Raw genomic sequence first — 72,089 nt, forward strand, 5'->3', positions numbered from 1 at the left:
GATTCACCACGGGGTTCGATGACGACCCCCGAGTATGAATGGTGGTGGGGTAAGAGAGTCAACGACAACATCCCTAGGTCGAATCAAGGGAACACTCAACCGATAGAGGAACATTTACGAGTCATCCTATCCGAGTTAGAGATTATTAAGCAAGACTTTGAGAAAAGGAACTCAGAGTTGGGGAAGAAGATAGAGCAGCTAGAAGAAGAGAAAATGAAGTTGGGATTAGACGTTAATATCCACAAGCTAGAGGCCGAGAAATTTAGGAAGGGAAAGAATAAGGCCGAGGAAAATTTAGATAGTCTGAAAACCGATTACAAGAAGCTGCGTATGTCGATAAGAACCACCAGTTTAGGTAAAACATCGGAGCAATGGCATCAAGAGATTAAAGAGGAAAAGACTAGAGTCGACCATTGGGAGAAAAGGTTTCAAGATGCCCAAGTACGAGAGGACACTCTAAATTGGAAAGAGTTTGTTAGAAAGCCAAAACGAAAAGGAGAAGTTACGAGCTCGGGTGGCTGAATTGGAAAGATCACTACATCAACATCGTAGCCGTAATCCCGTAATTGAACTGAAGACTAGTCTGAGCAGGATCGAAGAGTTGAAAAGGAAAGTAAAGGAACTCGAGACTGTGCTACAAGATAGCAAAATTTGAGTGGAACTTCTTGAGGCAAACAACGACCATTGCAGGGAACAACTTCACCGCTCTCAAGACCAGATTAGAGATAGAGACTATGTCATGGGCGAAGCTGTGGCTCAAGTTCGGGAGGTAGCCAATCACTTGCAAACCTTGGCAGTTCAGGCTGGTGTATTGAGCTTAAAGTACGAGTCGGAATCAGATCGAGGCTGAAGCTTAGCTTGGCTTCTTAGGAAGGTTAAGGCTTTGGGTATTAGGCCAAAGTCATATATGTAATCATCCGTTCTATGTAAATAATTTTTTTCTTTTAGTAAAGTTCTTCTAATGAAATTGAATCAGAATCAACGTCTCTTTTTACATTCATTCATTTGCATTACATTTCATCACATGCATTAAATTTCACGAAAAGACCCTGATTAAACAAAATTATTTCAGTTAATCTGAAAACCAGCAAGAATCGACCAACCAAACACAGCTACAATACCCGTCGTAAAACCAAAACAATGGATCAAAGATTAAAAAGATTAGAACAAATGCAAAGGGATATGCAAGAGAAATTACAAGCACAGATGCAAAAGCAATTAGCAAGAATCCAACACGACATGAGGGAACAAATGCAAGAATCCCAGAATAACATGATAAGTCAGTTGGCACAGTTGCTGGGAAAGGAACATGAAAAAGGGAAGAGCACTGCGATCAATTCAGGGAACGATAATGAAGATCCTATCTATCCTCCAGGCTTTACTCCGGTAAACACTCAATCATAACCGGAGGTGCACCCACGAATGGTACCTGTCACTATTAGGCCCCAGTAATACCAGGTCGGTACCTCGACATAGATGAATGTTCCTATAGGTTTGGGCTTTAATCTTGGGGATAATCCAGCTAATCCATTTGTCCCGGACCTTGATGATATGGCAGAAATGGAGAAAGGAAAAGTAGACCTGACGAAACAACTCGATGACCGATGTAAATAGTTTGAAGAGAAATTTAAAGCAATGGAGACTACTGATTACCGTAGTGGGATTAATGTTAAGGACTTAAGCTTGGTCCCAGATCTGGTGCTCCCACCAAAATTTAAAACCCCAGAGTTTGAAAAGCACAACGGGACTAGCTGCCCTGAAGCTCACATAACGATGTTCTGTCGAAGGATGACAGGATATGTTAACAATGATTAGCTGTTAATTCACGATTTCCAAGACAGTCTGATCGGGTCAGTGGCCAAGTGGTATAACTAGCTAAGTCGTGCCCAAATTGGTTCTTGGAAGGATTTGGCTCAAGCTTTTATGAGACAATGCGGTCACGTGACAGACATAGCACCCGACAGAATTACATTACAAAATATGGAAAAGAAGCCAAGTGAGAGCTTTAGGTAGTTGCCTAACGATGGAGGGAGATAGCGATGCAAGTCCAACCACCTTTCTTGGAGAAGTAAACAACCATGATTTTTATCAATACCCTGAAGATCCCATTTATTAACTATATGTTGGGAAGCACTACTAAGAGCTTCTCGGACATAGTAATGTCTGGGGAGATGATAGAAAATACGGTAAGATGTGGGAAAATTAAAGCGAGGGAAAGTGCCAAGAGATCGGCTCCAAGAAGGAAAGAAAACGAGGTGAACAATGCGAGCGTATACAATAAAGGTCATTCTAAGCCTGTCACAGTGAGCCAGCCGAGGGCAGTAACTACTAACCATCAGGGCTCCGCAAGACAAGACTCCAACCCGAGGCCTAACACAGAAAGAGTTCAGTTTACGCCAATCCCAATGACGTATAGAGAGCTTTACCAGAATCTGTTCGATGCACATATAGTGTCCCCATTTTACCTAAAACCCATGCAACCTCTATTTCGCAAGTGGTATGACGCAAACGCACAATGCAAATACCATGCAGGAATCTCGGGACACACGATTGAGAACTGCACTGCTTTCAAAAAATTAGTTGAAAGGTTCATAAAGATGGGCACCTAATATGGCAGGGAATCTGTTGCCCAATCTTTTAGACAAAGTGGTAAACGTGATAATTAAAAAAGGAGGGAAGAGAGCCAAGATGGACGTAGCAAAGGTGAAGACTCTGTTGAGATGGGTTTGGAAGAAAATGGTGGAAGAAGGTTTAGTTACACAAGATTAAGGGGAAAAGCCCGAAGGAGCAAAGTACTACTGCGAATTCCACAATGAGGAGGGGCATGAGATCCAAAAGTACAATGAATTCAGGGCACTGGTACAGAGATTGATAGAAAATAAAGAGATTTGATTCTTTGAGTATACTGAGAGCCTGGAAGGAGAAAATGTATGTGCTTCAGAAGGAGGGTCAACCAACAAAGTCACCGGGGGCAATCGCCTAGTGGTAATCATATCACGACCAAGAATCAGTGAAGTGGGAGTACCAACTGCGCCAAAGGTCATAATCCAAAAACCCGTTACTTTCCCTTATAAAGATAGCAAGAGTGTGCCTTGGAACTATGACTGTAACGTGACAATCTCGGGAAAGGAGAACCCGGTTGGCACTTCAGAGGAAGGTCAAGATGAAAGTTTCTATTCACGAAGTAGAAGGCGTTATACCCTGAATACAAAAGCAGAATCAGTTAAAGGAAAATCCGTGGTTGTTGAGTAAAGAAGGGAAAAGGCAACCAGATCGGAATCACCTGTCAATGAGCTTGTGACTGAAAAAGAGGCTAAGGAATTCTTAAAATTCCTAAAGCACAGCGAGTACAGCGTTGTTGAATAGTTGCACAAACAGCCAGCTTATATATCGGTACTAGCCTTTCTTTTAAGCTCAGAGACACATCGTAGTGCATTGATGAAAGTGTTAAATGAAACATATGTTTCGGATTATATCTCTGTCAACAAACTCGATCATCTGGTCAATAACATCAGCGCTGATAATTTTATTTTCTTTAATGATGATAAAATACTACCGGGAGGTATGGGATCTACAAAGGCCCTGCATATCACCATTCGTTGCAAAGGACACACGTTGCCAGGGGTACTGATTAGTAATGGATCAGCGTTGAATGTCCTACACTTATCCACGCTAAATAGACTGCCAGTGGATAGCTCTCACATGAAGACATGTCAAAACATAGTAAGAGCATTTGACGGCACTGAAAGAAAAGTGATGGGAAGAATCGAGATACCTCTCTTGATTGACCCAAATACATACGAGGTGGACTTCTTTGTAATGAATATCAAGCCTTCTTATAATTGCCTGTTGGGGAGGCCGTAGATTCACTCAGTGGGGGCAGTGCCGTCGTCACTACACCAAAAGTTGAATTTGGTAACTGAGGATAGGTTGGTAACGATAAACGCGGAGGAAGACTTCATTGCATCCGTTACCAGTAACGCACCATACGTGGGTACGGATGATGAGGCGATAGAGTGTTCCTTTCGATCACTAGAATTTGTCAATGCTATATTCATTTTCAAAGGGAATAAGATCCCAATTCCTAAAATATCCAAAACTACGAGGATGGGCCTGCAATTGACGGTCGGTAAAGGAGCCCTTCCAGGAAAAGGACTTGGAAGATGCCTCCAAGGAAGGATCGAGGTACCAATGCTAAGGGAAAAACGAGACCACCTTGGCTTAGGATTTAAGCCAGATGCGAAGCAAAAAAAGAAAGAGCTGGAGAAAAGGCAAGGGATGAGAAGAGCGCGTCTGCGAGGTGAGGAGGTCAAATGGGAACCGATGACCTTTCCTTTTTTATCTAGGACATTCGTGTCAGGAGGGACTATTTACTCCAAAGGAAGATCGACAAGGAAAGAGTCTGCCATATTCGAAGGGAAAACTGAAGAGAATTTATCTGGAATTCGCCCTTACATCCCTGGAAGTGTTTTGAGTAATTGGACCGCGGAGGAGATCCCTGTAACTTTTAGGATTAACTCAGAGCAATGTTCAAACCAAACTTATTGCTCTAAGCCTAGGGGCAATAAGAATCCTTTTATGAAATAGGCATATGTCCAAATATCGTTATTTCAATAAAAAAAATGCATTTTTGTGTATCATCTTGAGCAAATATTCTTTTATTCTTTCTACTTCATTCATAATCATACCACACAAATCAAATATTCTTAGATTCTTTTGTTCTTTGGATTTCTTTCTTCATCCATAACAGGTCTCTAGATATCAATGATATGAGCAACGTTGCCACTGACTCAGAGACTCCTTTCGAGCAAGATTTGTGTATAGAGGACACTGAGGATTTTGAAGATGACTGAAATTGTAACCTATCTCCTGATTTGTTAAAGATGGTAGAACAAGAGGAGAAACAAATCCTACCTCACAAAGAGTCGGAGGAAATTGTTAGCTTAGGAGAAGGAAAAGAGGTGAAGATTGGAGCTAGTATCACTGCAAAAACAAAGCGAGACCTCATCGAGTTACTCCGAGAAATCAAAGATGTCTTCGCATGGTCATATCAAGACATGCCCGGTTTGAACACTGACATCGTGGTACATCGACTCCCCATAAAAGAATAATGCAGGCCGGTTCAACAGAAACTTCAGAGGATGAGACCTGATGTTTTGTTGAAGATAAAGGAAGAGGTCAAGAAGCAATTCGACGTCGGTTTCTTACAAGTGGTCAAGTACTCAGAATGGGTAGCCAACATAGTCCCAGTTCCTAAGAAAGATGGGAAGGTTCGAATGTGCGTGGGCTATCAGGATTTGAACAAAGCCAGCCCAAAAGACAATTTCCCATTGCCTCACATTGATACACTAGTAGATAGCACGACAGGTTACTCGCTTTTCTCCTTCATGGACAGCTTCTCGGGATACTACCAGATAAAAATGCATCCTGAAGACATGGAAAAGATGACATTTGTAACCATATGGGGAACGTTTTGTTATAAGGTGATGCCATTCGAACTGAAAAACGCAGGAGCAACATATTAGAGAGCCATGGTAACTTTGTTCTATGACATGATACACAAGGAGATTGAAGTTTACGTTGACGACATGATTACAAAATCTAGAACAGAAAAGGAGCATGTGTAAGTCCTGAGGAAATTATTTTTAAGGTTGAGGAAGTTCCAGCTAAAGCTTAATCCCGCAAAGTGTACCTTTGGGGCCCGGTTAGGAAAACTGTTGGGATTCGTAGTCAGTGAAAAGGGGATTGAGATTGACCCAGATAAAGTCAGGGCCATACAAGAATTACCTCCGCCATGCACTCAAAAAGAAGTTTGAGGTTTCCTAGGAAGACTGAATTACATCACTCGGTTTATCTCACAACTAACGGAAAAATGTGACCCGATATTCCGTCTTCTTAGGAAGCATAATCCAGGTGTTTGGGATGAGGAGTTCCAGAAAAATTTTGACAAAGTCAAGCATTATTTGTCCAATGCCCCAGTACTGATGCCACCTTACCTAGATAAACCACTGATACTGTACTTGGTAGTGTTCGAAAACTCCATGGGATGTATGCTAAGCCAAAATGACGAGTCAGGAAGAAAAGAAAAAGCGATATACTATCTCAGTAATAAATTCACGAAAAGTGAGACGAGATATTCATCAATCGATAAGTTGTGTTGTGTTTTGATTTAGACAACCCGAATACTGAGACAATACATGTTATACCACATGACATGGCTCATATCAAAACTAGACCCTCTGAAGTACATGATGGAGTTAAATTCTTTGAACGGAAGGATGGCTCGTTGGCAAATTTTGCTTTCTGAGTTTTATATAGTTTACGTAAACCAAAAGGCTGTAAAGGGGAGTGCAATAGCAGATTTTTTGGCCAGTAGAGCTCTAGAAGATTATGAGCCGTTGAGCTTTGATTTCCCGAATGAGAATATAATGTATATTGCGACCATGGAAGAGGACTCTTAAGAAGGCCATCCTTGGAAGTTGAATTTTGACGGAGCTTCAAATACTGTGGGTAACGAAATCGGGGCAGTTTTAGTGTCCCCAAACGAAGATCATTATCCTTTCACCAGTAAATTGGATTTTGACTGCACAAATAATATGGCGAAATACGAGGCATGCATCATGAGCATCCGTGCAGCAATAGAATGCAAGATCAAGGTATTAGAAGTATACGAAGATTCTGTATTAATGATCTATCAGCTTAAAGGTGAATGGGAGACAAGAGACCCCAAGTTGATAAATTACCAAAGGCTGGTTCTTGAGTTAATAGAGGATTTTGATGATATCACTTTCTGCTACCTCCCGAGAGATGTAAATCAGATGGCTGATGCTTTAGCAACCTTAGCTTTTATGATTAAAGTGAACAAGCAAGAGGATATGAAGCCCATCCAAATGAGTATTTATGAGGCTTCGGCTCATTGCTGCAACATCGAAGAAGAAGAAGAAAAAGATGATCGTCCTTGGTATCAAGATATTTTGCGATATGTGAGGAATCGTGAATACCTAGACCAAGCGATCGAAAATGATAAGAGGACATTAAGAAGGTTGGCCAGTGACTATATCTTGGATGGAGAGATCCTATATAAAAGAAGGAAGGATCAGGTACTCCTAAGATGTGTGGACGCTGTTGAAGCTAAGTAAATCTTGGAAGAGGTTCATGAGGGTGTTTGCAGAACGCACGCTAATGGTTTTACAATGGCCAGACAGATCATGAGATTCGGATATTATTGGTCTACTATGGAAGGAGATTGTATTAACTATGCCAAGAAGTGCCATAAATGCTAAATTTATGGAGATAAAATTCATGTACCTCCTTTACCCCTTCATGTTATGACTTCTCCATTGCAAACCCTTCATGTTATGACTTCTCCATGGCCTTTCTCCATGTGGGGCATGGATGTCATAGGACCGATCTCGCCGAAAGCATCTAATGGACATCGATTGATCTTTGTGGTTATAGATTACTTCACCAAGTGGGTAGAGGCTACTTCTCACGCCAACGTTACCAAGTCAGCAGTCAGCAAGTTCTTAAAGAAAAAAATCATATGTCGATATGGGATGCCTGAAAGGATCATATCAAACAATGTACTGAACTTGAACAGCAGCACGATAGTGGAAGTCTGTAGCCAATTCAAGATCAAACATCATAACTCGTCACCTATCGCCCAAAGATGAATGGTGCAGTAGAAGCGGCCAATAAGAACATCAAGAAGATCATAGGAAAAATGACCGAGACCTATAAAGATTGGCACGAGAAATTACCATTTGCCCTTTATGCCTACCGGACGTCAGTCAGAACCTCTACCGGGGTGACGCCTTTCTCTTTAGTTTATGGAATAGAGGCGGTTCTACCTATTGAGTTCGAGATTCCCTCTCTACGTTTGCTGTTAGAACTAAAGTTAGATGAGGCAGAATGGGTCCAGTCTCGATATGATCAGCTGAACTTAATTGAAGAAAAGAGACTAAAGGCTATCCTTCATGGTCAAATGTACCAAAAGAGAATGATGCAGGCTTATAATAAGAAGGTTTGCCCTAGAGAATTTCATGAGGGAGACCTTGTTTTGAAAAAGATTCTCCCCATACAAAAGGACTTCAGAGGGAAATGTATGCCAAATTGGGAGGGACCTTATATGGTAAAAAAGGCTTTCTGTGGAGGAGCCCTGATTTTGGCTGAGATGGATGGTAAAAACCTGCCTAATCCCGTGAATTTGGATTCGGTCAAGAGGTACTTTACCTAAAAGAAAAACGGAGAGGCCAAGGCGAAAACCCGTAAAAGGGCGCTTTGAGACCAAAGAGGTTGAATTGAAAACCCAAGAATGAGCAATTCAAATTTTGATCGAAGATAGGGCATGCGGTAGTCTTGTCTTCTCTGAATTAACAAGAAGTAGGATGCTACATATTAGGGCATCAACAAAGTACCCTTGGTCATCCAAACACATACCAAGTTTCAAAAGTTCCTCGAGAGGATTTGTGCAATGAAGCTCATACTGCGATATCTGGAGCACTTATTCTTATCTCATTCATTTTGTATTTTTTGGCAGAATGTGCTATCTTGATTAATTTGTTAGTTTTCATTTTGTATCTTAGCAAATTTGCTATCTCGATTACCCTATTCATTTTGAGCTTTGCTCTCAATAAAATTCCATTTTATCTAATGCGGTCGTTTTTCGTTGAAATGATGATTAATGGACTAATAATATTCAAAAAAAGAGCTCTGCATATTACTCTGAAATGCTTCAAAATGATACAAGGACCTGAAACGGGATTAATTAGTTTGAATCACCCTGCATTCAAAGGTTAGAAACGTTGGGGAAAGAATAGCCCAAATTATGATTATTTCTTTAGGTTTTCTTCCAAAGATACCAGTTGAAGAAAAAGATAGAGTAATACGTCAATGATAAAGCCTCGATGCATGATAAGTGATATCAAATTAAGCATTAAAAAAATGACATTTTTGTATTCATGCAAACATCATTCATACACATTTAGTTAGGAGTATTTGACTCATTCTGATCATGACATCCTAATCATTTGGCATAAATAGGCCCATGAAATAGATTCAATAGGTCATGTTCTCCAAAGAATGGTGTAACAGACCAAAAGAAATCAAAATCCTACATCCCTAAAGATACAGTGGGACGGATTGAAATCACCATGACGAATCTTGTCTCCCTGAAGTTACAGTGGAACAGATTGAAGTGGCGAATCTTGTCTCCCTAAAGTTGTAGTGGAGCAGATTGAAGTCACGAATCTTATCTCTCTGAAGTTACAGTAGAGCAGATCAAAGCTACAGATTACAGAGTCTTATCTCCCTGAATTTGCAGTAGAGCAAACTCAATATAGCAAATCTTATCTCTCTGAAGTTACAGTAGAGCAGATTAAAGCTATAAATCCTATACCTCTGAAGTTGTAGTAGGTTGGATCAAGTTACCATGGTGAATCTCATCTCCCTGAAGTTACAGTGGAGCAGATTAAAGTCACAGAGTCTTATCTCCCAGAAGTTGCAGTGGAGCAGACTCAATATAGCAAATCTTACCTCTCTGAAGTTGCAGTAGATTAGATTAAAGCTATAAATCCAATACCTCTGGAGTTGCAGTAGGTTGGATCAAGTTACCATGGCGAATCTCATCTCCCTGAAGTTACAGTGGAGCAGATTAAAGTCATAAGTCTTATTTCCCTAAAGTTGTAGTGAAGCAGACTCAATATAGCAAATCTTATCTCTTTGAAGTTGCAGTAGAGCAAATTAAAGCTATAAATCCTATACCTCTGAAGTTGCAGTAGGTTGGATCAAGTTACCGTGGCAAATCTCATCTCCCTAAAGTTACAGTGGAGCAAATTAAAGTCACAAGTCTTATCTCCCTGAAGTTACAGTGGAGCAGACTCAATATAGCAAATCTTATCTCTCTGAAGTTGCAGTAGAGCAGATTAAAGCTATAAATCCTATACCTTTGAAGATGCAGTAGGTCAGATCAAATCTATCATGGCGAATCTTATCTCCCTAAAGTTTTAGTGGACTAGAACGATGCTACCAAAGAAGTTAAGATTCGGTGAGACTAGGCAAAATTGGCCATTATGGAGTCTTTACTCTATTCTCGTTACATGACAATGAGCAAAGAGAGGCAGCTATAATGACCAATTTTTGGCCTAGGAAAATAAACAAAAAATAAAATCCAAATAACCAAAAAAAAGTCCATTTTACAAACCAAATCAGCCCAATAATACAATACCCGAACCCATACAAACCAAACCAGCCCAAATTTTAAAACCAAATACAAACTCAAACTACCCAGGCCCATTTCTAACCCTAACCCAACAACACTTTCAGAAAACAAAGAACCCTAGCATTGCAGCCGTTGCTCAACCCCCCCTACGCGCGCCACCACCGCTATCGCTGGCCACCACGCATGTCTGACACCTACAAAGAAGGATTCACACGCAAACAAAAGGAAACAATGAACAAGAGGACAAAAACGATAGCAAACAAAAGAAAAAAAACAACGAAGAAACAGACAAAGAATAGAAATAGAACGAGTATGTATTCGGCTATAAAAGCCATTATCGTTCCCTTTGTATTTTTTTACTCGAATTAAGCAATCAAAATAGCAAAAAACCAAAAAAGCTTGATTTTATTTCCATTTTCGTTTTAAGTTTTGAGTTCATTTATTCTATTTTTTTATTATTTTTTTATACGAAAATAGACAAAAGTAAAAAGAAGGAAAGGGAACTTACCGATTTATTCCGTGGTCGCGCCATTAGAGCCTCATTCTCTGTCGTCGGACTTGAGTCCAAAAGGGGGAGAGGGGTCTTCTCTTCTCGATCCTTTTGGGGCTAATAAAGGGAGGGGCCTTTAGGCGCGTTTAAACAGGGGCTAAAGGGCCCATTATAGCACCTCCGACCACCGCTTATGGCAGCCAGTGCGGAGGTGAACCATATCCTCAGTGACCAGAGGAAAAGGGGAAGGGAGAGAGAGCAAAGAAGCTCTCTGTTTTTTTAAAAAAAAAACTGAGGCTGAAAATGAATTTTGTAAAAAATTTGGGTTTAAATACAACCCATGGAACGGCGCCGTTTTTGGGTGTGTGTCCAGGTGCCAAAACGGTACCGTTTTGGACCACTCGTACGCGACTCGACCCGCCACTAAGGGGATCCGCGTGTTTCATCCTTTGGGGTTTATTTTGCGCGTGGTCCCTCCACTTTTGGGGTGCACCGCAATCGGACCCTTGTTTGTTTCTTTTAATTTTTTAGATTTTAGCCACACAATTTCATTTTTGATACACCTTAGTCCTTTGAAATGTTGCGCATAGAGGGCTGGGAATATTTTCCTAATCAGTCCCTCGTTCTTTTATGCGCGCTTCACTTTGGTCCTTAATGCCTTTTTTTATTTATAATTTTACCTCTAAATTTCTATTTAATTTCAGCCTAGTCCTAGTCTATTAATTAATTAATTTATTTATTTATTCAGTTTTTTGGGACTATTTTTATTATTTATTTTAAGTTTGTAGTCTTACATTATTCATTTTAAAAATCATTTTATTATTATGTATATTAAGTTTTTTTACATTTTTGAATCATCATTCATTTTAAATTTTATATATATTGTTTACTTTAAACTATTATGCATATCTATTTTAAGGTTTTATATATATTACTCGGTTTAAATTATTTTATATGTTATTTACTTCAAATTTCTTTTACATTATTATTTTTAAACTATTATATAGATTTTTATATATTATGTATTCTAAATTTCTTTTTATATTATTTAGTTTAAACTTTTATATGTCATTTTAAATTGTTTTTTTAAATTAGTTATTTTAGATTGTCTATATATTATTTTATTCTAAATTGCTTTGTATATTGTTTTTACTTACTTAAAATTGCTTTCGTAATACCTATTTTAAACTTGTTTTTTTTTTATGTATTATTTGTTTAGAATTGTCTTATTATTTATTCTAAATCGTTTATATTATTTATTTAATTTCTTTATTATTAATGATTAGTATTTAAATAATGTATGTTGTGTAATTGTCGCCATTGTGTATTTCAATTCGCCCATTTCATATTTTTGCATTATTGTTATTCATTCGTATAATGTTGTGTTCATGTATCCCTGCTCTAGGCTCATTACTATATTTCTATTTCATATCATCGCCTCATGAATTAAACCTCGTTACGTTTGTCCAATAAATCATTTAATTTTAATCCAAACAAATAACGCACGTCGTTTAAATATTGTACTCGCTATTATTCAAAAGCAAAAATTTCAAAATAAGGCAATGTTTCGCGTTTTGGAACGTCGAGGAATTGTGTCCTAACTTACGGGGTTTCGATTTTCTCGTTGATTCAAAATAGCCAAATACCCTTTTGAGTTTCAAAATACCCGAAATTCCAATTAAAATTAAAGACGACTTTGCGCTCAGGAGTTCATGGTATTATGTCCTAACTTACGGGATGTGATACTCCGATATCTCGAGATAAGGAAATCTTTAACAATCGTTTTGAGCTAGTTCAAGCATTTTTAAGATCAATGTTAATAAAAAAGGATCGTATTTCAAATCCATTCCCGATTTCATAACTTTCGACATTAAGACACTAACTAATCAATTCGGTGCCAATTTTTGGGCGTGTCGGGGGTGCTAATCCTTCCTCGCACGTAACTGACTCCCGAATCCTTTTCTCTCGATTTTCGTAGACCAAAAACATCGTTTTAGTAAACTAAAATGTTTTATTAAAACAAAGGTGATCCGATCGCACCTAATAAAGATCGGTGGTGACTCTTGCTTTAATTTTCACTTTCAAACAAAGTCGATTCCCGTTTTCAAACAAAATGGTTTCGACAGTTGTCATATAGGTCACTATAACAGGTTATAAAGGTGCATGTTTGGTTGAGATTGGTTGGTATGGTCATTTTGAAAGCCTTAGGTAGAAGGATTGTTGGACGTATCTTGGTTTTAGGGATACCTTTATTAGGATAAGCCATGTCATCCACGCTCACTACACCAAATTGTTGATACAAAGTACAAAATGTAGTAGGATACAATGATTCACACAAAGGTAAAATGAAGTGTGAAGAGTTGATCTAGCTATGAATGGTAGGGAAGAATTTTGGTATGTTAGAAAAGTCTTACCCTTGATAGAGAAGAAATGGGTATTATAGTAGATGTTTGGCTACCATCCATCTCCCACGTGCCAAAGGGGTCCTGTCTAAGTAGGCAAATTAGAAAGCAAGGTATGCCTTTAGCCAAGTGACGATTGGATTGATGGGTTTGGTGACTAGATGGCAAGTGGGCTAGAGTGGACTTAATGGAGTTCCATGTGTTATCCATGCATAAAAGAGACATGACCACTTGACTTGGCAAGGTCAAATGGTGAGACTCCATTTGTTGTGTACACTATAAGTTGATGAGGTCTTGGTTGTTGAAATTAAACCGATTGATTAGATTGGGAACCAACCAATATTTTAGTTCAGGGTAAAGGGAAATTTTGGTTGACTCGCAAATTGATATAAACCACAGTCAAATCGCAAACAGTATAAACAAGTTATACTATTTTTAGACCAAAATTTTGAACAAATAGTTTTTTTTTTCATTCCAAATCCCTTGAAGAAGTTGTTGTCTTTACTAACCTAAAATTTGCACATCCCCTTTTTTTTGTTTGTCCTTTTTTGCTAAAATACCCAAATTATTCTTGGAGTATAGGGTAGTTAAATTTGAAGCAATAACAACCATAAATCAAAAGTACAAAGGAGATAGAGATAAACTGAATCATTAGAATCCTTTAAATTGTGAAGAAATGGTCTTTTTGAGAGTTTAAATTAAAAGGAAAAAAATGTGTAAAGAAAAAGAGAAAGATGAAAGATTATGGGGGAAAAAAAGAGGGAAAAGAATGATGAAAGAAGAAAAAAGAGCAAGCATTAATGGAAACTTAGAAAGTGATAAAATAATAATTATGTTTTTTTTATTATGAGCCTATCAATAGTTGGATTTATTACTTTTTTATAAATAAAAAGTTCAAAACTTATTTTAAGTTTGTCTTTTCTTTAAAGTGTTTGTTTAATAATTATTATTTTATATTATTAAATGAATTGAATCGAGAATTGATAATTTGATTGATTTAATTATCGGTTCGGTTTCAAAAAATATTGTTAAGTTTATAATCGTAATGGAATATCAAATATAAGGCAAGCTAAAGTTAAGTACCACGAAACTGAAAAATAAGTGTTGAAAAATTAAATATTAAAAATTTAATTACTGAATTTAAGTTATAAAATTATTTGATATATTACTCAAAATTAATTATGAAATATAATTAGATTGTTAGATAAATATAGATTTAATTTTTAAAAAAATACATTCTACATTTTATCCTTAATTTTAAAATATTTCACTTTATTCTAAATAAAAATAAAGTTTTAAATGTAAATTTTTATATAATCATATAATATTAAAATAAATTAAAATTGAATAAATTAAAAATATTCTTATAAATAACGCTTATCTACTTATTATTTTTACATTTTTATAAAAAATTCTATGAGATTATTTTTATTTTAAATTATTAAACATGTATAAAAAATTAATCATTCAAACATATTAATTTTTAATTAATTTAATTTTCTCAATAATTTATCAAACCGTGCCTAAGAAAGAAAATTTGTATTCCAAAACCGACAGAAATTGTATTCTATTTTGAATATGGAAGGCAAAAAGACTTGGAAGACGGTTGATAAGATATTGGGAAGAAAAAGTATTGAATTATGTATAATAATATAACTTCTTGGCGCGTCAACTCCGTTAGATTTGAAAGGCATCTTTTACTTTATATATTGCCACAAATATCACTTGAGTGAGTGGTTGAATAAATTTAGTATTTGTCCCTTCTATGAAGTATAACTATTAATCACACTTTAGGCTTCTCATCAATAATTTAATGTACCATAATTTATATTAGATTCTATAAGATAAGTGAGAGAAAATATTATCAAAATTTATCTTTATCAACAAGAGTATGTGTAATGGTAAGGTACATTATATTTTTAAGGGAGAGACGTATGTTTGATCCTTAGAGACAACATTGTTAGGAAGGGCAACCATGAACTTCAAACATAGACCGTAAAACAAGTAATATTATTAGAAGATACTTTTGACTTTTATGTCTTAAATAAAACCAGTAAAAAAGCTACATGAAGTGAAATTTGAACTTATACTACTAACATTTGTAAAACTTCGTTTTAATTTTTTTTTGTACATTTTAAAACTATAACACAAACTTTTTTCCCACATCCTTTGTAACTATACTTATATTAAGCTCATGACTAACTTGGTGTCATGAGTCAACTGAGCACCAACACCAACTCAGTTGAAAAATTACTAGAGTATCCTCTTAAATACTAAATAATAAATACTAATATAAGAATATTTTTGTCTTTTCATGAACATATTTTATAGGGAATTTAAACTTGAGATAGATGAATTATAAGCTTTTAAATTTATTCTTCACAACCAATGCCCCCTTAATTTTAATATCATATTTTTATGAACATATTTTTTACATAATGTTTTTCTACTCACGTAGTAAGTGTCTTTGTTGGAAAATAATTATGAGTGATGCATGATAATTGTATCTCTTAGTTTAATAGTGTATTTTACCATACAGTTGTATCTTTTGAAAAAATGTATATCTTGGTTTAATATTGAATTTTTTCATTCATTGCCTCTATTCACTCATGTCTATTAATTTTCAACAAATCTCTTCCTTCATTTCCTCTCCTCTATATAAAGCCAAGTTAGGAGATTTCAAAAACATATCATCAAAACTATCAATATCAAAAATTCCTTCTAAATTCATTTCTCTTGATAATAGAGAAATGCAAGATTGTGTTCGATTGTTCACTGTTGTTGTGCTACTATTGTGATCATTTGTCGTTTTATCCTGGGAGACAAACGTCCAACGTTACTCAAAGCACCGAAGAGAGGACGAATCTGTCTTAAGGAAACTACTTATACAAGCCTCGACAAAAATCTTTTTCTAATTTTTAACTTTGTCCGATTACAGGTATTATGTTGTGTTACTGCTACTGCATTGTATTACATTATCATTGTTACTGACATATTAATATTACATATGATATCAGATTTTCTTACATTCTTAAGACATATTAATTGTTGTAGTTTTATCTAAGGCGTACATATTACCATCAAAACTTATTTAAGATTGGTTTATACTTTTTTTCGGATTTTAATTTATTTATAAATTCTGATTCTTTATTCCTATTATAGAAATGTCTCATATGTCAAACAACTCATCCAATTCAAAGACTAAGGTGATTGTCGTTGCTCAGGTTAAGGCTCAGGCTGCAAGCCAAACGTTACCTATGACTATGAGTCACAATGAAAAGGCTGCGAAATTCACTGGAGAGAATTTTAAAACATGGCAACAGAAAATGTTATTCTATTTGACCATGTTGAATATGATAAAATTTCTGAAGGATGATCTTCCTATTTTTAGAGAGGATAATGAAGATGCTATTACCGTCTTCAACATTGCCAAAGCATGGAACACCTCTGATTTCCTAGGTCATAACTATATTTTGAATAGTTTATCTGATGAACTTTATGAAATATACAGTATCAAGAAAATGACTAAGGAATTTTGTGAATCATTGGACTGTAAATACAAAACTGAAGATTCTGGTGCTAAGAAATTCTTAGTTGCCAAGTTCTTAAACTTTGTAATGGTTGATTCTAAAGCTGTTGTAAATCAGGTGCAAGAATTCCAACTGATCATTCATGGTATTCTCGCAGAAGGGATGGAGATAAGTGAATCCTTTCAGGTGGCAGCCATTATTGAAAAACTTCCCCCCGCTTGGAATGACTTTAAGAACTATCTTAAGCATAAGAGAAAGAAAATGATAGTGGAAGATATGATTGTCAAACCTCAAATTGAAGAAGACAATCGAGGTGCCACTAAAAGGCTAAACAGAGCAACCAATCTTAAATTTTCCAAGGCAAACGTAGTGGAAGTCAATAAGGACTCCAAAAAAAGAAAACATTCTCAGACTGGGTCTAAACTAGGACCAAAAGACGATGTTTTCAAGAAGCCAGAATTCCAAGAAAAATATTTTAATTGCAATAAGATGGGACACAAGTCATCTGATTGTAGGCTTCCAAAGAGGGTCAGAATAAACGAGGCCAACGCTGTGGAAAATATTTCTAAGGAAGTATTTGATCTTGACCTTTGTGCTGTGATTTCTGAAGTCAACTTAGTTGATTCAAATCCAAGAGAATGGTGGCTTGATATTAGTGCCACACGTTATATCTGCTGTAATAAGTACTCCTTTGTTGAGTTGGTTCCTTGTGAGAAAGGGGAGAAACTTTATATGGGCAATGCTGCAACTTCCAATATTGAGGGGAAAAGCACTGTGATTTTGAAATTGACCTCTGGCAAAGAGTTGAAACTTCAAAATGTGTTGTATGTGCCTGACATACGTAAGAATCTTGTCTCTAGGACCCTCCTAAATATGCATGGATTTAGGATGATATTTGAATCCCAGAAGTTAGTTTTGTCAAAAGGGGGAACATTTATGGGAAGGGGATATGTATTAAATGATATGTGGAAACTCAATGCTATCTCTGTAAAAGCTAATACTATAAATAAGAATAATGCTTCTTTTTTTTTGTTTATATGCTTGATTTATTTGATTTATGGCATGGTCGGCTTGGACATGTTAATTCTAATACTTTACGTAGATTAATTAACTTAGAGTACATTCTTTCAGTTCATATTAATTATAATCATAAATGTGAAACGTGTGTTGAGGAAAAACTAACAAGGTCTTCATTTCAATCTGTTGAAAAAAATACTGAATCATTTGATCTAATACATAGTGATATTTGTAACTTAAAAGTTTATTCAAACTAGAGGAGGGAATAAATATTTTATTACTTTTATTGATGATAGCACAAAATATTGTTATGTATATTTGCTTAAAAGCAAAGATGAAGCTAAAGAGAAATTTGTTCTCTATAAGTAGGAAGTTGAAACCCAACTTAATAAAAGAATTAAGAGGGTGAGAAGTGACCATGGTGGTGAATATGTTAATCCATTTGGTAAATTTTGTGCACAAGATGGTATTATTCACGAAGTGACACCACTATACTCTTCTCAATCCAATGGTGAAAGTATTGACCAAGTGGAATATGCAAGAATCATAGGCAGTCTAATGTACCTTATGAGTTGCACTAGACCTGATATTACTTTCACTGTAAGCAGTTTAAGCATATTCACAAGCAATCTAGGGGAGAACCACTGGAAAGCGATTGTGAGGGTACTGAGATGTCTCAGATATACTCGGAACTATGGATTACATTATTCTAGAGATCTTGCTGTGTTAAAAGGATTCTATGATGCCAGTTGGATATCTGATATTCAGGATACCAAATGCACAAGTGATTATATTTTCACATTGGGAAGAGGAGCTGTGTCATGAAAATCATCAAGGCAAACAATTATAACCAGATTCATAATGGAATCTGAATTTGTAGCTCTAGGCAAGTTTGAAGAAGAGGCAGAATGGCTATGAAACTTTTTAGAGGATAGTCCTAAGTGGCCAAAGCCTGTGCCCAAAACATGCATATATTGTGATAATCAAGCAACAATTGGTAGAGCACAAAACATAATGTATAATGATAAGTCGAGACATATGCATCGTCAACACAATACTGTTAGACAATTGATCTCAATTGGAGTTATCTCTATTGATTTTGTAAGATCAAAAGATAACACTAAGGATCCACTAACCAAAGGGTTAAATCGAGATTAAGTTGATAAAACATCGAAAGGAATGAGACTAAAGCTCGTGAATATTTAAGGTGTTATGATAACATGTTAATTTGCATGAATTTTTATGTTTAATTCGGTTAATTTTTGAATTGATCCCTATTGAATTAATATTTTTATGTTTTAATCTTGTTAGGGATACAATTGGGATGCTAAGAGCCAAAAACAAGTAGGAAAAGGATCAAATTGAAACACAATCAATAAAATGAGGCAGAATAAAAAATGTAGAAAAAGCCAAGGACTCATCAGATTCTTTTGACTTTGTAAAAGCCAAAAATAGAAAAAAATCTTATTTTATTTTTATTTAATTTTAATTTTATGTTGAAGTGGTTAAAGCCAAAATTTGTAAATACGATGTATATAAATAGGGCTTTAATGTACTTAAGAAAGACACATTTAGTTCTACATCTTTGATTTTCATTTGGAACTTAATAGAAATTATTCTTCTTTTCTTCCAATTTGGGCATGAGCATTCTGTTGCTTCCATTTCCATTTCTTTGTTCTTTTAAAATTCATTTAATTGCCTTCCAAGTCCTTCCCTTTCCCAATTTCCTCCATTATCATCAAATCACCTTCCATAACCTACAAGCATGATTAAATCCATGCTTCACTAAATTCTATTTTAGCTTTAGGCCGATTTTCTTTCCGGTCGAGAATCGTGAGATATATATCCACACTAAAAATCCTTCCAATCGATATTCACATTTTTCCTAAGTATCAGGATTGACAACTTATCCCTTAAAGTTAACTCAATTTCAAGTCAAAAAGCGCACGTTGAGTTGGAGTCGTGTTTGCTAACTGTTGGAGAAACGAGTCGGCTATGCTATATTCGGATCTCCAAGAACAAATCAAGAAAAAAGTCATTAGGTTTAAACGACCCATATGGTTGAGGCCGTTAATTCGAGTTGGGTTCTTCAGAGTGCAAGGCTACCGAAATCTTGAATCGGGAACACGTGTATCTCAGTTAGATAATCGGTAAGGGTTGGTTTGTAGATCGTACTAAGACCAACTACGAGAGGAAGAATTGGTGGTTAATGTAACACTCCTTACCCGAGACTGTTTCCAGAATCGAGCACGAGGCATTACTAAACTTAATCTATCACTTAAATAGGTTTAAATTATTTATTTAAGCTTTTCGGAATGTGCTGCCATTCTGCGTCGTAGTCGCCTAAAAATTCATATTTTGAGTTTCGAAACTCGAAATTAAGATCCGTAAATTTTTCCTGAAACTAGACTCATATATCTATCTACTAATTTTTTTCTAGAATTTTTGACTTGGCCAATTAGTACAGTTTATTAGTTAAAGTTTCCCCTGTTTCAAAACTCAACTACACTGACCTCTTCTTACTACGAGCCATGTTTCTTCCTGTACAAAATTCATATGACTAAACCATTTGTTTCTATAAAAACTAGATTCAATAAGGATTCTAACCATATAAATTACACCTTCTAATTAGTTTTTTACAATTTATGGTGAATTTCCAAAGTTGAAACAGGGGATCCAGAAATCACTCTGACCCTGTTTCACTAAAACTCAGATATCTCATAAAATATAATACCTTTACCTGTTTTGCTTATTCCATAAGAAAATATACATAATAAGCTTTAATTTCATATATTATTCATCTTCAAACTATGTTTCTACAATTTTAGTGAATTTTCAAAGTTACATCATTTCTGTTACTTGAATCTGTTTTTAGGTTACTTTCACATTTTCATAATTTTCATGTGATAATCATCAATCAATCATACATATTAATAAATATGTATATCATCGGCTATTTTATTAGCTAATCACTAGCAAGTATTTACACATCATTCATTGCTCATATTATACCAAAAGTAGCTAAGTTTCTATACATGCCATACACAAAACAAAACATCTAATTATACCGAGTTATTTCTTTGATAGTGTGATCGGCCTCCGACGTTTCCTTCGATCCCCGAGTGACTAGATAAGTACTATAAGAAGAAGAAAATAAAGAGATTAAGCACTAGGCTTAGTAAGCTTACAAGCAAATAAATCACAACATTCAACATAATGGATAATTATGCATAATATCATCTAACATCATAAATTTCTTTACTTCTCAATTTCTATCTTCTTCTTTATTCCTTACCTTCTTTCTTACGACCTTTCCTTTTTCATAAATATAATCTACTTTTCCCTTGCTGTTAATTCACTGTAATTTAACTCGTATCCTGACCCGTTGAACCACTCGGAATACTAAGGATACTAGGGTCGTTCCTGTCTATCAATATTATCCTGCCAATGCCATGTCTTTGACATGGACTTACATGAATTATTCCTGTCTCCAATGCCATATATAATATGGACTTACATGGCTCAATCCTGTCTCCAAAGCCATATTTCTAATATGGGCTTACATGGCTCATTTCATTACGTCTGTCAACCCTAATATCCTAACATTCCTAGGGTTCAACCGGGCTTTCTAACACTTTTCCTCTGTCACTTCACCTTAAATTCGACTTTAAATATTTTCATAACATAAATATATAAATGCTGAAATTGACAATAATAATGTAAAATAAAAGAATATTGCATTTATTTCTTGTAAACTTACCTCGATACAACATGTGACTAAACTTTACAATTTAGTCCTTTACTTTTCTTTTCCCGATCTACTCTCAATTTCGCTCTTCTTGATCTATAATAGCAAATTTAGCTTATTTAATATCAACATTTATCAAAACAACCCTTTACTCAAACTTTGGCAAAATTACATTTTGCCCTAAACTTTCACATATTTGCACTTTTGCCCCAAGGCTCGTAAATTAAACTTCATCCTATTTTCTTATGTTTTATGACATGCTGATCATTTTTCCTTCTATGGCAACATCAAATTCACACACTAACATATACTTATGACTATTAGGTATTTTTACCGATTAAGCCTTTTACTCGTTTTCACTTAAAACCAAGTAGCACAAGTTGTCTAACATAATTTAAAACCTCATATTTCATCATAAAACATCAAAATACACAAATTTCACCTATGGGTATTTTTCCGAATTTGATTCCTAACTTAAATTATTGCTAGCATAAGCTTTATCGAGCTCTAGGGACTTCAAAACGTAAAGATCATTAAAAGCGGGCTTGGAATCACTTACTATGAAGCTTGAAAGTTGAAGAAACCCCAGCTATGGAGAGAGGTAAGGTTCTGCTGGTAACTTGAAGAAGATGATACAATTTTATCATCTTTTTACCTTTTTATTAATGTTAATAACCAAATGACCAAAATGCCCCTCCTTACTAAACTTTTCAAAAATTCCTTCCATGTCCTAATTTTGTCCATGAACTTAAAATTGGTCAAATTACCATTTAAGATCTCCTAATTAATATTCCAAAATAATTTCATACTAAAAACTTCTAGAATACAAGTTTTGCAAATTATTCGATTTAGTCCCTAACCTCAATTTAAGCACTTTATGCATAGAATTTTATCACGAAATTTTCGCACAATCATGTAATCATACCATGAACCTCAAAATAATAATAAAATAATTTTTTTTTCTACCCTGAATTTGTGGTTTCGCAACCACTGTTCCGTTTAGGCCCTATTTCGGAATGTTACATTTCTCCCCCCCTTTAGGGATTTTCGTCCCGAAAATCTTACCTGTGAAGAGATATGGGTATTGTTTTCGCATAGCCTCTTCGGGTTCCCATGTAGCCTCGTCTACCCCATGTCTATTCCATAGTACTTTCACAAGTACAATACTTTTGTTCCTTAATTGCTTTACCTCTCGAGCTAGAATCTTTCTGGGTTCTTCACCGTAAGTCATGTCCGGTGAATCTCAACCTCTGTCGAGAAATCACATGTGACGGATCTGAGCGATAACGACGTAGCATAGACACATGAAATACATTATGAATCTTCTCTAACTCAATCGGCAAAGCTAACCGATATGCTAATGGTCCGACTCTCTCAATCACTTCAAGCGGTCCAATAAACGTGGACTTAGTTTGCCTTTCTTGCCAAATCGAGAACTTTCTTCCACGGGATACTTTCAAAAAACTTTGTCACCAACTTGATATTCGATCTCTTTTCTTTTAAATCGCATCGACTTACGCACGTCTGAAGTCGCTTTTAAACAATTTCGATAACTTTCACTTTTCTTCCGTTTCTTTAACTAGATCAACCCAGTAAATCGGCTTTCTTTAAGCTCATCCAATATAAAGGTGTACGGCATTTACGTCCAAACAAAGCTTCATAAGGTGCCATCTTCAAACTTGATGATAACTATTATTGTAGGCAAACTCTACCAATGGTAAGTATTTTTCCCAACTACCTTGAAATTCTAATACACAACATCTAAGCATATCTTCAAGTACTGAATAACTCTCTCGACGGTGACCATCGATTCGAGGGTGAAAAGTCGTACTAAAACTCAACTTCGTACCTAAAGCCTCTTGTAACTTCTTCCGAACCGTGAAGTAAATCTTGGATCTCTGTCGAAATGATCGATAATGGCACTCCATGTAGTCTAACTATCTCGAAATGTATAACTCGGCCAACTTGTCAAGTGAATAATCCATACGGATTGGGATAAAATGAGCCGACTTAGTTAGCTTATCAATCACAACCCATATTGCATCTTTCTTTTTCGAGTGTTAACGGCAATCTGTCACAAAATCCATAGTAACTCTGTCCCATTTCCATTCCGGAACTAGCACGAGTTGCAATAATCCCGAGGGTACCGATGTTCGGCCTTTACCATTGACAAATCAAGCATCTAGAAACAAACTCAAATATCTCTTTTCATTCCTACCCACCAATACAATTTCTTCAAATCATTATACATTTTGTCTTGCTGGATGAATAGATAAAGAAGCGCTATGTGCTTCTGTAAAATCTTCCGAATAAGCTCATCATTCTTTGGTACACAAATTCGTCTCTAAACATCAAACAACCATCGAACCAATCCGAAATCGATTCTATGCCCGACTCACATTGAATTCTTTTAGCTTGTAACTCATTATCATCTTTCCGAGCTTCACAAATCTCTTCAAGAAATACGGTTTAGCTCTAAATTCAGCTAAAATAGAACCATCATCGACATGGCTAAATTGGTATTCAAAGCTCGCAATGTAAATAAAAGTTTCTGCTTAAAGCGTCAAGAACTACATTTGCCTTACGGGTGATAATCAATCACTAACTCATAATCTTTAAGCAATTCCAACCATCTTCTTTGCCTCAAATTCAAATCTTTTGAGTCATCAAGTATTTCAAGCTTTTATGATCGGTAAATATCCAAGCACCTTTCACCATACAAATAATGTCTCCAAATCTTCAATGCAAATACAATAGCGACTAGCTCTAAATCATGTGTCGGATAATTTTCCTCATGTGGCTTCAATTGTCTAGAGGCATAAGCAATTACCTTTCCTTCTGCATGAGTACACAACCGAGCCCATTCAAGGATGCATCATGTAAATCACAAATTCTTTACTCGGTTCCGGTTGTACTAAGATAGAGCTTCGTCAACAATGCCTTTAACTTATCAAAACTTTGTTGGCACTTCTCGGTCCATTCAAACTTAACATCCTTCCGTAGCGGTCTCGTCAGCGGGTAGCTATCATGGAAAATCCTCTACAAATCGTCTATAATATCCAGAAGACCAAGAAAACTTCTAACCGATACATTTCTAGGAGGCTTCCAATCAACAATGGCTGAAATCTTACTCGTATCAACCTTAATACCTTCACGAGACAATATGTCCAAGAAAACCAACTTCGTAACGAACTCACTTTTCTTTGAACTTGGCATACAACTGATTATCTCTCAGAATTTGTAAAACTGTTCTCAAATGCTCTGCATGCTCAGTCTCATCATGAGAATAAATCAAAATATCATCAATGAACACAACTACAAACTTATCTAAGTATGGTCTAAAAATTCGGTTCATTAAGTCCATGAAAATGGCAGGAGCATTAGTCAAGCCAAATGGCATCACAAGGAACTCATAATGACCATACCTAGTCCGGAAAGCGTCTTGGGACATCGACTCTTTAACTCATGAGCCGATAGTATCCGGATCTCAAATCTATCTTGAAAACACAGTAGCTCCTTCAATTGATCAAACAAATCATCAATTCTAGGCAATGGATACTTGTTCTTTCTTTGTTACCTTGTTAAGTTGTCGATAATCTATGCATAATCTCATCGATCCGTCTTTCTTTTCACAAATAACACGGTGCACCCCATGGTGAACTCTGGGTCTTACCAAGCCTTTATCATTAATTCACTGAATCGAGCTTTCAATTCTTTCAATTCCAATGGAGCCATTCTATAAGGAGCAATAGAAATGGGCGTGGTACCTGGAATCAACTCAATACCAAACTCAACTTCCCTAACAGGAGGCAAACCTGGTAGTTCTTCCGGAAACACATCGGGAAACTCACATACCACAGGCACTGATTCAATTTTCAATTTTGGATCTTTAGTGTTTAACACAAAAGCAAGATAAGCTTCATACCCTTTTCTCAAACATTTCTGAGCAGACATAACAGAAATTATGGGAAATAAACTATCTGACTCTTCTGAATTAACCCGAAGAATTTCACCATTTTCACACTTCAACTCAATGAATTTCTTTCCACAATTCACTATCACATCATGTGTAGTCAACCAATCCATACCAAGAATCACATCAAACTCATCAAATGGTAATAGCATGAGATCGGCCGGAAAACAGTAGCCTCTAATCATTAAAGGACAATTTCTACATACTTTATCTACTAATACATGCTTGCCTAATGGATTCGATACTTTAATCACAAATTCTGTAGATTCTATAGGCATACTTATACTAGGCATCAATTTCATACAAACATAAGAATGAGTCGAACCGGATCAATCGAGCAATGGCATTAATATCATGTAGAGAAAATGTACCGTAATCACATCGGGGAGGATGCCTCTTGGCGTGCACGAATAGCATAAGTCCTTGCAGGGCTCTAACATCCGGTCTCACACCGAATCTCTAAAGGTACCTTTGTTACTTGCTCCTACTCCGGTTGCCTCGGTGATCGCCTCTAGTAGGAGCATTTAGGATCTAGCACTCTGTGTTACCTTTCGGCTAGCCATACGGACATTCTCGTACAAAATGATCTGGAGCACCACATTTATAGCAAACATTTTCGCTTTGCCCGACAAGGACCATAATGAAGTCTACCACATCGTAGACACCACGATCTACATCGACATTACCTACACTCGTAGTCGAGGTGGTCCGAGCCTTCGGATCCTTAAATCTGCTACCTCTATTCGACTAGATTGCCTCTTTGAAAAGCTAGATCGGTAGAAAACTCTCTGGGCCTCTTGGATGTAGCACGAAATGATCTCGCTCATCTGTCTCTTCTTTGTATCTTGTGTCTCTGTCTCAACTTTGCCTTTCCTTTTAATAGCTCCTCGCCTTACTGTGCTCTCTCAACTAAAATAACGAACTCTTTTATTTCTAGGACACCCACCGACAGTCGGATATCATCATTTAACCCATCCTCAAACCTTTTACATAGGATAGCCTCTGTGGACACACATTCTTGAGCATATTCTTGAGCACGACAAATTCACGCTCATAATCGGTCACAAATCATATTGCCTTGTTTCAATTCCAGAATTCCTTTCTCTTCGGTCAATAAACCTCGGTGATGTACTTTTACGAAATTCTTCTGAAAGAAATCCCAAGTGACCCTCTCTTTCAGTACAAGCGATACAAGTGTCTTCCACCAATAGTAGGTGAGTCTCTAAGAAGTGATACTACACATTTCATACATTCCTCGGGTGTACAAGATAATTCGTCAAAGACTCGATAGTATTTTCTAACCAAAATTCGCTCTTTCGCATCATCATCTTTTGTTGCTCGGAACTCTTACGCCTTGTTTCTGATTCTATCAACTGGTGGTTTTCTCTTACCACTGCACACTGGATTGGGAAGCTTGAGCTACATGGGTAGCCCGAGAATCATGAGGGGTGGAGGTCTAGCTCACGGATTAAATGCGAACGAACTCGGCAAACAAATCATTCAAAGCTCGGAAGAGAGCTTCTCGAGTCACTCCTCCACGATCAACTATTCTGGCCTATTCTCGGATGGCGCGCCCTTACGTGGAAGCAGTAGCATTACTTTCTACATCATCATCACCGGCTGCCGGATCCATTACTATAAAACAAAATATTTAAAAAATCGTCGAGTCGTCACACTATCAAAATACAAGTATGGCATGTATAGCTAGACTTTTCTCACACTAACTGCTCCGAGAATCGACTAAACCTGCTCGATACCAATAAATGTAACACTCCTTACCCGAGGACTGTTTCGAGAATCGAGCACGAGGCATTACTAAACTTAATCTATCACTTAAATAGGTTTAAATTATTTATTTAAGCTTTTCGGAATGTGCTGCCATTCTGCGTCGTAGTCGCCTAAAATTCATATTTTGAGTTTGAAACTCGAAATTAAGATCCGTAAATTTTTCCTGAAACTAGACTCATATATCTATCTACTAATTTTTTCTAGAATTTTGACTTGGCCAATTAGTACAGTTTATTAGTTAAAGTTTCCCTGTTTCAAAACTCAACTACACTGACCTCTTCTTACTACGAGCCATGTTTCTTCCTGTACAAAATTCATATGACTAAACCATTTGTTTCTATAAAACTAGATTCAATAAGGATTCTAACCATATAAATTACACCTTCTAATTAGTTTTTACAATTTATGGTGAATTTCCAAAGTTGAAACAGGGATCCAGAAATCACTCTGACCCTGTTTCACTAAAACTCAGATATCTCATAAAATATAATACCTTTACCTGTTTTGCTTATTCCATAAGAAAATATACATAATAAGCTTTAATTTCATATATTATTCATCTTCAAACTATGTTTCTACAATTTTAGTGAATTTTCAAAGTTACATCATTTCTGTTACTTGAATCTGTTTTTAGGTTACTTTCACATTTTCATAATTTTCATGTGATAATCATCAATCAATCATACATATTAATAAATATGTATATCATCGGCTATTTTATTAGCTAATCACTAGCAAGTATTTACACATCATTCATTGCTCATATTATACCAAAAGTAGCTAAGTTTCTATACATGCCATACACAAAACAAAACATCTAATTATACCGAGTTATTTCTTTGATAGTGTGATCGGCCTCCGACGTTTCCTTCGATCCCCGAGTGACTAGATAAGTACTATAAGAAGAAGAAAATAAAGAGATTAAGCACTAGGCTTAGTAAGCTTACAAGCAAATAAATCACAGCATTCAACATAATGGATAATTATGCATAATATCATCTAACATCATAAATTTCTTTACTTCTCAATTTCTATCTTCTTCTTTATTCCCTTACCTTCTTTCTTACGACCTTTCCTTTTCATAAATATAATCTACTTTTCCTTGCTGTTAATTCACTGTAATTTAACTCGTATCTGACCCGTTGAACCACTCGGAATACTAAGGATACTAGGGTCGTTCTGTCTATCAATATTATCTCCTTAATGCCATGTCTTTGACATGGACTTACATGAATTATTCTGTCTCCAATGCCATATATAATATGGACTTACATGGCTCAATCCTGTCTCCAAAGCCATATTTCTAATATGGGCTTACATGGCTCATTACGTTACGTCTGTCAACCCTAATATCCTAACATTCCTAGGGTTCAACAGGGGCTTTCTAACACTTTTCCTCTGTCACTTCACCTTAAATTCGACTTTAAATATTTTCATAACATAAATATATAAATGCTGAAATTGACAATAATAATGTAAAATAAAAGAATATTGCATTTATTTCTTGTAAACTTACCTCGATACAACATGTGACTAAACTTTACAATTTAGTCCTTTACTTTTCTTTTCCCGATCTACTCTCGAATTTCGCTCTTCTTGATCTATAATAGCAAATTTAGCTTATTTAATATCAACATTTATCAAAACAACCCTTTACTCAAACTTTGGCAAAATTACATTTTGCCCTAAACTTTCACATATTTGCACTTTTGCCCCAAGGCTCGTAAATTAAACTTCATCCTATTTTCTTATGTTTTATGACATGCTGATCATTTTTCCTTCTATGGCAACATCAAATTCACACACTAACATATACTTATGACTATTAGGTATTTTTACCGATTAAGCCTTTTACTCGTTTTCACTTAAAACCAAGTAGCACAAGTTGTCTAACATAATTTAAAACCTCATATTTCATCATAAAACATCAAAATACACAAATTTCACCTATGGGTATTTTTCCAATTTGATTCTAACTTAAATTATTGCTAGCATAAGCTTTATCGAGCTAGGGACTTCAAAAACGTAAAGATCATTAAAAGCGGGCTTGGAATCACTTACTATGAAGCTTGAAAGTTGAAGAAACCCCAGCTATGGAGAGAGGTAAGGTTCTGCTGGTAACTTGAAGAAGATGATACAATTTTATCATCTTTTTACCTTTTTATTAATGTTAATAACCAAATGACCAAAATGCCCCTCCTTACTAAACTTTTCAAAAATTCCTTCCATGTCCTAATTTTGTCCATGAACTTAAAATTGGTCAAATTACCATTTAAGATCTCTAATTAATATTCCAAAATAATTTCATACTAAAACTTCTAGAATACAAGTTTTGCAAATTATTCGATTTAGTCCCTAACCTCAATTTAAGCACTTTATGCATAGAATTTTATCACGAAATTTTCGCACAATCATGTAATCATACCATGAACCTCAAAATAATAATAAAATAATTTTTTTTTCTACCCTGAATTTGTGGTTTCGCAACCACTGTTCCGTTTAGGCCCTATTTCGGAATGTTACAGTTAAGACATTCTTAACTGCTATAACCAGCTTATTGTCTAGAGGAGAAAATTAATTTTCAAGAATCGATTCGAAAATCTGGAATCTAACGAGTCTAGAGCTAAGGATTATTATCTTTGATTTCAAAATCCGAATTCAATTTCCAATTTAATTTCTAATTTAATTAATTATTTAATTATGATGTTTCAATTATTTAGTTTCTAAACATTTTAAAAATCCTATAATTTATTTGTTTATTTTTCAACAGGTCCGTTTAGAGTCGTAGGCACGACTATAGCCACAACTATTGACACGATAGAAATTCTGATCACAAGTAAACACGAAAGTTGATTATAACACCAATCCCTGTGGACTCGACCCTAATACCACTCTTTACTACTATTTATAGTTATTTTGTAGGAATTATTTTTGGTGGTTTCGACGCCCATCAAATTTTCACGTGTCGATAGTCGTGGCTACAGCTCCAAACGGACCTACAAAAAATAAACAAATAAATCAGGGGAGTTTGAAAATGTTTAGGAACTAAATAATTGAAACATCATAAATAATTAATTAATTAAATTAAAAATTAAATTCGGATTTTATAATCAAGAATAATAAACCTTAACCCTAGACTTAGTGGATTTTGGATTTTTGAATCGATCCTAGAAAATTAATTTTCTCCTCCAAACAATAAGCTGGTTATAGTAGTTAAGAACGTCCTAGCCACAAATTCTCCCTCTCGTAGCTGGTCTTGGTACGACCTGTAAACCAACCTTTACCGATTATCTAATCGAGATTCACGTGTTCCCGATTCAAGATTCTGGTAGCCTTGCGCTCTGAAGAACCCAACTCGAATTAATGGCCTCAACCGCGTGGGTCATTTAAACCTGATCACTTCTTTCTTGATTTGTTCTCGAAGATTCGAATACAGCACGACCGACTCGTTTCTCCAACTGATAGCAAACACGACTCCAACCCAATGTGCACTTTTTGACTTGAAATCGAGTTAACTTTAAGGGATGAGTTGTCAATCCCGATACTTAGAAAAAATGTGAATAACGATTGGAAGGATTTTTAGTGTGGATACATATCTCACGATTCCCGACCGGAAAGAACACTAGCCTAAAACTAAGATGAAATTTAGTGAAGTATGGATTTAATCATGCTTGTAGGTTATAGAAGGTGATTTGATGATAATAGAGGAAATTGGGAAAGGGAAGGACTTGAAAGGCAATTAAACGAGTTTTGAAAGAACAAAGAAATGGAAACTGAAGCAACAGAATGCTCACGCCCAAATTGGAAGAAAAGAAGAATAATTTCTCTTAAATTCCAAATGAAAATCAAAGATGTAGAATTAAATGTGTCTTTCCTAAGTACATTAAAGCCCTATTTATATACATGGTATTTACTAATTTTGGCTTTAACTATTTCAACATAAAATTAAAATTAAATAAAAATAAAATAAGATTTTTTCTATTTTTGGCTTTTATAAAGTCAAAAGAATCTGATGAGTCTTTGGCTTTTTCCACATTTTTTATTTGGCCTCATTTTATTGATTGTGTTTTAATTTGGTCTTTTTTTCTACTCGTTTTTGAGTCTTAGCGTCCCAATTGCATCCCTGGCAAGATTAAAACATAAAAACACTAATTCAACAGGGATCAATTCAAAAATTAACCGAATTAAACACAAAAAGTCATGCAAATTAACATGTTATCAAATCCCCCTACTTAGCTCATGCTTGTCCTCAATCATATTGTTCTTTCAAAAATTAGAATTCATTCTATAATTTATTAAAATCGAGACTCTTTTTCGCATCCATAATCAATGCAAACAACATAGGCAAAAATAAATGCTTAGAATATATAGTTTGATTAACAAGTGTCATAAAACTGAAATACTTAAACTAAATAATTTCATTAAATTGAGTTTGAATCCTATAATTTGCAAGGTATTATTAATTAATCACACTTTTGATAAAAAAATTTAGACATGGTCAAACCTTTTTACGCGAACTAGGATGACAACCCAAGCACCCTATCCCGGTTACTCAGTTCAAACAGTCTTTTTTTTTAAACTCAGTTAGCGGAATGTTTGTTAGTTCTCAATTTGTCACTCGAACCTTTTTACGTGAGATGAAATGACAACCCAAGCACCTCACCCCGGTTACTAAATTCAATCACGTTTTCAAAACTTTCACTCATAACTTGAGCCTTTATTTATTTATTTATTTATTTTTCATTTTATTTATTTATTTATTTATTTATGTACAAGCAAATATATTTATTTTTTCAAACAATCAATTTATATGAAAAATATAGTTACATATATCAACCTTAAAACACAAATGTCGACTAATTTAGATACTTGAACACTTTAATTCAAAAACTACCAAATTTTCCAAATTGACTAAGTAATGAGATTAGAGGCTCAATGTCAAATAAACTATCAAATAAATCTAGCATAAGATTGAACATATGCAAAAGAGAGACATGCAGCAAAAATCATACATATTTACCATTTTACTTACCAATTCAACCTGCTACTTAATCTATACTTGTCCTAAAGCATGTTTTATACGAAATAAAATACAGTAACCCAAATAACAAGTAAGAAGAAAAGTTAAGAATACTCCCTATGTGTCTTTTAACGATGTTGTCGGTGTTAGGGGTAACGACTTTGTAGGATGTCAAGGATTTTGGAGACTTGGGTTTCCATTGTTCCAAGTCCAGCTTCAATCTGGCTTAAACGTGCCTCTACAGATAGAGGTTGCTCCTCTTATTCCCTAGTAGTGAAGTGTGGATGTTGACAAAAGATTATTTTTCCACGAGTAGTTCGTGTACCTGGAGGAACAAAATAACACACAGTAGGGGTGCCGGCAAGCAAACCCATAGAATCCAAACTATATTTATCTAGGCTATGCATACTATATGCACATGTTAAGGACAAGAAATCGATTTCAGAGGGAAAAAGTCGAGAAGTTAGATTTATAATATATGACCCAAGTATTAGTGGACGATTACATCGCAAAACAACATGAAAGTTTCGTGCAAACCAATATCCTAAATTAAGTTTAAATCTAGAATGCATACACCACAAAAATAAAAACAATTCAGTTTTAGTTAAAACAGATGACGAATCATTTCGTCTTAAAAAACTAAATGCTAAAAATTGATGAATATATCTTAAAGCGGGTTCATGCACCAATAAGTCTTTTGTGGTCTTCGGATTATAAAGTTGATTTCTAGATTGAGTTAAAGCACAATAAACATCTTAAGCATTAAAATTACTTGGAATATCTAAGAGAGCAGTATGATAGGAATCAGATTGAATATTGTTAGGGTTGATGAAACCCATGGCAATGTTAAATTCAAAAATTGACATCCTAAAGTCCTTACCAAGTAGCCAAAAATAGATAGTGCTTTGTGTTTCAACAATTCGTAATGCGTTAATATTGAAGCCAAATGTGGTGTAGAATTTATAAATCAACTCATAATATACACTACATGAAATATTTTCAAATGAATTCCAACCAATAGCATCAAAATAGCTAATCACATCATCTCGAATATTTAATATATCAAGAGTGGAAAGATCGATTTACTTACAGATTGGGAGCGGACGTTGTCGGATGTCGTCGTATCTTGCGTGATGCTCCGAGGTTGAAAAGTTTAGAAACCCTCGTAATCGTTGTTTTGTAGGAATAGTGTTTGCATGACCTCGTCTATTATGTTGACCGTCTCTTAATGGTCGAACATATTCGTTAGGCGAGTCGGGCGATGGACTTGAATTTCTAGCAGTGTCAGTACTGCTGTGTGGGGGTGTCGCTGACTCATATGTTGGTTGTCGACGGGCCCGAGTGCTTGACGATCATATTCAATGTTGAGAGACATACTCGTTCATAGTTGAAGGACCTTCGACACGGTCGTTAGAAGTCTCAACCTCCATCGAGTAACTTGCATAATACGTTAGTAAATGTAGAATAGGTTGAGGATTTGGTATCGAGCTTCTGGGAGTAGCGAGGCTATTGTATGAATGTTCTGTTTCGACCGGAGTCTGACTTCGTCAATGACGAGTTCTCATTGGTGTGACCGTTCGTCTTGGAGGAGGTGGATAAGGTTCTGAGTCGTTGGCGGCTAAACTGATGACTAGAAGCATTAAAAATCGATGTCAATTTTGATTGAGTGAAGCTGAAATATTGTCGGTCGTTTGGTTCTGAGTTTGAACCATGGTTTCAGTACAAGTGTCATGAATAAACGGTTTTACTTGCTACGACAGCGTCAAATGGCCGCAGACGGTGGACGATGTTAAAGAGTGACGGTGGGGATTTTAGCTATGGCATCAGTTAAGGTGGTAGAAGTGGTGGTTTGGGTGTTTTGTTATAATGGAGAAAAATAAAAAATTGATGAGATGGTTTTTGGGGAAGTGATGAGCAGCGCGTGGGTGAGGGTTCCGATCGGCAAGAGTGCAGCATTGATGTGGTGAAGAAGGCCATTGGATGGTGGTTGAGGGCGTCGGACTGTGATTGGAGAAAGAAGACGGCGATGGTGCTTTGCGAAGTGGCATTCAGTGACGGCGGCAACAGCAGGTCAACCGTGACTCATGCACTCTGTGCTCGACAGAGATGGTGGATGACGATAGTAGCGACGGTACTTAGACGACAGCGGCGGTGGTGAGGTGTTGTGTTTTAGGGTTTTTCTTTTAGAGAAGATAAAGAGAAAAAGAAAAAAGGGTTGGGGGATTTAAGGATTTGGGTGTTTTATTTTGTTCTTTTTCTTTTTTTTTTCTTTTTTTCACTTTTCCTTGTGGCTAGTTAGGCCTTCTTGTCCATTTTTCTTTTTTTTTTCTTTTTCTTTTGGGCTTGTTAGGCCATTCGGCCCAATTTTCTTTCTTTTCTTTTCTTTTTCCTTTTTTTTCTCTTTTTAGGCTTGTTTGGGTATTGGGGTTATTTTGGGTCTATTGTGTGGTTTTTTTTCTTCATTCGGGTTGGTATTTGGGTATGGGTAGGTAGGTTAAATAGGTTGGTGGGTGGGTATTGAATTTAGGTTTTGGGCTTTTATGAAGGTTAGGAATATTGGTTTCTTTTTCTTTATAGGTAAATAATTGTTAACATTTAGCATGTCATGCCCACGCCATTATCATTATCTGACTTTTGAAAAAAATCATAACCTCCATTACGTTCTTGAAAATATCAAATTAATAGGATTAAATAAAAATTTATTTATTTACAACCTAAATCTTACTAAAACTCAAAATAAATAAATGAAAATAAATTTGGGTTGCCTCTCAAAAAGCGTTTTTGTTTAATGTCATTAGCTCGACGACCTGGAAACTTATTTAGCCGAGTTTTTGAGGACTAATTCCTCAACCATATGGACTTTAAAATTTTCATAGAAAGGCTTTAATCGCTGTCTGTTGACCTTGAAAATTTTTCTGGATTCTTCACTTTTAACCTCGACTGCACCATGTGAAAACACATGAATAATAACAAAAGGCCGACTAAACCGAGAACTCACAAAATTTCTAAGAAAATTTCTAGGTTAAAGCCTCACACGCCCGTGTGGAGGCAATGCACATGCCCGTGTGCTTGGGGACATGCCCATGTCCCACAAAAAATGTGGAATTATAGGATTTATTTTCCAATTCAAACCTACACGGGTTTTCACACGGTCGAGCACACGCCCGTGTCCCTCACACGGCTTGGGACACACCCGTGTGGTAGCCCGTGTGATTTTAGCGAGCATTCTGTTTATGACATCATCATACAAATTTGAGGCACACGGCCAAGCACACACCCGTGGCCAGAGGACTTAGTTTGAAGCTTACCTGCAAAGATTCTTAGTATAGGGTCATAAAGTAATACTTTCTGCCCTATCACAAATTGTTTACAGGTTATATTTTGTTCATGGTATGCTTTGATCTTATCTTTATAAATTTGAGCACTTTTATACGCTTCTCATTGAATTTCCTCAAGTTCTTGAATATGTAACTTACGATACTTACCTGCAGCTTCCAACTCTATGTTGCATTGCTTGACTGCCAAAAACGCTTTATGTTCTAGCTCAATAGGAAGATGACACGGTTTACCAAAAATTAGTCGATAAGGAGACATACCTATAGGTTCTTTATAAATTGTACGATACGCCCACAGTGCATCATTTAGTCACAGACTCCAATCTTTTCTATTTGGCTTAACGGTATTCTCCAAACTCAACTTGATTTCTCGATTTGACACTTTCATTTGATCGTTTGATTTGAGGGTGATAAGATGTAGTGACTCGTTGCACTACCCCAAATTTTTTTAAAAGTGTGTCGATTACTTTATTACAAAAATGTGTTCCCCGATCGTTGATCAATGCAAGCGGTGTGCCAAACCTGGAAAAAAATATAACTCTTTAGAAAATTGACTACCGTTTTGGTGTCAGCATGACGAGTAGCTTTTGCTTCCACCCACTTTGACAAATAGTCAATAGCAAGTAAAATATAATCATTACTATATGATGAGACAAAAGGTCCCATAAAAGTAATGCCCCATATATCAAATATTTCACAGACATGTATAGGGGTTAGAGGCATTTCATTTTTTTGGTTCAAGTTTCCTACCCTTTGACACTTTTCGCATGTTTTACAAAACAAATATGCATCTTGAAAAATATGTGGCTGGTATAGTCCACATTCAACTAATTTATGAGTAGTTCATTTAGGGCCAAAATGTTCACCACATGTATAAGAATGACAAAAAGATAGAATCGATTTTACCTCAGTTTTTGTAACGCATCGTCCCAAACATAGTATCGCGATTCATGTTTGATCTTATCTTTCTCAGATCGCGATATGTTAGAAGAGACTATACCTGTAGCAAGGTAATTCACCATGTCTGCATACCAAGGGAAAATTGTCTAAGTAGTAAGTAGACTTTCATTTGGAAAATCATCTTTAAGTGGTATGACATCCTTCGATGGATGTATTCGACTCAGATGGTCAGTTACTAAATTTTCGCTTCCTGTTTTATCCTTTATTTCGAGATCAAACTATTATAAAAGTAATATCCACCAAATAAGTCTTAGTTTTGCTTCCTTTTTCCCGATCAGATATTTAAGAGCTACATGGTTAGAGAAAACAACAATCCTAGTCCCTAATAAATATGAACAAAAATTTTCCAAAGTAAAGACTATAGCTAGAAACTCTTTTTCAATAGTCGAGTAATTGCTTTGGGCAACAACCAAAGTCTTAGACGCATAGGAGATATGTAATAACCTAAACTCGGCCTAGATGTTATGATTGTATCTAGCAATGTCATACGATAGTGTTTTTGAAACCTCGTTTTTATGATGAAAACATTCCATGTTATTATCTTTAGTAAGCCTTTGTTAGAACTTAGGAAGTCGTCTTTACTCATTTAAAACATTTTTTTGAAGCATTCCTCGTTGCATAAGCTTTAATAAAACAGTTTAAGTGATCATGCGTTTAGAAAATACTTTAACTTTTTGAAAGCTAAATTTCCTAATACCAGCAGGTATAAATCCATAAATAAATAAATAAAAACCCAAATTTAAAACCAAAGTCCTAGATGGTCCTTAAATTACAACCCAAATAATCAATAATAATCAAATTATAAATCGTAAATTGGAAACCATGAAGTCCAAAAATTACTGTGGTCACCGCTGGGTCCTCCATCACACCGATTCGTTTAAGTCTGGAGATTACCTATGCACATTAAAGAAAAAGGGTGAGTTTACGTAAACCCAGTGTGTAATCTCGTAGAAACAAACAAACAATCAATATTCACAGTACACAGTTGAACAGACTTGGGCCAAGCCTTTTTTAGTATCAGTGATAGTTTGGGCCTTAGCCCATCTCAGTACAGTGTCAAAAATGCAATAGGGTCTTAGCCCATCACAGTATCAGTAGTAGTAACAGTTATGCAGTAGCAAAATCCAACCCAACCAACCTCTACACACCATCTCCATCCAACCCTACACTCCATGTAGGGATATAATCAACCCACCCATCCCTACACTCCAAGTAGTACCAAATGTGGCCCAAAACAGTAGTTTGCAGCTGAGCTGCCAGTAAATTAGGCTTAAAGCCTTTCAGTACACTTTCTCCGAATAACAACCCCCAACCCAATACAATGCAACATACAATGGATGATATGCTATTATGCAATTTCAGTACATATATTCAGTTCAGATATTAACATGCTCAGTACAGTATCATTCAGTCAATTTCATACATTTAGGGGTCTAAGTAGCGCTTACCGACCTTACAGTAGGTTTACAATCGACTTGGGCGACCCGTGCAACCTTAGAAATGTTGCAGTAAAAATGGGCTCACACGCCCATGTGATCTACCCGTGTGGCCCACTCGGCCCAAATTGGCCTTGGCCGTGTGATCCATTTTTAATGTAACCCATGCTAGCTAAATATTCATATATGTTTTCACTATTTACTTATATGTTCATTCAAAGCTGTCTACTTGAGTTATTGTCACTAAATTATTTATATCATAAGCTATAGAATTCCAAATTAAGATCCGTTTGATGTTTTTAAAACTAGACTCAAATAGCCTTTTACCATAAAATTTTTAGAATTTATAGTTTATCAAATAAGTATAGTAAAATCTTCAAATTTATCCCTATTCTACTATTTGACAGCCTTAACCTTTCCTTATTAAAAATTATTTATCTCTTAGTATGGAATTTGGATGATGTTTCCTTTTTGTTTCTCTTGAAAATAGACTCATTAAGGATTTAAAAATATAAATTTAAGCCCCTAATTATTTTTTTACAATTTTTGATAATTTTCCAAAGTCAGAACAGAGGAACCTGAAATCATTCTAACCTTGTCTCACAAAATTTATTATATCTCATAATTTACAATTCCATTTCTTACATTGTTTCTTCCCTGAAAAACTAGACTCAATAAAATTTAATTACATATTTTATTCAACCTCTAACTCAATTTCCACTATTTTTGATGATTTTTAAAAGTTAGACTACTGCTGTTGCCCAAAGCTATTTTAGTGCAAAATGTTGATTTGCTAGTTTATAACGCCCTTATTTCCTTTCTCTGCAATTTTTTTGCATCATTTTCTCTTATTTCTCTTATTTCTCGACAGTAAACAATTTTGGCTTTTCACTGAATCCCGCTTTCTACGTTTCGGGTACACACCTGGTATCGTTTCTGATGCGTAAGCACTCCTAAGCCTCCAGAACCTAAAAATCGACCAACATATCTCCAGATTAATCACTTAATTCATTTTTAATCAACAAATTTCAGAAGGAACTCGACTAAAAACCTAAAAAAACCCTTACCTTGCTTGAGTAACCATGACTTCGCACAACCACATTGTCGATTCAAAATCACTAGCTCCTTGATTTACTCCTAAACACCAAAAAGGAATCCCCCTTTTAGAGATTAACCAAGAACGATGAACAATAGAAAAAACCGTTACTTACCGAACACCTACAACCAACGATGAACAACCAAATCAATTGGAAAAAAAAGAAGGAAACGAAAGGGGAAAAAATAATGGAAATTTCGGCAGCAACTAGGGGAAAAAATCGGCAGAAGAGAGAAAAAAGAAGAAGAAGAAGAAAACGTCATAAAAAGTTTGGAAAGTTGGAGAGAAAACCGAAACTCTATTATTATTAGTTTTTTTTGCAACAAAAAGATAATCAAATTATTTTCTGATAAAATCTCCCCAATTATCTCCTAAAATCACTCCCTATTAACCCACTAAAACACAACTACTCAAAATTTTGCCCAACACAACTCTCAGTCGAAATTGGACCAAAAATACTGTCTCCACGCCATCACAGAGAATTGAACACAGGACGTCCAACACTCCAACACTCCACTTAACCACCAGACCAGCAGGTCCATTCTGATATAAACTTACCAACAATTAAACTTAAGCCATTTGCACAAGGTTAAGGCTTTATTTATAAAAATACCAAAATTTTCCCAAGTAAGGCTTGAACTTGGGACCTCACACACATACTGAAGCAGATAAACACTTGTGTGTCACACTACACGAAATCGAAATTAAAATTTTGGGGCGTTATAAGATAACGTCTGGTTCTTTCTCGATTCTTTGCCCAAGGACTACTCCTATGCTATGGTCACTTGCGTCGTTCATTATTTCGAAAGGATAATTCTAATTTGGTGGTTGAGCGATGGGTACCGAAATGAGCTTATGTTTGAGCGTGTCGAATGCATCCCTGCATGATTGGTCAAACTAGAACTCCTTGTCCTTCTGTAAGAGATTACAAAGCGGTTGTACAATTTTTGAAAAGTCTTTAATGAACTGCCTGTAGAAACCTACGTGACCAAGGAAAGAGCAAATCTCCATCACAGTTGTGGGGTATGGTAGTGAGTTAATGATGTCAATTTTTGCTTTATCAACAGAAATTCCCTCAGCAGAAATGATATGACCTAAAACTAATTCTTTTTCCACTATAAAATGACATTTCTCATAATTTAGAACAAGATTAAATTCTAAGCATCTTTCCAAATTTTTTTCAAGACTTGACAAACACACCTCAAAAGACTCACCATACACAAGTCGTCTATGAACACCTCAATTATTTTTTCGACATAGTCGAAAGATATGCTTACCATACACCTTTGAAACGTGACTGATGCGTTGCAAAGTTTAAACGGCATTCGTTTGTAAGTAACATGCCAAATGGACACATAAACGTCGTCTTCTCTTGATCCTCCGATGCCACTAGAATCTGGAAAAATCCTGAGTAACCATCGAGACAACAATAATGAGATTTTCCAGCTAAACGTTCTAATATTTGGTCAATAAAGGGAAGTGGAAAATGATCTTTCCGAGTTAAAGAATTCAACTTCTTGTAAATCGATACTGACTCTCCACCTGTTTTGGAACAGGTAAAAACCATCGCACCTATCGAATTCTCAATTACGTTCAAACAGATTTTTTTCGGTACTACGTGGGCTGGGCTGACCCAATTACTATCAGAAATGGGGTAGATTATCCCAGCATCAAGTAACTTTTTAACTTCTTTCCTTACCACTTCTATCATTGGCAGATTGAGATGCCTTTGAGCTCTTTTGGGAATTGCATTCTATACAACTTGAATTTTTTGCATGCAAGTCAGGGGCTCAAGCTTTTAATGTTGGCCATCGTCCATCCAATTACCTCTTTATAGTTTCTAAGAACTCTACCAAGTTTTCCTTTTTTATCTTCGAGAGTTTACTCAAGATTATTATCGATAAAATATTTTCTTTACCAAGAAAAACATACTTCAAATGGTCTAGAAGTGGTTTGAGTTCCAACTCTGGAGCCTGTAAAATAGATGGTACAAGCTTAGTCTGTGAAAAGGATAATTCGAATATTTTACCTGGATTTTTTCATAATTTCGATGCCTCCATATGAACCACTGTTTCATGAACAAACTTCTCAAATGTTACCCACTCATTTAGTTCCTTTATGACATCAAAGTCTAGACTTCTGCAAAGAACAGTTCGTAATTCATCTTTGTCATGATATTCTAAATGTAATTCAGTTAAAGGATCGATTATATCAATGTTAGAAACATTAGAAATCATGCTAGGGCGGTTCATGGCCTCATAGACGTTGAATTTCACCACTTCCCCATCGAACTCCATAGTAAGTATCGCACTTCGTACATCAATCTTCGTTTGTACGATACTTAAAAATGGTCTCCCAAGAAATATGTCAGATGAGTTAGATGAACTGTCATCCTCCATACCGATAATGTAGAAGTCTGTAGGAAATATTAGCTCATTTACCTTAACTAAAGAACATCCTCCAACGCTCCCTTCGGATGCAGCACAGATCTATCTGCAAGCTAAATAATTACACTTGTTTACTTCAAAAGACCTGCGTTAAGTAGTTTATAAATTGATAAAGGCATAACATTAATTGATGTGCCTAAGTTACACATTGCTTTTTTTAATACCAACAATACCTATTTTACAAGATATGAAAAACATACCTCGGTCCTTACATATGGGTGGTATTTTCCTTCATAGAACGGTGGAGACATTTTCTCCGACACTTACCTTTTCATTGCCTAAGAGCTTCCTCTTGCTCGTGTATAATTCTTTTAGGAATTTTACGTATCGTGGAATCTGCTTAATCTTATTGAGAAGAGGTATGTTGACTTTTACCTTTCGAAAGGTGTTGAGGATCTCCTTCTCTTCTCGCTCCTTTTTGCATTAGACAAGTCTTCTAGGAAACGGAAGTGGTACTGCAAATAATTTTTGTGGTGCTGACTCTAGTGGAGCCTGTGTGTTAAGTTTCTTTTTATCTTGACTAGTGTCGTAGGCGCGACTTGTGCTAGGTATGGGCTCCAAAACCTTTCCACTCCTCAATGTCATAGTACTTTGATCACGTTATTTTGTGATAGGTTTTAAATATTTATAATTACTTATTCTTGAACTAACTATTCTCACGATGTAGGCAATGTACCTATCGAACAGTAGTATAGTTGTAGTAAGACCGGATTGTCGAACCCAAAGGAACTAAAAGTACTAGTAATAACTGTCTTTTTATTATCTAACCTAAGAATAAAAAGCTTTTTGTTTTAATTAACTAATTATCTAAACTAAGAACACACAGAGAAAAGAATTGGGGAATTGCTTTTGGGGAAAATCGATTGACTTAAGAAAATACCTATGGAAAAATCCACCTAGACTTTACTTGTTATTTTGGCTCCGAATCGGACGATTTATTCATTCAAATTGTTCCGTAGAGATCCCTAAGTTATGTTATTATCCCTATTCAAGACTAATAACGTCTAATCCCTAGATTGAATAATCGAGACTTTTCTCTAATTAACACTCTGGGGTTGCATTAACTCGATCTATGGATCCCCTTATTAGGTTTCACCCTAATCTGGCAAAACCTTGTCACTAAGCGCGCAATCAACTTTGCTTAATTACAATAAATGTACTCTTAGCCAGGGTCTATTCCTCCTTTGAATAAGACCTTATCTTGAATCAGTATTCTGGGATATCAAAACAAGAATTAAGAACACATAATTAAGAACAAGTTAAATAGTTATTATACGATTCAGAAAATAATAACAAGATTTGTCTTAGGTTTCATTCCCCTTAGGTATTTAGGGGTTTTAGTTCATAACTAAACAAGAAAACATCTCAGAAGAATATAGAATACAAAACATAAAGAAAACCCAAAACTCCTGAAGGGAAATTGAGGAGAGATCTTCAGTCTTGATGATGAATCCGGCTTCTGAGATAGATCAATCGGCTTCCTTGGAGTAATTCCTTACTCCCTATTCTCTGCCTCCCTTTTCTTCCTCTTCTAAGGTGTATGTATAGGCTTTGGGATTCCTAGAAGCCTCAAAATTAGCCTTTTTCGAATTGGACTCAACTTGGGCTCGACAAGGACACGCCCGTGTGCGATTACTTCAGGCCGTGTTTGAGCCTGCCAAATTGACACGGCCGTGTGGTTTGCCCGTGTGAATCGTGCTTCAATTCTAGAAATTTGACACGACCATGTGGGATGCCCGTGTGAGGAAGTCCAAGCCTGTTGGGTTCGTATTTTGGCCATTTTTCTCTGTTTTTGGCCCGTTTCTCATTCCTTTCGCTCTCTTATTCTTTCCTAAGTATAAAACATGAAATTAAAGCACTAGGAGCATCGAATTCACCAATTCTAATGAGAAATCATCCATAAAATGCATTAAACATGAGGTAAAAATATGTATGATTTACAGTTTATCAAATACCCCCACACTTAAGCATTTGCTTGTCCTTAAGCAAAATTCTCAACTCATAATCAAAAAAAATTCTTCTCAACTTAAAATTTCTATCGATAATATCTCAAATTAATCCATAAGTAATCATACATTGAGGATTCAACTAAAAGAACATAAAAGTTTCAAACATTCCAAGTTGAGTATTAATCATGCAAACATAGGTGTATCTCCGCATCTAAGTAATTACTTTTGATTCAGAATATCACAGAGTTTCACATCCTCACTAAAGATTCACTCAAATCACTCGAGGTGTTTAAGGACAATAAATAAAGCACTTAATAGTCAATACTGAAAAGTCATTACCATAGGCTTGCATGAAAATCAAATCTCCATCACTATAATTTAAGATAATATATCAATCAAAAGGTCTTTAGAGGGTTGTAACGAGGCTTGGTTGGGGGTGTGGTCACAAGCTTAAAGAAATGGTTAGAATCGAGATTGAATTGAAAAATTACCTAACTAGAAAATGAGTTAATCTTTACTTGCGTACAACAGAGCTTCTTCTTAGAATATGAAATTACTAATATATATATACATAGTTTTTTTTTTTAAAGAAAAAGTTAAATAACATAGACTATTTATTAAGAACAAGACATAGCTAAGCAATCCATTCAACTCAAATCTCAACAAAAATAGGGGTTAATTTAGAGGATTTCAACAATAATGGGTTAAGGGTTAATATTAAGGGTAATACAAGAAATGGCTTGTTAGGCTCAAGGGGGTTTACTAGGGGTTAATCGTGGAGGTAGGCTTTTCATGGCATGAGTGGGTTAATCCTAAGTGTCGTAATCATTTTGATATATCAAATCAAATGGTGTGGTCTCGACATGCATAATCAAGCAAGTTCTAGAATAACAGTTCAATACTGACGCACTCAAAGCAATAATAAAAGTGAGCATGAAAAAATAAATAGATGCTCAAAAGGCTCAAAAATCTCACAAAAATTATGGCTTTTTGATGCTTAGACTCATGAATTCCAATTCAAAGTAATACCTAGACTTGGGGAAACAACCTATAATTTTAAATTCTTAAAAATCAACTTATCATGCTTGATTCTCTAATATCTTAAAGTTTAAACAATCAATGCATAAATCCCTATATTTTAATTCAAGATATATCAATCAAAATCATAAATCAATTAAAATTTACCCTAAATATGATATGAGAGCTTTTTCAGAGAACAAGGTGATTATTCAGGGATTTTTCTAATAATGAAATGAATGCCCCCCACACTTAAGATGTACATTACCCTCAATGTACAAAGATAGGTATTATAGAATATAAAAATAAGATAGGGAGAGAAGTGAAACTTCCTGTATGATGAATTCCTCGAACTAGAGTTTTTGAAGAGTAATTGATTCGAGAGTGGAGGAGGATACTCCGGCGGTCGTAGAGGTTCATTAATCCATAAGTCCTGCGCCACAAGAATATTATATCTAGTGGTAGCTATGGTCGTGGTCGAGCAGGATATGGCAGTCGTGGAGAACCTTTCCGGGTGGAGTTTTAGTTCCTATGTGATGATGAGCTTAAGAGCTCAATATAACTGTGATAAAATCAGGAACTTTTTAGGGGATATTAAGAAGAATAATTACTCAGAAATAAATAACCGAAATTAACAATTAAAAATAGAATTTCTAAAATCTAATAAAAATAAAAAGTAGTTTCAATAAAAATTAAAAACATAAAATAATAAATAAGTATTTTTAAACATCTTCATCGCTGGATGGTTCGCGAGGTGGGACTGGCGATGAGATGTGGAGGTGCTTACAAATCTACTGTAGAGTAGCATCAATGTTGTCACATCGTTGAAAACACTGCTGCTCGAATCGGGTGAGACGCTTAGAGATGTCAGCATATGAAGCCGTCGCATGAACTGGACGAGAGGGTGGTGGTGGCTGAGTCGGTGGGTCCTCGTGCTGTGGGGGGACATCATCAGGAATGTCCTCGTAGGCCTCCTCCTCGGTAGATTGTGCAAGACGATACTGGGGAGGGTAGGCTCCTCGGCGCCTCTCGATCATCCTCATGCTAAACATGCTCGAGATGCCTTGTGGAGACATTTGGCCGATGAGGGTGAGGGATGATTCTTAAGCCGCGGTGTTGAGGAGCCCGAAGTGTTGCGCTAGCCGGGTCACGTAAGGGCCAATGGAGATGACCCCCTTCCGATGCCGCTCCGTCTGGTGCTAAATTGCAAGGGCGATGAAATAGGCAAGGTCAATGACGTGCCCTTGCGACATGCACCATAAGAAGTAGACGTCGTGGGTGTTGACAACGCCAGTGCTCTCTTGCCTCCCTGTAATCGTGTGAGCTGACATAGCATGTAAATACCTCAAGAATGGTGGGAGAACTGATGCCTTGGAGCGGCTAGGATTGTAGGAGGCCGTGTTAGGGGCCAATATGTGCCAGCACTTCGAGGGAGAGAAATGTATGTGGCGACTGAGAGAATGTAGTTCATTTTCCTCCCTGAACTCCTCCGTATATAGGCCTAGTGTAGCACCAAACTCTGGGATGCTTAGTTGGTGGATTAATCCGCCTAGGATAAATTGAACCGTGCGGGGATCATCTACCTTATCATTACGGTCTGAAGATGGAATGTTGAGCAGAGTTCCATCGTGAGCTTGAGGTATGTCGGCTCGATAATCCTGAAGAACAGCTCCCAAGGGTCGGTGGTTAGGAGAGCTCGAATCGCCTTAGCCATTTGAACTTGTTCTACGGCAGCCCAGTCGATGCAGTACCCTGTAATTAAGGGTCGAGCCTGAAGTATCTAGAAAAGCTCTTCTTGGGGCCCTCGGGGAAACTGCAGGAGAGGGGGACGAATTTTCGCGGTTGGACCCGCGAAAGATGACGCTCCTGTAACACCCCTGACCCGTATCCACTGCCAAAACAGGGTTTCGGAGCATTACTATTATTTGCAGATCACTTAAAAAAAATTCACTTAAATACTTACCGATTTAATGTATCAATAAATATATTATCATTCAATCAATGGCTTGGCACTTGCCTAAGCATCAACAACAACACTTGTTAGTGTACTTACACATATTTCATATAAATTCTTATTTTCTCAATATGTCATATTTCAATTTAATACTTGTCTTAACTTACATATTTTCCTTATATTAACATATAAAAGATAATCTCATATGTACATGTTGTGATACATATTATTCTCTTACCGTTTCTTTAATAACATATATCATTCATTTCATTATATCAACATTTCATGTACCATATACTTTCCACACCATGTGTCCATATAATATGTACAAATCATAATATAAATTCAATACAAAGATAAATGATTGATGAGCTCATTAATTCCATAATTTTCATGTTCTTCCATTTCTCATATTTATCCCGTTGAATTTCTCGAAATTTCGATGGATTTTCAAAGGTACACTTTTAATGTACAATTTAGGGTCTGTCAATTCGTACACATATGGATATACTCTTTTTCTAGAGAGCACACTCCCGCGAACCTCATCCATACAATGGATTACCAGTCGAGCTAAATCCTCGTAATATAAACTCATAGAGTATTGTCGGGATTACCGGTCCAAAGCTAAACTCGCAACGACAATTACTCTAATGATCTTGGATCTGAATTACCAGTCCAGGCTAAATTCAGACCCTAATTCGGATTTATCCGTCCGGGCTAAATCCATTTTCCACATATACTTTGGGAGGACTATATCAGGATAGGATCACCCGTCCGGGCTAGATCCTTTTTACCGTCTCGAGCTATTTAACGGGAAACTCATAAAAAGTAATATCATGAAGCTAATCCGGGCTATAACGGGAAGCTCAATAGATCCGAAATCAGGTAGTTCACAAAGAACCATATTGGGAAGCTCACGAAGAGTCTATCGAGAAGCTCTGGATAGCCATATATCGGGAAGATCAAGCGAGCACTATCGGGAAGCTCACGAAGAGCCATATATCGGGACGCTCTTAAGTGCTACGGTGTGTCCACAACACATGTGGATCACAATCTATTGAGACGCTCCGAAGAGCTATACTGGGAAGCTCGCAAGAACCATATAACGGGAAGCTCGAGAGGGCTAATACTGGGACGCTCTTTCGAGCTATGGTGTGTCTGCAATATATGCAGAACTACAACCAATTCGGGAAACTTACATCCATCGATTTTCCTTTGTTCAACGGGATTTATCATTTTATCAGGCATTATCAAATATATCCATATCAATTTCATATGCATGACAAAAATACAATTCACAAGTATAATCATGAATTCCATTCCATTCAACCGAGATTTATTTTTAATTTATATCGAGTATTATCAATATTTCATCAATTATCATGAATTGAACATTCAACTCATATTTTCATCACATAACCACATATTTCAAGAGTTTAAAAATACAATTCAAGTTACACAAACTTACCTCATTGATTGTATGTGTTTATAATTTCATTAATCCGATATCTTTTCTTTTCCACGATCAAGTCTCGTATTTGTGTCATCCGGATCTTTATGAATAAATTTGATCATCATTTTCATTCATTTCATATTCTAATGCATTTAATTAATGTTCTAGGCAAAATTACCATTTTACCCTTAAACTTTTAATTAATGACGATTTCATCCTTAGGGTCAGGAAAATAAAATGCTTGCAATTTAATCCTTATTTCCAGCTATTATTATCATACATATCGATAACAGTCCATGAATTCTATAAAATATCAGAAATTTTCCATAATTTCAACACTTTTCAATTTAATCCCTAAAACATGTTTTCCCCCGATCTTGAACTAAATTAATAATTTCATTAAATTTTGTAATTTAAATAATAAAATAATCTATTTCATACAATTTGGTCATTTTTGACATTTTTATAAAATTGCCCATAAAGTTTTACTTTTATTCAATTTAGTCCTTGAGCCTAAAATATGCAAATTAGCCATGCTAAATGAATATTCATATATATTTTCCTCCTCCTCCTCTCCATTCCACATCCTTAATGTATATAACACACTTGTAAGTAACATTATCTATAATCTTTATTATTTACTTTTATTAATATTCAAGCTGTCCATCTATGTCATAGTCACTAAATTATTTATATCTGGAGATATATAACTCTAAATTAAGATCCATAAATTTTTCCAGAAACTAAACGCATATGTCTTCTTACCATAAAAACTTCATAATTTTGGTTGGGCCAATTAATACAATTTATTCATTGAAGTCTCCCTTGTTCTGCTGTTTGACAGTTCCGACCCTTCTTCACTAAAAATCAATTATCTCCTCATACAGAATTCGAATGATGTTCCCATTTGTTTCTCTTGAAAATAGACTCATTCAGGATTCTAAAAATATAAATTTAATCCCATAATTATTTTTATCCATTTTTTTATGATTTTACAAAGTCAGAATAGGGGAACCCGAAATCATTCTGACCTTGTCTCACAAAATTCATCATATTTCATGATTTAAAATTCCATTACTTAATAATTTGGTCTATAAGAAACTAGACTTAATAAGATTTCATTTCATATTTTATTCATCCTATAATTATATTTCTACAATTTTTGATGATTTTTCAAAATTAGACTATCGTCTTTGTCCAAAACTGTTTTAGTACAATATATTAATTACCATGTTATAACACCCTTATTTTCTTTTTCTACACTATTTCTCATCACTTTCTCTTATTTTCTCTTCACTAACATATCAAGAACATAGGACCTTATGTAAGAAAACTCTACTATAACATTATTTCCATGCTTTGTCAATAATAACAAACTTAAAACATATTGAAATCTTGATATACTTACCTTGTTCTATTGATACTAATCTTTAACTTGATTTTCTCTCTCCTCTAACTTCTATTTCTTGAATCCAACTTGATATTCTAACTCCCCTTGGTCTCCTTAACATTTTTCTCTCTTAGTAGCTATGGCAATTCTTTTGATTTCTAGGTGAAAATGGTGAATTTTTGGTGGAAGGACCAAATTGTAAAGAAAAGAAAATTTCTTTCTTTTCCTTCTCTTCTAATGTTGGTTGCATGCATGGAAAGATGATGAAAATTCTTCATATTTCCTTCCTTTTATACTAAATAATTAATAATAAAGTAATAATGAAATATAATAAAATAATAAAATATCTCATTAAAATAATATATATCTAATTAAATAATCATAAAATATCATCAACATCATCATTACTTTCTAGATTTCTCTCTCTTCCAATTGACCATTTTGCCCTTTATTATCTTTTAAAATTCCATTCTTTAGTCATCATTTAATTTGGTAAAATTGCAATTTAGTCTCTCATAGTTCTTCACCTATTCAATTTGGTCCTAATTCATCCATTTTCCTTAGTTTCTAGATCACTCCACTCTTAAAATATTTACACTATTGGTCCTTCAACTTTTTCATATTTACACTTTAACCCCTCAAATTTTGAGTATTTACTCTTGTGCAATAAAACTTTTTTTACTTTTACAATTTAGTCCTTTCTTGAATTAATATATCATAATATACTTCTCAATATTGACATAACTCAAAATTTCCCTTTTTGTCACTCTATTTCCTTATTTTACTATATCAAGGATAATATCTTACTGTAAAAATTTTCAAGATATTACAGCTCCCTTCCTCTTCTTTGAGGCTGGTACGGCGGTTTTCTTTCCTCGTGACGATGACATGGTACATGCGATTAGAATCATCAAGTCATCTTGATGAGTGGTCGAAGTAAAAGGAATACAATTTTCAACTAAAACGCAGACTTTCAGCCACAACCAAACATAACTAATATAATAATTTTGTGACCTTATCATTGTATGTAGTAATGGCATGTGTAAGACAAAAGAATGAAGCTTTCCTAACAACATGAAACGTATGATAAATAATTGAAAAATACAAATTTCATGAGAGGCATTGGCATGGAAATATCATGAGAATAAGCATGGTAAAAACATGGGTTTGAAGTTTTCCTAATCACTTAATTTAACATGTCATGTATAATAACTAACTTAAGAATGCAAACTAATGATAAAATTATGAGCAAAATGAAAAATAGTTCAAAAGCAATGAAGATTATGCTAATAATAAGCATTAGTGATAAGAAAAATAGAAGTGAAAGGAGTAAACAAACGTTAAGGGAGAGAGATTGAGTGTCAAAAATGAAGTTGAAGGCGGCGCATGGGAGTGGCAGGGGGGCCGTGTGGAGTTGTAGCGGCTAGGTTTAGGGTTTTTGAATGGAGAAGAAAGTGGATAGTGCAGGGTATTTATAGATTTTGGAGCACACAGCCATGACACACGCCCGTGTTCCCCAATTTCAGCCTGTGTGATTCGCGAATTTCAAATTTGGGCGCGTCTGACATTTAGTACACGCCCTTGTTCCTCGGGCGTGTGGGTTCACACAACTGTGTTGCACGGCCTTGTCTAGCTTCATTCGCTTCTCCCACGTCCGTGTGTGCAAGCCCCACGCCCGTGTTCTTTTAACAGGTTCGACCACGGGTGTTAGACACCGGCATGTCGCACGCCCGTGCTAGTTTCTCAGTTTCAACCACGGGTCTTCTATACGGGCGTGTCGCACGCCCGTGTTATTTTGGGAGGCTCGACCACAGCCATATCGCACGGCCGTGGCGTTTAATCGTAGCCCGTGTTGGGGAAATCTTTTGCCCTGTTTTCACACGGCTTTAAGCACGCCTGTGTGCTTGGCCGTGTCTCTGTGGAAACACCTGTATTCAAGATTTCTATTAGTAAGTTAGGAGTTAGGTACCAAAATTTAAAGAGATTAATATTGTTAGTGCTCGGGTTGCCTCTCGAGAAGTGCTTATTTATAGTTTAAGCTCGACTTACCTCTCCGTTGAATAATCATGGTGGTTCAAGGAGTTTATACTCCTCATTCCTACTATCAATCTCATCAAAATAAGGTTTTAATTGGGTGTTGTTTACCTTAAAAGTGTCGAACTTGGGATGACTCACCTCCATCCTACCGAATGGAAAAATAATGAGTACCGTAAGAGGGATTCCTCACTCGGTGTGGTAGTGACAATGTGGGGATCCACGACATCTAATAAGACCTTATCACCAACCTTAAGTTGATTTAGAGAGGTATCGGGCTCGTTTTGGCATAGTTTTGGTTTGTCTGGTGTTCTTGGTTTGTGCGTCTGCCATTCATCGAGATCCTCGATTTGTAGTCTTCGATCTTCATGAACAGGTCCTCTACTATTGCTTGAGAACGACTTATGTGCTTCCTTCAGACTCATTTTCTGTAAAGTAGGTGGCACCATATTGTTAGGTTTAGTAGAATGGTTTAGATGATCACCTTTAATTCCTAATGTTTTGCCAAAATTGCAAGCTTGAAGGGTGATTGTTTCGTCTCCCACTCGGAGTGTGAGTTCACCTGTGCCAACATCAATGATGGTTTTATCAGTTGCTAAAAAGGGCCTTCCTAGGATTAAGGGAGTGTTGCTATCCTCTTCTATGTCTAGAACAATAAAGTCAACGGGAAATATGAATTTATCTACTTTAACTAGCACATCTTCAATAATACCCCTAGGGAATCTTATAGTTTTATCTGCTAATTGATGCTCATCCTAGTCTGTTTGGGTTTCCCGAAACCTAGTTGCTTAAACATTTTGTAAGGCATGACGTTGATACTAGCCCCTAGATCAGCTAATGCATAATTAACATCTAAACTACCAATTAAGCAAGGAATCATAAAACTCCCTGGATCTTTTAGTTTGTTGGGTAGTTTATTTTGGAGGATAGCCGTACAAACTACATTTAGCTCCACATGCGACACCGCGTCCAACTTCCGTTTATTTACTAAAAGCTCTTTTAAAAATTTCATTGCGTTGGCATCTGCGGTAGAGCTTCAATAAACGGTAAGTTAATATGTAATTTTTTCAAGAGTTTAAGGAATTTACCAAATTGTTCATCTGAGCGGTCTTTCCTTGTCGCGTTGAGGTATGACACACGAGGTTTATATTCGATAGTCATTGGTTTGTTTGTATTTTGATCTACCTCACCTTTACCCTTGCTTACCACTGTTTCTTGCCTCGGTTCTGCTTCAGGCTCAACGACTCCTTCGTCATCTTGGATATTAATTGCGTTGAGCTGTTCCCTTGGGTTGGGTTCAGTGTTACTTGGCAAGCTACCTTGTGGTCGTTTGGAGATTAGTTTGGAAAGCTCGCCTATCTGAGTTTCAAGCCCTTTGATCGACGCTTTTTGATTTTTAAGTGCTGTCTCAGTGTTCTGAAAATGAGTTTCTGACACTGAAATAAACTTGGAGAGTATCTCTTCAAGGTTTGGCTTCTTTTCCTGCCGGTAGGGTGGTTGTTGGTAGCCCAGAGGATGTTGTGGTCTTTGATTTCCTTGACTGCCCCACGAGAATTTGGGGTGGTCCCAACAACCTGCATTATAAGTGTTACTATATGGATTGTTTTGAGGTCGATGATTATTACCCATGCAATTTAATTGCTCGTTATCCATGTTATGGCTATAAGATTGGTATTCCGAATGGTTTGTTCCACCTCCATTTGCCTAAGAAAACCATTAATCTTTTTATTTAAGAGTTCTACCTGATTAAAGATCATGGTGACCGAATCGACATTATAAATACCGGTTGTTTTCGTTGGCTTTGTCCTCATGACTTGCCATTGATAATTATTTAGTGACATCTCCTCTATAAACTCATAGGTATCTTCTGGCGTTTTATTGTTGATGGTTCCGCTAGCAGCTGCGTCAACCATTTGTCGAGTCGAAAGATTCAGGCCGTTATGGAATGTTTGATCCTGAAGCCAAAGTGGTAACCCATGGTGGGGGCACCTTCTCAAAAGATCCTTGTATCTCTCCCATGCATCGTAGAGTGTTTCTAAATCCATCTGCACAAAAGAAGAGATATCATTACGTAATTTAGCCATTTTAGCCAGCGGAAAATATTTTAGTAAGAATTTTTCGGTTATTTGTTCCCAAGTAGTAATTGACCCTCGTGGTAACGAGTTCAACCACTGTTTAGATTTGTTCCTTAATGAAAAAGGGAATAACCGAAGACGAATGGCATTATCAGAAACGCCATTGATTTTAAATGTATTGCAAAATTCCAGAAAGTTTGCTAAGTGAGCGTTGGGATCTTCATCCTGCAAACCATCAAACTGAACAAATTACTGTACCATTTTAATAGTGTTAGGTTTTAATTCAAAAGTATTTGCAGCTACAGCAGGTCTAACTATGCTAGATTCAGTTCCTGTTAAAGAAGGTTTAGCATAATCATACATAGTGTGTGGAGCAGGATTTTGATTAGCCGCAATTGCAGGAGGTAGCTGATTGCCTTGGTTTTCAGCCATCTCTTCAATTGGGGGTTGAGTATTGTCTTCTTGCTCGTTCTCTGTGTATCGTAAGCTTCGTCTTATTTCTCTTTGAGTTCTGTGAACTGTACGATCAATTTCTTCGTCAACAAGTAATGGTCCTGACGGATTTCTTCTAGTCATAAACTATAAAAACCTGCCAAGAGAAGGAAAAAGAAAATTAATAAATAATAATGATAATAAAATTAAATTAAATTGCAATAAAAATAAATGGCTAAAGTAATAAAAATTGAGCGTTCCTAATATTTCAGTTCCCCGGACGGCGCCAAAAACTTGGTCCCGTTATTTCATGATAGGTTTAAATATTTATAATTACTCATTCTTGAACTAACTATTCTCGCGATGTAGGCAAGTGTACCTATCGAACAGTAGTATAGTTTTAGCAAGACCGGATTGTTGAACCCAAAGGAACTAAAAGTACTAGTAATAACTGTCTTTTTATTATCTAGCCTAAGAATAAAGAGGTTTTTGTTTTAATTAACTAATTATCTAGACTAAGAATGCACAAAGAAAAGAATTGGGGAATTGCTTTTGGGGAAAATCGATTGACTTAAGACAATACCTAAGGAAAAATCCACCTAGACTTTCCTTGTTATTCTGGCTCCGAATCGGATGATTTATTCATTCAACTTGTTCCGTAGAGATCCCTAAGTTATGTTATTATCCGTATTCAAGACTAATAACGTCTAATCCCTAGATTGAATAACCGAGACTTTTCTCTAATTAACACTCTAGGGTTGCATTAACTCGATCTATGGATCCCCTTATTAGGTTTCACCCTAATCCGACAAAATCTTGTCACCCTATTTCTAGGCGTGCAATCAACTCCGCTTAATTATGATAAATTTACTCTTAGCCAGGGTCTATTCCTCCTCTGAATAAGAGCTTATCTTGAATTGGTATCTTGGGATATCAAAACAAGAATTAAGAACACATAATTAAGAACAAGTTAAATATTTATCATACGATTTAAAAAATAATAACAAGATTCGTCTTAGGTTTCGTTCCCCTTAGGTATTTAAGGGTTTTAGTTCATAACTAAATAAGAAAACATCTCAGAAGAATAATAAATACAAAACATAAAGAAAACCCAAAACTCCTGAAGGGAAATTGAGAAGAGATCTTCAGTCTTGATGATGAATCTGGCTTTTGAGATAGATCAATCAGCTTCCGTAGAGTAATTCCTTACTCCCTATTCTCCACCTCCCTTTTCTTCCTCCTCTAGGGTGTATTTATAGGCTTTGGGATGCCTAGAAGCCCTCAAAATTAGCCTTTTTCCGAATTGGACTCAACTTGGGCTCGGTAGGGACACGCCCTTGTGACACACCCCTGTGCGATTACTTCAGGCCGTGTTTGAGCCTGCCAAATTGACACGGCCGTGTGGTCTGGCCGTGTGAATCGTTCTTCGATTCTACCATTTTGACACGGCCGTGTGAGATGCCCGTGTGAGGAAGTCCAAGCCGTGTTGGGTTTGTACTTTGGCCCTTTTTATCTGTTTTTGGCCCGTTTCTCGTTTCTTTCGCTCTCTTAAGCTCTCCTAAGTATAAAACATGAAATTAAAGCATTAGGAGCATCGAATTCACCAATTCTAATGAGAAATCATCCATAAAATGCATTAAACATGAGGTAAAAATATGTATAATTTACGGTTTATCACACTTGCATTGTGTCAAGAGTTTGGCTCAGTTTGGGACGGCAGCTTACCTCGGGACTCCAAACGGCTAATTGTGAGTACGAGCTTGCTCACTTGCTTATCTAACTGCTGTAGATTCATGTAAGTTTTTTTGTTGAAATTTTTCAATACTATTGGCTAGCCTTTCTATTATGGCTTCCAAAGATGACTTAGGAGGTGGTAACCGTTGATTCAGAGGCGGCCTTTGTTGGTACGGTTGATTGAACCGAAGGTTTGACTCATATCTTAGATTCGGGTGATCTTTCCACCCCATATTATACGAGTTCGAATAGGGTTCATATCACCTTTGGGGTGGTCCTAGAAAGTTCCCGACAATATTTGCTTGTTCTGTCGAATCCTTATGTAAAATCAGACATGAGTCCATCGGATGGTCTGGCTTAGAGTAAATTCCGCACAACCGTGCGAGCCTGTTTTATCTATAAGCAAAATTTGAACAACGTTAGTTAGCTTATCAATTTTATCTTCTAAGGATAAATAACTTAACCTATGAACCCATCTCGTGGGTTCTATGGCCGATTGGAATTGTTGAAAGTTAGTTGCCATGGTTGAAATCAACTCTCTTGCTCTTTGAGGCGTCATATTAATAAGTGCCCCCCACTTGCAGCATCTATCATTTTCATTTCTATCGGGAGTAACCCCTCATAGAAATACTACAAGAATGACTGTTCAGTCAGCCCATGTTGTGGGCAACTTGCACAGAACTTTTTGTATCGATCCCAGTTTCCATATCAAATAAAAAAAAAATACAAAGTCTGTAACGCCCCAAAAATTGGGCCTAGAAGAGTTGGGCTTTGAGTCTGGGATTCGGATAGAAGAAAACCTGAATATTGAGAAGTTTTAAATATTACTAGTGTTTAAAAAATATATATATTGATAAAATATTTATGTTATTACTAATATTTTAATTTTTATGAAAATTATTATCATTATAATTATTAGATACAAATATATTTATAAAATTATGGTTGTTAATTTAGTGTTTAAATTAAATTATTAGAAAATTTTATCTGTATCTATTTTTATTGATTTATGGAAATTATAATTATTATTAGGAAAAAAATATATATTATCGTATTTGAAATTTTCATTATTATGGTTATTATTATTATTATTATTTTAGTTTTTAAATAAATTACAATGGATTTAAAGTGTGGGAAAAATTAGGACCAAGACTCTAGCAAAAAATTATTATTTTTGCTTCTTTAGGGATCTGGGCATTAAGGTTTATTAATAAGTTAGGCTAAAATTAGACATAAGGAGGAGTCGGCCCGGTGGTTAGGAGTGTTGGGCAGTGAAAGGGGCGAGGTTCGATACCAAAGCATGCATAAATGGTTGTTTTTAGTCTGGTCGCGCTAAAGTAGGACTTAAAAGGAATTGTGAACGTAATACGCTACAAAGGAGCACTCGGTCCAAATGGCTTGAGGCGTTAGATTGATGAGAAGAGTGCACAGGTTCAAGGCACGGTGCGTGCATAAGTTACTTTTTATTTTAGAAGCCACGTCGAGCTAAGATAAAACTTAAGTATAGTTGCGACGAGTTATGCCACTAAAAGGTTTGTGGCGCATGGCAGCAGCGTTAGGAGTACCAGGTGGCTCGGGTTCGAGTCCGTGCACTGTATGTTCATTTTATTTTAAAAGAACTCGGGACTTCAGCAGTAAGGTTTATAATTAATTGTAACCATATATTACTAAAGGAGAAGTGTGGTGCAGTGGCCAGCAGCTCAAGTGTGGGCGCATGGGCAGACGAGGTCTGGAGTTCGAGCCTCATCTCGTGCAGGAGTGGCTGGGTTTTTGCTGCACGCATGGGGAAGGAGTTGGAGTCTGACCAGGACTCCTAGCAGCGTGCTGAAGCGGTGCAAGAAAGTGGATCGGTTGGGGAGTTTGAATGAAATTCAAACTCCAAACTTGGCCAAAAATCAAGGAGCAAATTAGAGAATTGAAATTTAAAAAGAATTCCTATGCCGAAATGCACTCATTCGGCCATAGCTATAGAGTGCCGAATATTTTAGGCCTTTAGGATTTATTTTTTTTTTTCTTTCTTCTATTTTTTATTCTTTTCTATCCTTCTCTCATCTCTTCCCCTCTTCTCTTTTCTTTCTCCTCTTAATTCTCATCCTATCTTTTTGCCAAACCTAAATCCTTCATATTCTTCTTCTTTTCTCTCATAAATCCTCAAAATAAACTGGTTAGCCGAATTTCCATTGAAGCCAAACCTCGTATCTTTTCTTCCAAAATCAAAATCTTACTACTTTGAGGTACTGCAAAAGCCGAACCCTTGGTTGAGTATTTTCCCTTCTTGTATGGTAGTTGGATATACAATCGATTGGGAGTAGTGTCATAACGATATAGGTAAACGCTCGAATCTTTCTTTTGTTATTCATGAATTAAGGTAAAAGCCGAAAAACCCCTATATGCAAAGGGTGCCTGTTGGTTGTACTCAAAGGGTTTAGTGGTGATATCTGATTTGTTTTCCTATAGTGTGGATTAAAGGCTACTAATCGAGGGCTTGGATATTTGGAACGACCAGAGTTAGATCTAGTCCATTTTTTTTTCGGCAAAGGTAAGAACACTAGTGTCTAAAGTGTTAATGGTCGATTTTTAGTAAGGAGTTTTGCAGATAAGTTGGTATGGATTCATAGTTAACGTATTAGTAATTGATTGTAGGCAGTTCATGTGTGGAACTCGTCAGCGTTTCCTCACAAACAGGTGTGTAAACGACACCCACTCGTAGACTAGATCGGTAAAAGCGAAAAGCGAAAAGCGGCATTTATGAACTTCTGATGCGGCGCGGCGCTTGTGAGTGGGTTGGTTGTTAATTTTGATAATCGCAAGCAGTATGATTGCAGAGTGCGTAATTCGTGCACTTGGTATATTTGGGCTTAATGGGTAGAAAATAGGTTAGTGGGCCAATGGGCTCAATTCGTAAAAACGCTTTCGGTAAGTGCTTCATTAATGTGTTAATGGTTAGAATATGTATGTAAACTCTAGAATAGTAAATTTTATTAAACTACCCCTAAGTATGAAAATTACCGTTTTACCCCTAGGTGCTAAATGACCGTTATACCCCTAGGGTTAATTTTGGTGAAATACATGATATTCGATTACATTTGTTATATGCCATGACATGTATATCTCATTGCATGGGGTTGGGTTTTGTTATGGAGGAAGAACCTGTTTCGGTGGTCGTGCCACATATTTCGATATAAGCGACTTTTGTTGCGGATTATAGTTAGTGCCGTTAATCGGTGCTAACAATCGTAAGTGTAGGGATGGCGTGGGTGATTTATTCCCCAGTGAAGTGTAGGGATGGACGGAGGCAAGTGCAGGGTTGGATGGGGTTATCATGCATTAATCATATGAGACTGTTTTATTATGGGCCAACTGTATTAAAATGGGCCCAACTGTGTCAATATGGGCAAGGCCCAATATATCTCGACTTGTAATAGGGCTACGGCCCAGACTGATACTGATATGGGCTAGGCCCAATATGCTCTGATATTGTAATAGGGCTATGGCCCAGATTAATACTGATATGGGCTAAGGCCCAGTTAACACTGATTTCTAAATAGGGCTTAGGCCCAATAAAGCTTGAACTGATTTGGGCTCTGGTTGGGATACTTTACACACTGAGTTTTCCAAACTCACCCCCCATTTTTCCCATCTTTGTAGGTGAGCCTTAGATCGATGGACATGGAGCTGGGCGGGATTCAGAGTGGCCATGAAGATTAAGTTTTGTTTTCTTTAAAATAAGTTTTGCATTTATTATTTTGATTATTTTTATTCTGGTTAAAGTTGTAATAAGGCCGCTCTTTTTATTATTTTTAATATTTTGGGTTATTAAATTGGTTAGCTCTAGGGCGCGTTTTATAAAAGTTACTTATTTTTAAAATATCACGATAACCGAGCAAAGCTTCCGCAACGTAAATGTTTTCAAAGGAAATAAATATTTTAATTAGACTTAAACTTAATTTGTTGTTCGTGGACAAGTAATAAGCTTAAAGTGTGGCAATGGATGTATGCATGTCTAGGATTGGATCATGGAAGAGCTAGGTACTTAAGCAGTCTAATTGACTCACCTCCTCTTTTCTTGAATCCTACCTGGTGCGTAGTATCCATTCACTTTAAGCCATGACAAAGAAGGTTTGATTTTTTTTTCGATACTCAACTATTTTTTTAAATAACATGTTTCTGCCACTACAAAGGTTTACAAGTTTTCAAAGTTTCCCATAAGATTTTACAAGGTTGTTAACAATGCTTTGATTATTACAATGAATCACATTTTGGAAAAAAAAATAAGGCTAAGGTTTTATTCAAGTTTAAACGGTAAAAGTTTCTAAACATCAAGAAGGGTTTTCAATGAAAACATGGTTTTCGAAAAACACTTCAATGTGACACGTCAGATTCGGTCGTAACGTCTGGGCCGGGTTTGAGGTGTTACATTTAGTGGTATCAGAGCTCGGTTGCAACAACTCGGCTGTGGATCGGGTCCAAAAAGGGTTTTCAAAACTTTATGCCAAAAAGGGTATTTTTGGAAAAACCTGACTTTTGAAAACAAATTTTTGTTTAAAGGAGATAATCTCCGAACTTGTTTCTTTTAAATGATTGAAAAATGGATTTCAAAAAGTTTAAATCTTTTGAGTTCATCTTAAAACTGAGGAGGTGGCATACTGAATCCCCGGCACCAAGTCTGTAAGTACTTCTTTTTCCTATACTGTAATGTACTGAAATAATACTGTAGTTAGAATCGAGCCTTTTGATATGAAACTGTAGATAGGGTAGAACTAAAAACCCTAAAAGATTGAAACCGTGACTAGGATACGATTCTATAAAAACAAAAACTTTAAAATACTCTCTCTGCATAAGACATATGAATAAATAGTAAAAAATTTTGCGATCTTTGTAGTTATTTGATATGTGTACTGGTAATGTAGAGCATTGATATGGATTCTGAGGGTAAGCAAAGTCTGCCAACTTCGGGTAGCGGTAACTCGGAGCTTGGTACTGAGGCACTGGCCGAGTTAGTAAGGAAAGTGGTAGAGGAAGTACTGGAGACCAAGGTTAAGGAAATTAGGGAAACGCTTCAAGCAGGATGCTTGGAGTGTAAGAAAAGGAAGGATCCTAGTTCTCAAAGAACAGAGCCTCGTTCTGTGAAACATGTTAAGACACGACCAAACTTTCCAACCTGCAAAGACTGCAACGGGCGTCATCCGGGTGAATGCCATAGGAAGACAGGAGCATGTCTTAGATGTGGGTCCAAGGAGCATCGAGCTCGGGATTGCCAAGTTTATTCTATTTGAGTGTGCGTTACACGTTTCTTTATTTCATAATTAGATGTTCGGGTCGTATTAAAATTATTTAGATCGAGTCTTGCGATAGCATATTAGCATAGTGGTTTGACTTGAGTAATCTTGTTAGTTGATAGTTGGAAATTTCGAGGACGAAATTTTTTTTTTGGGGGATAGAGTTGTAACGCCCCAAAAATTGGGCCTAGAAGAGTTGGGCTTTGAGTCTGGGATTCGGATAGAAGAAAACCTGAATATTGAGAAGTTTTAAATATTACTAGTGTTTAAAAATATATATATATTGATAAAATATTTATGTTATTACTAATATTTTAATTTTATGAAAATTATTATCATTATAATTATTAGATACAAATATATTTATAAAATTATGGTTGTTAATTTAGTGTTTAAATTAAATTATTAGAAAATTTTACTGTATCTATTTTTATTGATTTATGGAAATTATAATTATTATTAGGAAAAAATATATATATATTATCGTATTTGAAATTTTCATTATTATGGTTATTATTATTATTATTATTTTAGTTTTTAAATAAATTACAATGGATTTAAAGTGTGGGAAAAATTCGGACCAAGACTCTAGCAAAAAAATTATTATTTTTGCTTCTTTAGGGGATCTGGGCATTAAGGTTTATTAATAAGTTAGGCTAAAATTAGACATAAGGAGGAGTTTGGCCCAGTGGTTAGGAGTGTTGGGCGCGAGAAAGGAACCGAGGTTCGATACCCAGCATGCGCAAATGGTTGTTTTTTAGTCTGGTCGCGCTAAAGTAGGACTTAAAAGGAATTGTGAACGTAGTACGCCACAAAGGAGCACTCGGTCCAGTGGCTTGAGGCGTTAGATTGATGAGAAGAGTGCACAGGTTCAAGGCACGGTGCGCTATAAGTTGCTTTTTATTTTAGAAGCCACGTCGAGCTAAGGTAAAACTTAAGTATAGTTGCGACCGAGTTATGCCACTAAAAGGTTTGTGGCGCAATGCAGCAGAAGCATCGTTAGGAGTACCGTGGTGGCTCGGGTTCGAGTCCAGCGCTGTATGTTCATTTTATTTTTAAAAGAACTCGGGACTTCAGCAGTAAGGTTTATAATTAATTGTAACCATATATTACTAAAGGAGAAGCGTGGTGCAGTGGCCAGCAGCTCAAGTGTGGGCGCATGGGCGACGAGGTCCGGAGTTCGAGCCTCATCTCGCAGAGTGGTGGGTTTTCACCACGCATCGGGAAGGAGTTGAGTCGACCAGACTCCTAGCAAAGATGTCAAGCGGTGCAAGCAAGTGGATAAGGCTGCTTTGATCGGTTGGGGAGTTTGAATGAAATTCAAACTCCAAACTTGGCCAAAAATCAAGGAGCAAATTAGAGAATTGAAATTTAAAAAGAATTCCTATGCCGAAATGCACTCATTCGGCCATAGCTATAGAGTGCCGAATATTTTAGGCCTTTAGGATTTATTTTTTTTTCTTTCTTCTATTTTTTATTCTTTTCTATCCTTCTCTCATCTTTTTTCTTTCTCCTCTTAATTCTCATCCTATCTTTTTGCCAAACCTAAATCCTTCATATTCTTCTTCTTCTTTTCTCTCATAAATCCTCAAAAAAAACTGGTTAGCCGAATTTCTATTGAAGCCAAACCTCGTATCTTTTCTTCCAAAATCGAAATCTTACTACTTTGAGGTACTGCAAAAGCCGAACCCTTGGTTGAGTATTTTCCCTTCTTGTATGGTAGTTGGATCTACAATCGATTGGGAGTAGTGTCATAACGATATAGGTAAACGCTCGAATCTTTCTTTTGTTATTCATGAATTAAGGTAAAAGCCGAAAAACCCCTATATGCAAAGGGTGCCTGTTGGTTGTACTCAAAGGGTTTAGTGGTGATATCTGATTTGTTTTCCTATAGTGTGGATTAAAGGCTACTAATCGAGGGCTTGGATATTTGGAACGACCAGAGTTAGATCTAGTCCATTTTTTTTTCGGCAAAGGTAAGAACACTAGTGTCTAAAGTGTTAATGGTCGATTTTTAGTAAGGAGTTTTGCAGATAAGTTGCTATGGATTCATAGTTAACGTATTAGTAATTGATTGTAGGCAGTTCATGTGTGGAACTCGTCAACGTTTTGTCACAAACAGGTGTGTAAACGACACCCACTCGTAGACTAGATCGGTAAAAGCCGAAAAGCCGAAAAGCCGGCATTTATGAACTTGCGAGTGTGCGAGCGCTTGTGAGGTGGGTTGGTTGTTAATTTTGATAATCACAAGCAGTATGATTGCAGAGTGCGTAATTTCGTGCACTTCGGTATATTTGGGCTTAATGGGCCGAAAATAGGTTAGTGGGCCAATGGGCTCAATTCGGTAAAAACGCTCGGTAAGTGCTTCTGTTAATGTGTTAATGGTTAGAATATGTATGTAAACTCTAGAATAGTAAATTTTATTAAACTACCCCTAAGTATGAAAATTACCGTTTTACCCCTAGGTGCTAAATGACCGTTATACCCCTAGGGTTAATTTTGACTGAAATACATGATATTCTGATTCTGTTTGTTATATGCCATGACATGTATATCTGTTGCATGGGGTTGGGTTTTGTTATGGAGGAAGAACCCGTTCTGGTGGCTGTGCCACATATTCTGATATAAGCAGCTTTGCTGCGGATTATAGTTAGTGCCGCAATCGGTGCTAACACTGTAAGTGTAGGGATGGCGTGGGTGATTTATTCCCCACAGGAAGTGTAGGGATGGACGGAGGCAAGTGCAGGGTTGGATGGGGTTATCATGCATTAATCATATGAGAACTGTTTTATTATGGGCCAACTGTATTAAAATGGGCCCAATCAGGTCAATATGGGCAAGGCCCAATATATCTCGACTTGTAATAGGGCTACGGCCCGGATCGACATCGATATGGGCTAGGCCCAGTATGCTCTGATATTGTAATAGGGCTATGGCCCAGATTAATACTGATATGGGCTAAGGCCCAGTTAACACTGATTTCTGAATAGGGCTTAGGCCCAGTAAAGCTTGAACTGATTTGGGCTCTGGTTGGGATACTTTACACACTGAGTTTTCCAAACTCACCCCCATTTTTCCCATCTTTGTAGGTGAGCCTTAGATCGATGGACTTGGAGCTGGGCGGGATTCAGAGTGGCCATGAAGATTAAGTTTTGTTTTCTTTAAAATAAGTTTTGCATTTATTATTTTGATTATTTTTATTCTGGTTAAAGTTGTAATAAGGCCGCTCTTTTTATTATTTTTAATATTTTGGGTTATTAAATTGGTTAGCTCTAGGGCGCGTTTTATAAAAGTTACTTATTTTTAAAATATCACGATAACCGAGCAAAGCTTCCGCAACGTAAATGTTTTCAAAGGAAATAAATATTTTAATTAGACTTAAACTTAATTTGTTGTTCGTGGACAAGTAATAAGCTTAAAGTGTGGCAATGGATGTATGCATGTCTAGGATTGGATCATGGAAGAGCTAGGTACTTAAGCAGTCTAATTGACTCACCTCCTCTTTTCTTGAATCCTACCTGGTGCGTAGTATCCATTCACTTTAAGCCATGACAAAGAAGGTTTGATTTTTTTTTTTATATTCAACTGTTTTTTTAAATAACATGTTTCTGCCACTACAAAGGTTTACAAGTTTTCAAAGTTTCCCATAAGATTTTACAAGGTTGTTAACAATGCTTTGATTATTACAATGAATCACATTTTGGAAAAAAAAATAAGGCTAAGGTTTTATTCAAGTTTAAACGGTAAAAGTTTCTAAACATCAAGAAGGGTTTTCAGTGAAAACATGGTTTTTGAAAAACACTTCAATGTGACACGTCGGATTCGGTCGTAACGTCTGGGCCGGGTTTGGGGTGTTACAAATTCATACATATTTTAAAATTTATTCAATTTAGTCCGTAAAACCGGGACAAGCATAACTTATGATCTAAATCTTTGGATTAAAATCTGATTTCCCATATTATCATTAGGGATATTCTACTTTCTATTCCTACCAAAATTTTATAACATGTTTGCAATTTATTTAATTTGTTCCCTAATGTACAAAACTATCAATTAAGCTTTACAATTTAGTCATTTTAGTAATCTAAACTTAATTTCTATCAATTTCACACCTAATTCTTCAAGAAAGAAACAATGGAAACTTTGTAAAACTTTAAAAACGTTACAAATTGGTACATGGGCTAGCTAAATCAAGCTCCTATGACCTTAAATCTATAAAAATGACAAGAAAATGACTTAATTGCATTACCTGATTGATGGCAGATTTGTTTAAGCTTCAAAAATGGAGTTTTATTCTTCAAGAATGAACGATCGGTGGAAGAACAAGATGGATTTATCTTTATTTCCACTAAATTTAGCTTTTATAGGTTAATTAGTTTAAATCATGGTTTAACTTACTTTAATCAAAATTAATTAATCCTAATGCTAATTATCATCATAATCCACTATCCACTACTGAAAATTGGTTTATTTAAACTTTTAGAAATTTAGTTAATTACAATTTAAGTCCCCAAGACAGTCACTAATTAAGAATCTATAGCGATTGAACTTTACAATTTAGTCCTAGGGCATTAATTAACCACAATTTTGGCTAAATTACTTAACTGAATTTCAATTAATCTATACGCTAACTCCATAAATATCTCTATTTAATATTTATGGACTCAGTTTATAGAATTGGGGTTTCTGAAATCGCATTTTTAATACCATTGAAAATAGGGTCATTAAACTAATATTTATATTTAAACCCTTTATTGAGTTAATGTCAGCTTTAACTGAATCACCAACTCAATTATGAAATTATATAAATACTCCTTTTAAATGACAAATAATATTAATATTATGACATTTTTTCCTACTTTTATATCATCTTTAAATAAAACAATTAAAATTGCAATTTTAAGGATAAAACATGGGTTTAATAATATTAAAATATAATTTCATTATCACTTTACCTATATTCAAATTTTTTAGAATAATTATATTCATTATTAAATAATTTTTTTTAAAAAAGTATACTTTTAACTTGAATTAATTTCATTCATCGATATTATAAGTGTGATAAAATCTAAGGCTAACATACATATATATGCTGAAAAAAAATAAACTGAGAAAGTATGTCGTTTTAATGAAAATTTATCAATCTATGTTATTTTTGGAGAGAGATAAGAAACGACCTACATGACGGGTTTTCATTGATCTGCCAGAGAAAGCGCACCCTGTAGGACGTGTGTTACAAGCCCAATTTGCCCAGCCCAAATACAAAACCCAACTACCCCCCCAATTAAAAAAAAAACCCTAGCCCAAAACTCTAAAGTTTAAAAAAAAAAAAACCTAAAATCCCTAATGCTAGCCGCCTCTAGTCTTCTGACCCCATGCCTACCACCACTCCTCTGTCAGCCACCTGCTCCACCATCGTCAACTACTCTGCAAAGATGAAGCAAACACGCAACAACAGCAAAAATAATAGAAAATAGTAGGAAATCATGTGTAAATGGCTATAAAAAAGCCATCTAAGAAATTTTTTTCTTCTTCTTCTTCAGTTTTCGATTTTTCAACAAGAAAAATGAAATAAAAAGATAGTTAAACATCAAAATACAGATTCACAAAGCAGATTAAAGACAAAAAGAAAACAAGAACAAAGGTTACTATTATTTATATGCTTTTTCTTTTCTTTCTTTTTATTTTTTTTCTTTTCGAATCTCTTTACATAAAGCTTTCCCTATTTTATCTCTTAAAAATAGCACATATATATTTATATAAATATATAAAAAAAAGAAAAAAACGCATCTTTTGATTTTTTACCACCGTCTTGCAGTGGCCGTGATGAATGGCGACGGTGGCTGCATGTGTGGCGGTGGCGGCACCCCAAGGCGGAGTGGGCTCAGCGAGAGAATCTCTCCCCTCTCTTCTTTTTTTCCTTTCAAATGCTACAAATGATTTTTTTTAAAAAAAATTTGGCCTTTTATAGCCCCCCAAAACGACGTCGTTTTGAGCTAACCTGCGTGTTGACCCGACCTGCTCCGAGGATCCGCGTGTTTTTACTTAAGGGTTTAATTGCGCAAATGGCCCTTCCGCCTTTTTATGTTTTCGCAATTGAGTTTTTAATATTTCTTAATTTGGCCCAGAAATTTGTTGCGTTTTGTGATCTCGTCCTATACCATGCGCTGCGTTTTAGGATGAGGGAATATTACGCCTTTGGTCCCCCAGGTTACGTGCATATCGCTTTTTAGTCCTTTTCTCTTTGTTTCTTTTTAAAATTGCCCCAAAACTTCCTTTTTGTTCCGAATTTAGTCCTTTTTTTAGATTTAAGTTGATATTTATATTATCTTTGCTATTTTATTTTATTTTAAATATTATTATTCTTATAACTTTATTTATTAAATTTCTTATTATTACTATTATTTTTATTTTTATTACTATTATTACACTTATATGTATATGTATTTATATGTAAAGTTATCAACGGTTATTTTAATATTATCATCATCTTAATATTAATATGTATTATTAATAATTGTTTTGTAACATTATCATTATTATTTCTAATGTGTATGTATTATATATATTTTTAATACTATATTATGTATATATTTTATATATTATATATATATATATTTTTATTATTATATTTTTATGTATATATTTTAATATCACATTATTCATATATTTTTATATTATCCCATGTAAATACTTTCAATACTACATTATGCATATATTTTGTCTATATTATATATACTTTTAATACTCAAAACTATTATTATGAATATGTTCTTGGTATATGTACGTATACATATATATATTTTTCTTTATTCATATATTATTATCATTATTTTCCACTTTATATTATACTATTCTTATTTTTGTACATACTTTTAACATCATTATTATATATAAATTTACAATATATATATGTGTATATTTACCTAATATTTGTTTTTCAATATTATTATTATTTCTAGTATGTATATATTATGTATATATTTTTAATACTACGTATATATATTTTTATTTCTATTATTACGTATATATTTTAATACATATTTGTATATATTTATATATCGTTATTATTAGTTATTTTTTTATATTATTACTGTTTTCAATAAATATTGTATATATTTTAATCTAGTATTATATGTTTTACATATATATGTTCCTACTATTTCATATTTACATTATTACTATTATTATCATGTTTAATACCATATGTATTATTATCGCTTTATACTATTATTATTTATATTATTATTATTATTATTATCGTTTTCGTTATCATTGTTATTTTTATTTTGCCATGTTTATTTATTTACTTATGTATTCGATCATTTCATTTTCCTCATGCATTTGTTTATATTTACATATTACTAGCCTTGCTATTATTTCATCTTTTATAATTGCCCATATTATTGTTTTTGACATCGTCGCACCTATTATTATGTTATTATACTAATTAATACCATAATTTGCTTTTATGTTTTACCATAAATCACGTTATATATATATATTTATATATATATATTTACTGAATACATTAAAATAATTCTTTCATAAAAGTAATATTTCGTATTTGGTAATTCGAGACAATCGTGCCCTAACTTACTGGGTTTCGATTTTTCTCATTTAACCTAAATAACGGAATATTCCTTTAAATCACAATACGAGTTTTGAAATAAATGCTTACTCTCGGAGATGCGAGGTGTTGTGTCCTAACTTACTGAATACGACATCTTGTTACCTCGAGATAACAGCTTTCGCAAATAAAGGCAATATTCGGTATTAAGAAATTCGAGAAAACGTGCCCTAACTTACTGGGTTTCGACTTTTCTCGTTTACCCTAAATAACCGAACATCCTTTTAAAAAATTAAAATACACAAATTTTAAATAAAAGGCAAGCTCGTTCTAGAAAATTCAAGATGTTGTGTCCTAACTTACTGGATGTGACATTTTATTATTTCGAGACGAAAAAGTTTTTAACATTCAAGTGTTTCTACAAAAAGAGGGATCGTAGTTTAAATTCTTTCAAGTTTTCAAATCTTCGACACTAAGACACTAATTAATCAACTAGGTACCAATTTTGGGCGTATCGAGGGTGCTAATCCTTCCTCGTGCATAACCGACTCCCGAACCTATTTTCTTGATTTGCGTGGACCAAAATCGTTGTTTAAATAAGTCAAACCATTTATTAAAAACAACCACTTTTACGAGGTGGCCCGATCACACCTCATCAAAAAGATTGGTGGCGACTCCCGTTTTTTTCGTTTTCATTTTCAAAACCAAGTCGACCCGTTTTTTTAAAACTTTAAAATGGTTTCGACAACGTGTTTTCTTCTCTTTCCTAAAAACGCATTATAGGTGGCGCATTTTATCTGGCAGATCAGTGAAAACGCGTCTTGTGCAACGGTAACATTTGCCAATGGGTAGAAAATCCAAATGACTATTTTTTTCCTATATAAACCCTCCAATTCTCAATTTTCATAATTTGATTCTCAATTTATTTTGGTCAATTTGTTATTCTCAATTGTCAATTCTCGATTTTTTTTCCACATCCCAATTCCAACTTTTTTTTAAAAAAAAATTGCCTAAATCCTTTGATTTATTTTATTCAATTTTCGATGGTATATCAGCTTATTCATTTAGATGACAAGTACATATCCGACGTTCAATTAAAAATGGTAAGAAAATATTATTTAATAATTTAATTTTAATCCATTAAATATTATGATGTTAAGAAAATATTTTTAAATTATTTAATTTTAAATAGTTAGTTATTATGTTGTTCATATTATTAATTTTTTATGTTTATATACTTAGGCCGAAGATCAAATTTTAGAGATGTATATAAACAACTTAAGTGAGGTACACCGGAGGTCATTCATGAACTCTTGCGAGATGCAGGCTTTTTATACGCAGCTCATATACTTTGGGGGGACTAAATTGGATCCCCCACTCATCAAAGCTTTGGTCGAGAGATGGAGACTGGAGATGCATACGTTCCATCTTCCTTGGGGCTAGTGTATAATTACACTCGAGGACGTCAGTTTACAACTCAGTCTACTAGTAGGTTAGGATGTCATTACGGGGCCAGTTGTTAGCGCCAACTGGAGTGCAACATGCGAGCAACTGTTAGGGAAAGTGTCAAATAGGTTTAGCGGCAGCCAAATCGAGACGAGATGGTTGGAGGACAACTTCCAAACTATCGTGGCTTTAGCGAGTGATGTTGAAAATGAACAATTCATGCGTGCATTAATCTTGAGGTTGATCAGGGGTCTGCTAATACCGAATAAATCTCGCAATCTGGTACACTTGAGGTGGCTACTACCACTAGTCAACTTGAGAGAAGCGGGACAATTTAGTTGGGGATCGACAGAGCTAGCAATATTGTACTGAGAAATTTGTCAAGTGACTATATCAAAAAAGCTAAAATAGGCGATTGCATGCTCCTTCTTCAATCGTGGGTATGGTATTGACTACCATTTCTACGCCCCGAGTGCTAGTCCTTTATGAATTTCCACTCATAACATGGGAAAATTAATTTGATAATATTGTTACCATATAGGAATTTTCATTGTTGTAATTTTGAAATAACATATTCTTTAAATAGGTGGAACAACCCCGCGAGACACAATGGTATACCAGCAGAGCTCGAGGACATCAGACTAGGTTTAGATCAATAAACAAAAGAAGAGGTTAGTTTATTAATTTCAAAGTTATTAGTTTTTTACTCAAACATTTGAAATTAAATATTCGGTACTTGTTGAAATTTATAAATTCGTATTACAGTTTTTATGGATGTCATGCATGGATTCGAGGATTCAAGAATGCATCTCAAACGAATTTTTGGCCAATTGCAACAGTTCGCATGTGAAAGTGTCATTGGTCGTCTTTACAAAAATTGAGATGCATGAATTCAATCGAGTGATGCAACAGTTCAGGTGTACGTAACGTATTATATTGCAGTTCAGGTCAGTATAGTTCATTTATTCCTATCACAAACACACAATCATTCCCTAGATCAACATATACAACACCAGTTTATTTTACACAAGCACCACCTCACGCGCAATCGTTTCCTGCAACAACATAACAATCACTATTTTATTTTACACAAGCACCACTGCACGTGCAACCATTCCTTACACCGACGTATTCATCACCAATTTATTTCACACAAGCATCACAATACGCGCAATCATTCCCTGCACCGACACAGCCATCACCGATTTATTTTTTACAAACACATAGCACGCGTACTCATTCCATGCACCGAAACCTTCTCTAATGCTATATGTCGCACGATTGCCACCCACCATATAGTATTACACGCCTCATGCGTCAACTGCACGGACGCACTCAGTATTGCTTATAGTGTCACAATCACCCCTAGTATTGTTGTTCTTTTGAGTTGGGTCGTCCTCGCATATGCCGACTCGGTTTGGGGATGCAATATAGGCGGCTAGGACACGGTCGCAGTCATCCACAGAGGAAGGAGATGAGGTTAGCGATCAACCCCAACGTGCATATGAAGACGAGGTCCAAGTCCCAAAGGAGCAGCCAACCCCAATAGTGTAACAGAACCCCAAACATAACTGATGCACACCTGGTTCTAGCACACATTTGGGACATTCTTAATTATGCTACAAAGGGACGGAGCATAACTTTGGCCTTAGTTGGTTGTGGTTATGCAATCATGACAATGATTCTTTTATCTTCAAAAGAGGATACTATATACCATTGAAACAAAAGTACGAGGGAGGCCCAATTTATGCTAAAATGAATTACTTGATTATACTAAAATACCACTATATTTTTTTCATCGTACTTCTGTTTCTGTAGTGTATAGCATCCTCCCTTGGTGATCAGAAAATCATTGTCATGCCCGCATTACCATCGCCAACTACAGCCCCATTTATGCTTCATCCTTTGACAATATAACTTTTCTAAAATTGAAGCCCTAGTTACACTTTAACTGGAAACCGTAAAACAACTGTCAACTAGGATCTTGAGTTGTAGTGAGATCCAGTTTCTCAGTTTATGGCTCCATGCTCACATGTCATATGAAATTCGTAAGTCACCCAGCTCCACAACATCACCGTAAATTCAAACATACCTTAAAACTATAACAATTTTTATCTCAAAAACGAGAAAAGATAAATCTACAAAGTTCTCATTTCAAACCATAAGGGAAAAAAAGAAAAAAACAATTTTTACAAAGTGAAAATGTGTCCTACAAGTCGTGTTTTCACTAATCTTCTAGATAAAATGTGCCATGTATGTCACATTTTTAGGAAAGAGAAGAAAATGTGTCCTACA

General features: G+C 35.6%; 2 long non-coding RNA genes and 1 other non-coding gene across 3 annotated transcripts; 1 reads left to right on the top strand and 2 right to left on the bottom strand.

Annotated features, from left to right (window-relative positions):
* Positions 1-20,614: 20,614 nt before the first annotated feature.
* LOC128283709 (uncharacterized) lies at positions 20,615-21,460 on the bottom strand. Its single transcript, XR_008274118.1, has 2 exons — positions 21,419-21,460; positions 20,615-20,795 (listed from the first exon to the last, which is right to left on the bottom strand). It is a non-coding gene; the product is annotated as an uncharacterized LOC128283709 (long non-coding RNA).
* Positions 21,461-27,882: 6,422 nt separating this feature from the next.
* LOC128283777 (uncharacterized) lies at positions 27,883-28,725 on the bottom strand. The gene is made up of 2 exons (XR_008274189.1): positions 28,684-28,725; positions 27,883-28,063 (listed from the first exon to the last, which is right to left on the bottom strand). It is a non-coding gene; the product is annotated as an uncharacterized LOC128283777 (long non-coding RNA).
* Positions 28,726-53,229: 24,504 nt separating this feature from the next.
* LOC128284887 (small nucleolar RNA R71) lies at positions 53,230-53,336 on the top strand. Its single transcript, XR_008275307.1, has one exon. It is a non-coding gene; the product is annotated as a small nucleolar RNA R71 (small nucleolar RNA).
* The last annotated feature ends 18,753 nt before the right edge of the window (positions 53,337-72,089 follow it).

Source organism: Gossypium arboreum, chromosome 11, assembly GCF_025698485.1.
Source record: "Gossypium arboreum isolate Shixiya-1 chromosome 11, ASM2569848v2, whole genome shotgun sequence".
In the NCBI taxonomy this organism is placed as follows: Eukaryota; Viridiplantae; Streptophyta; class Magnoliopsida; order Malvales; family Malvaceae; genus Gossypium; species Gossypium arboreum.